This window comes from Scatophagus argus, chromosome 10 (assembly GCF_020382885.2).
Source record: "Scatophagus argus isolate fScaArg1 chromosome 10, fScaArg1.pri, whole genome shotgun sequence".
In the NCBI taxonomy this organism is placed as follows: domain Eukaryota; kingdom Metazoa; phylum Chordata; class Actinopteri; family Scatophagidae; genus Scatophagus; species Scatophagus argus.
Genome location: NC_058502.1, coordinates 21,663,271 through 21,734,370, shown reverse-complemented (window position 1 = coordinate 21,734,370; position 71,100 = coordinate 21,663,271). Strand labels below are relative to the sequence as shown.

The 71,100-nt window shown below is 41.2% G+C and overlaps 3 protein-coding genes and 1 pseudogene across 5 annotated transcripts in view; 2 read left to right on the top strand and 2 right to left on the bottom strand.

Moving 5' to 3' along the window:
* Positions 1–24,803, top strand: part of piezo1 (piezo-type mechanosensitive ion channel component 1) — an 82,731-nt gene extending 57,928 nt beyond the window's left edge. For all 3 annotated transcript variants that reach the window (XM_046401172.1, XM_046401171.1, XM_046401170.1), the window contains 28 exons: positions 1–23; positions 1,169–1,258; positions 2,513–2,595; positions 3,173–3,241; positions 3,398–3,498; positions 3,727–3,865; positions 4,215–4,289; positions 4,842–5,014; positions 5,138–5,247; positions 5,983–6,159; positions 7,035–7,293; positions 8,659–8,847; positions 9,566–9,748; positions 9,854–10,115; positions 13,008–13,155; positions 13,505–13,652; positions 14,442–14,594; positions 14,881–14,942; positions 15,087–15,245; positions 15,467–15,614; positions 16,296–16,484; positions 16,964–17,056; positions 17,741–17,913; positions 18,765–18,887; positions 18,999–19,078; positions 20,293–20,482; positions 20,638–20,779; positions 21,045–24,803. The exon at positions 1–23 is cut by the window's left edge and continues 143 nt beyond it. In XM_046401172.1, coding sequence (XP_046257128.1) covers positions 1–23; positions 1,169–1,258; positions 2,513–2,595; positions 3,173–3,241; positions 3,398–3,498; positions 3,727–3,865; positions 4,215–4,289; positions 4,842–5,014; positions 5,138–5,247; positions 5,983–6,159; positions 7,035–7,293; positions 8,659–8,847; positions 9,566–9,748; positions 9,854–10,115; positions 13,008–13,155; positions 13,505–13,652; positions 14,442–14,594; positions 14,881–14,942; positions 15,087–15,245; positions 15,467–15,614; positions 16,296–16,484; positions 16,964–17,056; positions 17,741–17,913; positions 18,765–18,887; positions 18,999–19,078; positions 20,293–20,482; positions 20,638–20,779; positions 21,045–21,173 — 3,870 coding nt within the window. In that variant the 3' untranslated portion in view covers positions 21,174–24,803. The remainder of the gene's footprint in view (positions 24–1,168; positions 1,259–2,512; positions 2,596–3,172; positions 3,242–3,397; positions 3,499–3,726; positions 3,866–4,214; positions 4,290–4,841; positions 5,015–5,137; positions 5,248–5,982; positions 6,160–7,034; positions 7,294–8,658; positions 8,848–9,565; positions 9,749–9,853; positions 10,116–13,007; positions 13,156–13,504; positions 13,653–14,441; positions 14,595–14,880; positions 14,943–15,086; positions 15,246–15,466; positions 15,615–16,295; positions 16,485–16,963; positions 17,057–17,740; positions 17,914–18,764; positions 18,888–18,998; positions 19,079–20,292; positions 20,483–20,637; positions 20,780–21,044) is intronic.
* A 3,048-nt stretch (positions 24,804–27,851) lies between these two features.
* tm9sf2 (transmembrane 9 superfamily member 2) lies at positions 27,852–39,937 on the top strand. Its single transcript, XM_046402203.1, has 17 exons — positions 27,852–28,100; positions 29,201–29,268; positions 29,683–29,776; positions 31,206–31,333; positions 31,587–31,716; positions 31,962–32,086; positions 32,390–32,501; positions 33,367–33,446; positions 34,758–34,866; positions 35,188–35,320; positions 35,642–35,761; positions 35,894–35,951; positions 36,057–36,216; positions 36,461–36,612; positions 36,957–37,068; positions 37,280–37,451; positions 37,603–39,937. The coding sequence occupies exons 1-17, from the start codon at positions 27,984–27,986 to the stop codon at positions 37,668–37,670; spliced, it is 1,938 nt and encodes a 645-aa protein (XP_046258159.1). The 5' UTR covers positions 27,852–27,983; the 3' UTR covers positions 37,671–39,937.
* A 2,748-nt stretch (positions 39,938–42,685) lies between these two features.
* LOC124065693 lies at positions 42,686–47,515 on the bottom strand (annotated as a pseudogene).
* Positions 47,516–50,189: 2,674 nt separating this feature from the next.
* pcca (propionyl-CoA carboxylase subunit alpha) lies at positions 50,190–69,259 on the bottom strand. The gene is made up of 23 exons (XM_046401318.1): positions 69,106–69,259; positions 66,878–66,955; positions 66,510–66,557; positions 66,123–66,191; positions 65,506–65,619; positions 64,940–64,993; positions 62,854–62,985; positions 62,289–62,325; positions 61,682–61,760; positions 61,209–61,311; positions 60,042–60,136; positions 59,228–59,378; positions 58,250–58,393; positions 57,836–57,910; positions 57,634–57,702; positions 57,416–57,491; positions 57,097–57,310; positions 55,922–56,024; positions 54,347–54,445; positions 54,114–54,167; positions 51,729–51,869; positions 51,141–51,218; positions 50,190–50,918 (listed from the first exon to the last, which is right to left on the bottom strand). Exons 1-23 carry the CDS (start codon positions 69,157–69,159, stop codon positions 50,850–50,852), a joined length of 2,136 nt encoding a protein of 711 aa, XP_046257274.1. The 5' UTR covers positions 69,160–69,259; the 3' UTR covers positions 50,190–50,849.
* Between the last annotated feature and the right edge of the window lie 1,841 nt (positions 69,260–71,100).

Sequence of the window (71,100 nt, the reverse complement as noted above, 5' to 3'; positions counted from 1 at the left end):
GCTTCTGCCAAGCAGGCCTCGAGGTGAGACACATCGCACAGATCGCTGACTCAATGAAGAAGCTAATGCAGTGAGGCAAATACTTGGAGGTCATCAGATTATTAAAGGACTAAAATCTCAATTACAATACACCATGCATTTGATGAGCAGCCCATGCAGTCACTCTTCATGTCAACACCACATAAAGCAGATGAATATTTTGTTTGTTTGTTTTTTGTAGTGACAGCAGAGGACAGCTGCCTAAACAGGCAGATATGAATGATGCAGTTTTACAGATTTGGACGATTACAATTAAATATGAATAATCCATTACAAGAAATTAAGTGGAGCTCAGCTGTGTCTTTATGAATGTGTTCATAAAATATTATGAGTATGTTATAGCATAGTATGAAAGCCCCCCATAAGTGACCATAGAAGTGATCTTCATAAGAAGCATTACCAAAACATTCTTACAACAAAAAGTAAATAAAAAGTTCATTTAGTTTGCTTAGAAATTCCCAAACCCGCCCCACAGAGGATTGTGTGCATATCAAGGTTCACCCTGCATTTTGCTTTCATGAGATAATGGGATAAATTAACCCGATAACACAAATACTCAAGTTTGTTCTCTCAAGATGATGAAATAATTAACTTGTGATCTTAAAAATGATTTTAATTACGGCCGCTCCTACCTTCCGCAGAAACGGATTTCTCTACAAAGGGATCTTCTTTAACTTTGAATAATGATGCATATTCACCCTTTTTAAAAACATTTAAACATACCTAAACCAGCACTGTTAAAGCCAGTTCTTTCGAACAATAAAAATTATTTCAATGGAAAATAAAACATCAAATCTGCCTTCATTCAATGTTGTAAGACAAAACATTAAAGTCAGACTTTTTTATTACAATGGTATAGTCACTGCCTGTCAGTTTATAATGCTCTTTCTCACCAGTGAGCACATTTGGTTATCAGCGCTTTTCACATTAGGTACACAAAAGAAACCTGAACATTCCGAATGCTCATTCTTAACATCTTCAACAGGTATCAGCCCTGAGATACACATCCCAAATGTAGAGACTGCTATAATTACCGAGACACACTTTCTCTGTTAATTAATTAGAATGGATAATGACTCTGTTGTTACGTGCTGATGGCAGTTAAATGACAGCTGTTTGCTCTCTTCAGGGGGTTTGAGCTCTTCAGAGCCAGCATTGTGAAGAACATTAAGTTCCACCAACAAGCTGAGAAGAAATCTCTGTCCCAGCTCAAGAGATCGTAAGTGTTTACAGTACAGTAAGTAGAGTCGATGAAGCGTCCTCCTTTCAGTTTTTTTTCAGAACAACAAAGAATGGAAAGATAGAATTCTTTAAAACAGAGTGTTGAACTCTGAGCTGCCTTCCACACTGGCTGACAGCCAGTGAAAGCTCATGGTCCCCAGAGGACGAATCCTACTGACTTTGGTGTGATCCCCTAATCCCCTTCAGTATGTTAGCATTATCATTGTGAGCATGTTAGCATTCTGACGTTGGTGTTTAGCTCAAAACATGACGTCCTCCATGTGCAGCCTCACAATTTGAAAAGCTGCTCTATTATGCTACATGGCCCAAGGCGTATGGGCACCTTAACTTCTACACTTGTGTGAAAGTTAAAGATATGATTCTGATACTATGGGTATTACACTGGACAAAAATCAATCAAAAATCAATCAATCAGCTGATACCCCCCACTTGACTTGAGTTTTACTTTACTTTACTTTATTGTCATTGTCAAAAAACAATGAGATAATATACAAGCATCATCCAACTTGACTCGACCTGACTAAACATCTTGCTTTTCTCTTTAGTGGGAAAGGGTACAATTGGCATTCATTTCAGCAACAAATGACTCTTCAGTAGTAATGGGTATTTATCGAATAAAGATTCTCCAGCTCTGATCAGCTGTGATGTAAAATATGACAACCAGGTGAAATGCTGATTTTCAGGACTCTGTGCAGAGCAGTCAAGTTCTTCCACACCAAACTGGGAAAAGCGTTTCTTACTGGCACTTTACAGAGGGACAAACAGGAAAGCATGAAACCCAAACTGTTGAAAACTCCTCTTTAAAAAAAAAAAATCATTGTATCCTGGAAGATGTGCACTCACTGGAAGGGGCCTGAAGCAGGAAAAACAGACCCAGACCAAAAGTGAAGGATGTCCACATATTTTCGGCCATATAATGTGTAGGCCAAAGTGTCTTGTCACAGTGCATGTTGTCTCTGTTCTTGCCAAACCTGTCGAAATTTAAATCCATTATCATTCTGACTCTATGTGTACTTCTCTTGTAACGTCAAAGGCATTCAAATGATCAGTTTCCTTTTTAAATAATGAACAAGAGCACACATTACACAAGAGCTTGTGTAATTAACAAATTACACAAGATCCAACAGGTGCATGTAAAATACACAGTTACGTTAGCCTACAGCAATTGTTATGAACTGCTTCCAAAAGAGAATAAAAGTTCTTCCTTTCTTTTCCTGCCCTCTTCTCTCAGGATGCAGAGAATTCGCTCCAAGCAGCAGAAGTACAGAGAAGGACACAAAACAAGTGGAGACTCCAACATCAGTCAGACTGTTGGTAGGACTCACTGGTTTACCGTTTGACTGGAAAATATTCTAGCAAGCTGGTAGGAAACTAGATTATACACGTGTCACATCTGTGTTGGTGAAACAGATGTCAGCTTATTTTTGGGTGCAGATACAACACTCCTGAAGGTAATCAGTGTCATTTTTGAAAGACTAAAACCGAACAGTGAGGTGCATCTTCCGTCAGCGAGTCAGGACTCAGGTCGCCTACATACGTCGACAGCACTGTCACCTCACTGCAAGAAGGTTCCAGGTTCGAAGCGGTCTGGGCCCTTCTGTGCGGAGTGTTGGCCCTGTGATTGACTGGCGACCAGTCCAGGGTGAACCCCGCTTCGTGTCTGTAGTCAGCTGGGATCAGCACCCCCGTCACCCTGATGGATAAGCAGTATAGAAAGTAGATGGCTGGATGGATAGACAGACAGCCTTTGGGTTAATCACCTGACCTTCCTCAGTGCCATCCTCAGTTACAATGAGGCACCACATTTTTTCATTCAGATTATAAAAACCATGTGTGTGTTTGTCCTGTGTAGCACTTCCTCCAATCTAAACCTTCCATTGTGTCCTCACAGAGACCCCTGCAGATAAGAAGAAGTCCAGGAAGAAAAAGTGGCACCAGCCATGGCTGGACCATGCAACAGGTACGACAAACACTCTTGTTATCTTGGATTATCACATGCACAAACAACTGATTGTGAAAATTATGCTGTGAGAGTGAAGTAGTCCTTCTGTTATAACTTTAAATAATATCCATACAGTGGGGTAAAGGAGATTATAATGTGTGTTTGCTCTCACAGTGCTGCACTCAGGAGAGTACTACCTGTTTGAATCAGACAGCGAAGATGAAGAGGAGCTACAGTCTGAAGAACAGAAACCTCAGAAACAGACTGCCTGTCAGGTCAGACGCACAGCTCATTCACAAAATATGCTAAAATTGAAACCCCAGTCAGCGATGACAAGTATCACGATGGCAGTAATCAGCTACTTTGGTTAACTCAGACTTCCTGTTTCAAGCTCTGTGCTCATTCCCATAAAAAGGGGCGTTTGGTGCATCCCTTGACTCTAATACACAGCTTCATTCAGTGATATCTACAGCTAAGTTGTTGATTTTTGTTTTTAATTTCAGTTGGCTTACCGAGCATGGGTGACCAGTGTGAAAACAGCTCTGAGAGAACGTCAGAGACGCCAGAGACAGTTGAGGAGGACTGAGAGAAAAGAGGGCGAAGGAAGAGTGGATTCACAAAAGCAGCCTTTCACCGACATAGGTTAAATATTCTCATGTCCTTTTTTACAATCAGGGATTCCAGGGCAGGTGCCAAGATCCTTCCTTCAGTCTTTCATCTGAAAATTACTAAGTGGCCTAATTAAAGTTTACATTTTACAGTTGTGAGGCTGTGAGCAGTAAAATATTTAGGAAGGAAGAGGAGTGCCCCCCATTCTCTCACAGGCTGCATTTGTAATCAATTGAAAACTTATTTTGTAGTTGAATCTATAAAATAACAGTTTACCAAAAAATGATAATTCAGCCATTATCTACTCAGCCCCTGGCAGTGGAAAGTCTGTACCTAGACCTACTAAATGAAGTATCTACACTGTTTGTGTGTGTGTGTATAGGTTCTGGGGACAATGATGTGTTCGAGGACCTTGCTGTTCAGGAGGAGACGGAGGAGCCAGAGGAGCACGAGTCTGGTAGGTTCACATTGAACCTGTAGTGACTACAGTGTGTAGTGAATGAATGGTTTCCTCTTGAGAGTAGCTAACAAACGCCCTCAGTGGGGCACTTAACAAGCCTAAACAGCTAGCTGAGGCTCATTTAATGATGTATCATAAAGTCAGTACAATAAGTCTGAGATATGGATGAATGTCAAGAAACAACATTGTTGCCTCTTACTCTTTTGATATGCTGTCTCCTATATTTTTGAAGCAACCTGGACATTCTGAAGCAGACTGAGTTGGGTTGGGATAGCAATTTTTATCAGATAGTACACAGATATGAGTACACACAGCAGCCCTATTCCACTGCTGTCATTATAAAACATAGTTTAAGACAGACCTGGTGGAAATGTGATCATTTTGGCTGCAAACTTTTCCTTGTAATTATCATACATACATTTAAAAATAGCCCCACACGTCACCGTATCCGCAGTCTTTCCAAAGGAAATGAAAAAATATACCAAGATACAGATTCTCAGAACCCTTACTGCGTCCTTCCCTGTATCACCTGTTGCTCTCTCGTCTCAGGTCATGGTGAGATGGTTCAGAGGATCTTGGACATCTTGCGCTTTTTATGGGCAATAGTTCTGGCCATGGTGGATGGACTGACTGAGTGGCTCAACCTGCTGACCAAGCAGTATAGAGATACGTCTACTGTTCTGTGCAATGAGCGTTACTTCATCGTACACAAGATACAGCAAGTAAGCAGAGCACTAATGTTCTAGTGAAGAATAAACTCATCTTTGGAATTTCACACACAAAGACACACACACACACACACACACACACACACAAACTGATGTGTATTTCCCTCTGATTGGCAGCGCACCACAACAGCAGACTCCACAGACGACCAGTTGTCTCAGGGCAGTGAGAGTCCCACATTGGAGACCTGTTTGGATGAGACTGATGTGGAAAACTTAACCAGATACAGGTTAGTGTGGACAAAACGTTTGTCGCTTTTGTCTTCTATTTACCAACTGCATCCTAGAACACATTATACTGTTAGTGCAGCGCCACGACCTGGTATGAGGGCACATGTTTTTATACATCTTTCTAAGTAATGTAATGACAGTTTTCAGGACGTTCTCATGCTGGATGTGTTCATTGCCATGAAATTTACTGTACATACTCACAAAGAGCAAATCCTCTCTGTTTTTCAAGCCCTATTACATTTTGCTCTACACTAACCTCATAACACTACTCATAAGAATAGTTAACATTGTGTTTATTTTGCCCATATGTTTAAGAGTGGCAGCTTAATGGAGCTTTAGATTTAATGTTTTGCTCTGAATAAAACATTCATGTACAATAATCCACTTTTCATCTTCAGTTTCACAGTTTTAACGTAATTTTTAGGTAGCTACTTTACTGCCAAAACTTTGCTCTGTAATGGATCAACCTCCCAGTGTGTTTAAACTGACTCATACTGCCACCTGGTGGACATTTGTGAGAGAATCCTCAGCACAATCATGAGGAAAGATTGAGCCAAAAATTATATGTACGTGTGAAACATGCTGTATTGTAAACACAATCAATCAGTTTGTTAATTATGTTTTCATATTTGCATACCAAAACACGTTTTGTTAGACTGTTAGTGCTTTGCCAAGAAATTAGCTCCATGTCTTTGTATTTTAATGTGCGTGTGTGTGTTTGATCACTGTCTCAGCTGCCTGGAGGCGAATAGTGGAGGTGTGACAGGAGAATCTACCCCGAGGCCATGGCGCAACAGCTCTGCCAACCTCTTGTGTCCAGAACCCCAAACCAGCAGCATGGAGCTGCTATCAGTCCCATCCAAACCACAACACAGACACTCCAGAACAGCCAGCGAGCTACTGGGAGACAGGTGAGGGAAGAGGGCCGACAGTGATCCGCAATGACTGTGGTCACATACGCACCACCACACCCACTAACACAAACAGTACACATATTCACATATAACTCTGGGCAGTCCAACAGACTGGGCGTGTGTTATCAGGATGAAACCTACTGGGACAAGGTCTTGTGAGAATCACAAGACTAACAGCCAATGACATTTACAACTCTGGGCTATGAGCTAATTTTCTACTACGCTCACAGTCTTTCACCAGTTCATATAATTATTGTATGTTCACGTTGTTACGTATTTGGAAATTCTGCATCGATATGATTGATTTATTTTTAAAATATTGCTCATTTAATGTATTTTAAAATTATAATTATGTTTTTAATTATGTTTTTTGGATGTGCTTGAAGAGTACTAGACTGTACTATTTTACTCAAGTAAAATACTTATGTAGAAATGTTATTAGATAAAAGTAAAAAGTAAGTCAGTTAAAATATATTCTGAGTGAACATTACTGGTGATATATGATACCACTGCTAAATTAAACAACAGTCACTGAACATTTAGTTTGGACATAACTGGCCATAAATTCCATGTGTAGGCACATTTTACAGCCTGCATATGCAAGTCATTATCATTTAGAAATATACAACAGCTTTCCTCTGTATAGCCTCACTAGAATTACTCAGAATTTAGACAAACCTCAGATAACTGGTAAAAAGAAATAATCGCCCCATGAGGATCCAATCTTTGCATTCACCTGCACCTTTTTGTCCCTTAATATGAGAGTGGGTTTGATTGCTTGCTGGGTGGAGCATTAAATTGCTAAATGATTAAAGGGTGGAAGTGTTTCTTTACAATGCAATAATAATTGACTTTCCCATCTCCCTCTGCAGGCAGTTCTTCATTGAGGAGCTGGAACAGAGCAGAGAGTTCTATAATGAGCAGAACCGTCTGCTGAAGCTGCTGTTTGCCATGTACAACCTGCTGGCAGCAAACTCAGAGCTAGTCTGTTATTTCATCATAGTGCTGAACAACGTGGTCAGTGCCTCGGTGATTTCACTGGTCCTGCCCATACTGGTGTTCCTGTGGGCCATGCTGTCTGTTCCAAGGCCGACCAAGAGGTTTTGGATGACTGCTATAGTTTACACAGAGGTATGAATACCAAGACACACAGACACACTGCTTACTTCTTTGTCCTGAAGCATCACAGGCAGGTTAATATTGTTTATATTATTTCACTGCATGAGGGAAGAACTCTAAAGTATCAGTGACCCTGAGGTGCAAAACAGAACAACATGTGTTGGTCTCTGCGATGGTATCATTTTGGGATTCATCAAAGCCAGATGTTTCCTACACAATGGGCCTTTAAAGGTGTGTCAACTGATATTCTTCATATTAACAATCATTCATATGACAAACTCACAGAGGATCACAGCCAACTCTGCAGCTCTGCTGACGTTTGTTCTCTTTCTCAAAAACCTTTTGTTTTTGGCAGTGTCTTTTCAGAAAATCTCTGATAAACTTACTATACACTCCTCAGCACCAGACAACATACAGCACAGTGAACATAGTGCAGCCCTAGTGAAACCAGTGTTCAAAGGAGAGTGAATACTGGCCTTTTCATTTATAGGTGCATACAAACATCAATCCAAATTAATGTACTCATCAAATGTTGTTTTTTGACAGTGGCCTAACATATGATCTAATGCAGATTTTAAAATGATTTTCGAGTGAAGATGTGCCTGAACTTTGACAAGCAGTAGTCAAATGATGTAGTCAAGTAATGTACTAAAATACAGTTTGACAGATTTGTTCTTTCCTTGACTCTTCTCATTCTATGCTACTTCATAATTTAAGTAGCATTTGGAATTCAGGAATATTTCTGACAGAGTATGTTTGGTTCTTCCAGCACCCAAGAGATGAATCTGCTTTAACAATCTACGTAGATTTCTTTGTGATAATGGCAATGAAATAATTACAATAACAGATTATACTCTAAATGATGCTTTATAACTGCACTTATAAACAGACAGAATGCTTTCTGATGCACTATATCAACTGTGCAATTATAGATGAGAATTTGAATGAGTTTAAGTATCTTATGGATGGCTTGACTAGTTATAAACTAGAGGTTGACTGACAGAGCTTATGATGCATTATGACTACTAATACTCACTTATACACACCTCAACAGTCAGCTGTATTAAGGACTATACTGTGAGTCCTTACTAATCTTTACTATAATACTATAAATCTCTTTATTTTTACATTCAAAGAACCTCTTCTAATTGTTCGCTTATCATATAGTATATGAGATGTCACTTACAGTAGATAGATGTGGAGATCTTCCATCACTATAATCTAATCGCTGAATTACAGTAATGAGTCCAAGAGAACTGCGAGACACCACAAGCTTTCTGATGTATGTTCCTAACCGGTCAGATGGTGGGAGCACGTGTGATATTGCCTTTTCTCATCTGACTGCTGGTACTGCTCTTCTGCTCTGCTTATTTCCAGGTGATGGTGGTGGTGAAATACCTTTTCCAGTTTGGATTCTTTCCCTGGAACAGTGTTTATGAGATGACTCTCAATGAAGATAAGCCTTTTTTCCCTCCTCGCATCCTGGGCCTGGAGAAGACAGACAACTACATCAGATATGATCTTCTTCAGCTGCTGGTTCTGTTCTTCCACAGATCCCTGCTCATGGTCAGTGAATGATTACAGGGATGGTTAATGTTGTGGTACAGGTTGAAAGAACTGGCTACCTTCCACTTTTCAAAATATAACCTGGCAAATTATAGACAGACATAGTGCTGAAGTGTCCTCATGCTTACTCTGTTTCCCATTTTAATATGCCCTTTGCTAAGTCCCACTTGTCAAGCTTTGATTTCCAGTATGGTGTATATATTGATAATAGTAGCAGATATATCCATGATCTATCAGGTTGGTCAAGGTTCATATCTGGCTGACTTTTTTGTTTTTCACAAATGTCTTAAAATTGAAAGTCTGCAGAAACATCTCTAGTATGCATTTGGAGAGTTCTGCCTAATCTGTTAAACTTTAACCAGCGCAAAAGAGCCAGCGACACACATCTAGCAGGTACATTTAGCGTTAAGGTTTTAATGCAGGACTTTCTTTTGAGTGTTTTCACAGAGTGGATCTGAAAACTTCTTCCAGCACTGCTGTCCAATAAAAAATTGAAAAACTAAAATTTTGCTTTTTGCCATCAGCAGCAGGCCACTACATACTTTACCTTTGCTCAAGACCTTTAATGTCCTGTAAACCCCAAATTCAAGAAAGAGCAGGACAGAGCAGCTACCCTAAACTCTCCCCACACTTTAGCCAGCAGAACGTCAGCCTCTCATTTATGTATTTTTGTGTGTTGACGTGTGTCGGTGTGTTATATGTTTGTCTGTGGGAACAGCGTTATGGCCTGTGGGACCACGAGGGCCCCCTAGAGGAGCAGAGTCCTTCACCAGAACATTGTAAGGATGAGGGAAAAACTAGAGAAGGAGATGAAGATGGTGGGAGAAAGGAGGGAGGAGGACAAAAGGAGGAAGAGGAGGAGGAAAAACTGAAAATTACTGACCTGGACAAAACTGAAAAGGTTCGTGCAAAGACTTGATGATAGTTGCTACTGAATACTGCCCTATCAATAACCAATAACCACTTTTAAAGAATGTGATCAAGACTCCATTTTTTGTCACTGTAGGATAATGTGGACTATGTTGAACCAAGAACCAGCTCTGATGCCGCTACCCCACAGCCTTCTGTAGCTGAACCAGCAGCCGCTGGGTCAGAAGATGGACAGGAAACTCCGCTGAGGCTGAAGGACATGTTGAGCCCCCCTAGTAGCCAGAGGGAAGATAAGATTGAGGGTGACAATGAGCAGGTGACAGAGGAGGTCCCAAAGAAAAGTAGCAGTATCCGCTTCCGCAAGAAACCTAAACAACCCAAACAACAGCGCAGCAAAGGTTCGTAGCTTTAGAAGCGTACTGCGCAAGCTTCTTCACTTATTCAACATATCTGCAGTGCTAAGGATCTGTGCTCCTTTCAGTCTTCCTGCCTGGCAAAAAGGGATCAAGGAACTTTATTGTCATACCAGCTCACATTTACATGTTTATGGTACGAAACTCAGGTCCCGGGAGCAATAAACAGAATATAAAAATCAGAAAAATATAAGACATATAATAAAAGACACTGTTGAGGGTGTTGTTTCCTCAGTGAGGGAAACACTGAGATTCCCCCTCAGTATATGTTTAGTCGATCTCAGGCTGCTAGATTAAAACCATTTTGCTTACATATCACCTCTAATAGAACAAGTTTTTTGCTTTAACATATCATTATGAAGTAAATGTTGATTGCACAGTGTAATGGCTATAGAATAATGACACCATCTGTTGTTAGATTAATTCAGTGTGATTTTGTCTGCCACTGGGCAGGAAATCTCCCGGGAAAATGAAGGCTGGCTGGTGATCCACTTTGAACATTTTAAGCAGTTTCTTAAAACATGTGATGGATTTTAACTGTTTTGAATGATTTCTGGGTTTGACTCAGTCCTCTTGTATGTACAGTGGTATGAAAAAGTTTGGGCACCCCTGATCATTTTCAGGATTTTCCTTTATAAATCATTGGTTGTTCGGATCAGCAATTTCAGTTAAATATATCATATAGCAGACAAACACAGTGATATTTCAGAAGTGAAATGAAGTTTATAGGATTAACAGAAAGTGTGCAATAATTACTTAAACAACATTAGGCAGGTGCATAAATTTGGGCACCACAACAGAAAAATGACATCAATATTTCGTAGATCCTCCTTTTGCAGAAATAACAGCCTCTAAACGCTTCCTATAGCTTCCAATGAGGGTCTGGAGTCTGGTTGAAGGTATTTTTGACCATTCTTCTTTACAAAAAATCTCCAGTTCAGTCAGGTTTGATGGTTTCCGAGCATGGACAGCCCGCTTTAAATCACACCACAGATTTTCAATAATGTTCAGGTCTGGGGACTGAGATGGCCATTCCAGAACGTTGTAGTTGTTCCTCTGCATGAATGCCTTTGTAGAGTTTGAGCAGTGTTTGGGGTCGTTGTCTTGTTGAAGTATCCAGCCCCGGCGCAACTTCAACTTTGTCACTGATTCTTGAACATTGTTGGCAAGAATCTGCTGATACTGACTGGAATCCATGCGACCTTCAACTTTTACAAGATTGCCAGTACCTGCACTGGCCACACAGCCCCACAGCATGATGGAACCACCACCAAATTTTACTGTGGGTAGCAAGTGTTTGTCTTGGAATGCTGTGTTCTTCTTCCGCCATGCATACCGCCCCTTGTTATGTCCAAATAACTCAATTTCACATTCATCAGTCCACAGCACCTTATTCCAAAAGGAAGCTGGCTTGTCCAAATGTGCTTTAGCATACCTCAAGCGACTCTGTTTGTGGCATGTGCGTAGAAAAGGCTTCCGCCGCATTACTCTCCCATACAGCATCTCCTTGTGCAAAGTGCGCTGAATAGTTGAACGATGCACAGTGACACCATCTGCAGCAAGATCATGTTGTAGGTCTTTGGAGCTGGTCTGTGGGTTGAGTTTGACCGTTCTCGCCATTCCTCGCCTCTGCTTATCAGAGATTTTTCTTGGCCTGCCACTCCGGGCCTTAACTAGGACTGTGCCTGTGGTCTTCCATTTCCTCACTATGTTCCTCACAGTGGAAACTGACAGCTTAAATCTCTGAGCCAGCTTTTTGTATCCTTCCCCTAAACCATGATGTTGGACAATCTTTGTTTTCAGGTCATTTGAGAGTTGTTTTGAGGCTCCCATGTTGCCACTCCTCAGAGAAGATGCAAAAGGGAGAACAACTTGCTACTGGCCACCTGAAATACCCTTTCTCATGATCGGATTCACCTGTGTATGTAGGTCAAGGGTCAATGAGCTTACCAAACAAACTTTGTGTTCCAATAATTAGTGCTAAAGGTACTCAAATCAATAAAACAACAAGGGTGCCCAAATTTATGCACCTGCCTAATGTTGTTTAAGTAATTGTTGCACACTTTCTGTTAATCCTATAAACTTCATTTCACTTCTGAAATATCACTGTGTTTGTCTGCTATATGATATATTAAACTGAAATTGCTGATCCGAACAACCAATGATTTATAAAGGAAAATCCTGAAAATGATCAGGGGTGCCCAAACTTTTTCATACCACTGTATGATCTTTTATTCTTTGCAGACCATGAATTTGTTAACTTTGTTATATATATATATACTGTATATTATCTTTGACTTGACCCGCACACCAAACCATTTCAGCTGGCACTTCTCAAACAAAGTGCTTGTTGGATTGTCTAACAGCATCTTTAACAGCGTCATTCTTTCCATCGTTAAAGCTGAGGGTTGGGGAGGAGGGCTGTGTCTGGCAATTTTTGAAAGCTATAGTTAAGTGTTTTTGAAATTTCCAACTTAACAAGCTGGTGAAGAATGTCTGAGCGTTAGTTTTAAAACTCTTCCCTCTTCCTCACATGGTTTCATTTCAGTAAATGTTCTCTAATGGCCAGTACTTTTACTTTAATACTTCAGCTACATTATACTAATACTTACATACTTTTAATGGAGTAATTTTACATCACTCTAAGTACTTCTGCTTAAATAAACTATCTGAGTATCTCTTCCACCACTGCTGTTCAGACTGGGTATCTCAACAGTTTGTAGAAGGACTAAATGAGTGGGAATGAGGCAGTCTGAGTGGGAGTCAGGTTTTCTGTCTTAAGATTCTGTTTCTGGTTCTGTGCTATTTAGCCCACGTGACATGTGTTTCAGGAAAGAATTTAAACTATTTTTACTTTTTATTTTTCTGTGGTTGCAGTAGTGTCTGCTCAAGGGGAGCCCACAGCTGAAACCGCAGATTCCTGTAAAGAACCAGTGAAGAAGAAGCAGAAAGGCCGGAGGACAGAAGCAGCTAGTCAAAGATTGCTAGCTGTAGGACGCAAGATAAAACACGTCTGCGTCTCTGGGTGAGTGGGGTATAGAAGCTATGATGTGTCCATATGCACAGGTCACAGTCATCATAATGTTTGACATGTTCAATTCAGTTTAGTTCAACTGGCTTTAACAACATCATGATTTGAATCAAACATGGTGCCAAAACTAAAAATAGCAAATAAATAATCAGATTCATTGGAAGAAATTTAACAATGCTTTTTGTTAATGACTAGATAATCAATTACTTGTTCAAAAAATAGTTTTTAGATCAATTCAAAAAATGTTTGTTTCAATCCTATGAGGAATTAAAAACGGTGTGTTGTATTACATTTTCCACGTACACGCAGTGTTTAATGTCTACTGTTTTGTTTTCCTCTGCAGGGTTCAGAGTGTTTACAAGCCGACTAAGGGCTTCTTCGCTGGTATTCTCCATGCTGAGTACCGGGCTGCCACTGATGTCTATGCGCTCATGTTCCTGACCGATGTCATTGACTTCATTATCATCGTTTTTGGCTTTTGGGCTTTTGGGGTGAGAGATGGATAGAAACATGGATGGTTGGATGGAAGTTGTCATTTTTAATTATTTACCAGTTATCGGCAATGTACAGGTATGAAAGCAGAAACTACAATGAAAAAAAATGAAATCTTTAGATTAAAATACAAATGAAATTGAAATGTATTTAAACAGAACTGATGTCATCTCCTCCATGGTTTTCAAAAGAGTAAGCTGCTATGATACATTATGACTACCTATACACACACAAATCAACTGAAATAAAGACTAATTATATGCTATAATAGTCCATACACAAGTTATCATTGTATGTGCGAGGTTAAGTGCATATTGATGCATCTGTACCAATGCAGGCTTCATCTTCACATTTCATTGTTGGTGGACAGTAAAGTGTAATACATTCTCATGTGTTTAAAAGAATCTATGCTGCCTGATAAGTGATTATTATTTATTACTGTTGAGGTGCATATAGGTGAGTATAGGTAGTCATAATGTATTATAAGCAGTCAACCTTTAGTTCATAACTATTCAAGAGCATCCATAAGACCCTTGAACTGATGCTTCATTATAAGTCAATTGTGTAATGTTTTATGACTGGTGATATAGTACATCAGAAAGCATTATGTCTGTTAATGAATGTAATCACAAAGCATTATGAATGTATTATAACACAATATAAATATGCCCATAAGGGACTATAGATGTGTCTTCAAAGTAAGTGTTAACAACATTTAATGTTTTAAACATAACATTTAAATCAGTTAATAGAGACAGTCTCTCATGATGTGCTTTTCTCTTCTTCAGAAACACAGTGCAGCCGCTGATATAGCCTCAACCCTGTCAGAGGACCAGGTTCCTGAGGCCTTCCTGGTGATGCTGCTCATCCAGTTCAGCACCATGATCATTGACAGAGCCTTGTACCTACGCAAGGCCGTCTTGGGAAAACTCATCTTCCAGGTTCAGTTTCCCAGTTTTAGATTCAGTGCATTTTCATACCTATGTATCAGCATTCTGAACAACATTTACTTCATGGAAAGTTTTACCAGTAGCATGTTAGTGGAAAGAGTAGAGATGACAAACTAATGTTACAGGTGACTTGGAAAGGCCCATAATGACTCGCAGTATTTCTTAGAATGGCATGTTTAGATTTCCATTGTCCTGCATTTTTAGAACTTTTTAGACAAGCTTTCTACTTTTACAGCATTTCATCTTTTTTCACCCTTCTTATACTCTTTCCCTACAGGTGACCCTTGTGTTTGGAATCCACCTGTGGATGTTCTTCATCCTGCCTGCTGTCACCGAAAGGTTAAGTCAGCTAAATCACATATTTAATGTATTTTAGTATTTTTGGTGATTTATTACATGACCAGTGAACTAAATCAAAGAGAATGACTTGTGATTTAGTAAAATGTACCTTTAATCTTCCTTGTCTCACTTTTCTCTGTTTAGGATGTTCAATCAGAACTTTGTGGCCCAGCTCTGGTACTTTGTCAAGTGCATTTACTTTGGCCTGTCAGCCTATCAAATCCGCTGCGGATATCCCACTCGTATCCTTGGCAACTTCCTGACAAAGAAATACAACCACCTCAACCTGTTTCTCTTCCAAGGGTAAGGACACCATGCAAGTCTAAAGACCATATGTGCTGATATATATGTTTACAAAGATATATGCATGTCCACAGATGTGTGTACATTTGTGTGTATTTCAGACCTATGAGTTTATGATTTAATGCTAAAAATTAATAGCGAAGTAAAGAAAATTCCAGCATTTCTGAAAACATGATGGGGATGCTGAGCATATGTGTGTGTGTGTGTGTGTGTGTGTGTAGGTTTCGCCTGGTGCCATTTCTGGTGGAGCTACGAGCAGTGATGGACTGGGTTTGGACTGACACCACTCTGTCTCTATCAAATTGGATGTGTGTAGAGGACATTTATGCCAACATCTTCATCATTAAATGCAGCCGTGAGACAGAGAAGGTAAGAAAGTATTCTGATGTGACAGCAGAACAGGTGGCTTCTTCTGGGATAAATGTACTGGGGAAAACACAACTCAACACGACACTTTTTATGAAAACCACATGTATAGTGTTATATGGGCATTCATAATGCTTTACGACTACATTCATAAATACACATAAATACAACACTCATAAAACATGACCCATAATGAGTCATATGTTCAAGTGTCTTGTGGATGCTCTTGACTAGTTATAAACTAGAGATCGACTGATGAGGTTTATAATACGTTATGACCACTTATACTCACCTGTACATTCCTCTACAATCAACTGTGGTAAGGACTCGTATAACACCATTATAATCCATACGTTATTATAATAATTATGGCTTAAATTTCCTTTGGGGTCAATAAAGTATTTATTCATCCATCTAATCACTTACGAGGCAACATAGATTCTTTTAAATGCAAGAGAAAGTATTACTCTTTACTGACCACCAACACTGAAACGTTATGATGAAGCCCAAATTATTAGCATCAGTACGCACTTCACTTTACTTAACACATAAAATGATAACTTCTGATACTGCATGGGCAATGACAGCATGCTATGCTGTTCTTACTACAGTTTATTGTTGAGGTGTTATAATATATATATATATATATATATATATATGCGTGTGTGTGTGTTTTTCCCTCAGAAATACCCACAGCCTAAAGGGCAAAAGAAGAAGAAGATAGTGAAATATGGCATGGGAGGACTCATCATCTTCTTCTTGATTTGCATCATCTGGTTTCCCCTTCTCTTCATTTCACTGGTGAGATCAGTGGTGGGTGTGGTCAACCACCCCATCGATGTCACAGTGACCGTCAAGTTGGGAGGATACGAGGTAATTAACATCTAATAAAGCAGTCTGCTCTGCTGTCTCTTAAAATAGCAGAAGTACACCTTATAAAAGTTAGGACTCTTGTAAAGGGGCATCTGTGGCAGAGTAAATTTATAATTTCACTTGGTCTGGTTGAGCATCACAGCGATCTCAAGTGAAATCACCTACACTAAGAGATGTCATGTAATACATTTGCATGGTTATGTAGTCAGGCCTGTCCCAGCGTTGGACTGGTGACTCCAGGAAATCAGTGTTACAAACTAGGAATGTAGGAGTTTGAAAGACTTGGACATTTCAGGTTGTATTGCATATTCCGCTCTGTGGTAGGTTTTGAAGTTTTACGCGTTCTAATCATTTTTGCCAGGGAGGTAACTGTAATCGATCTCCGCAGTGTTTATACAGCACAAGTGATGTAGAACACAAATGACAGATTATGACACATATATAATTCATCAGTGTATTTTTTTCATGCGTATGTGTAGCCCCTGTTCACCATGAGTGTGCAGCAGCAGTACATCCGACCCTTCGTGGAGACTGAATATGGCGAACTGACCGAAAAGTTTGGAGACAACGCGGTGCGTACTGATTTCAGTTTGGTTTCTGTGTCTGTCTGTACGTACTGCTAGTTTGTGTCTCTCCTGCGATCTGAGCACGTTTCAAAGTGGTATAGCAAGGAAAAGAGTCTCACTTTTTTCCCTCTGGAGTACCACAGGGATCAGTGCTTTGTCCCCTACATACTTCTGCCACTGCTATACTAATGGTAACCATCATGACCTTTAAATCCATTCTTTCAGTTTAATAAAATTATCCTTTTGAAGTGAATTAAAGATGTCCTTGCTGATGCTCCTCAACAAAACAGAGACTTCTTTAAATGTATTTGTAACTTCTTTGTCAGTGTAACCTGATCCTCAGAAATATTGTTTTAAATCACATTAATAAATAATTGACTCTAAATTAGCTGTTTTAGCATGTTCAGCTCTCACACATGCTCAGCTGGGACATCACTGAATACTCAGGCTCTAAGGGAAAAGTTAGGAGGACAGTTTCTCCTGGAACTTTGGTCTGATGTAATTGTGTATTGTAATAATGATGTAATGATCTATTTTGCTAACGCTACTGTATTCTAAATCTGCAGTATACTTGAAATACTTTGTGTAAATATAGAGATTTTACAGAATTTTCTCTGTGTGTCCTACTTGTGTTGCTTCCTCTCTCTATGCTTATTTTTCATGCAGAGTTTTGTGTGTATATCCATCTAGGTAGCCATGCAGTTCATCACTCTCTACAGTTATGAGGACATCGTGACAGCCATGATCGAAGGTAGTTCAGGATCGGTGTGGAGGATCAGCCCCCCCAGCAGACAGGAAGTCATTAAAGAACTACTGGGAAGTCCTGCTGACCTAACATTGCGCCTGGCCTGGAATTTCCAGAGGTAAAACATGCGCTCTCCTCATTACAAAATAGCATTATATTGTCATGCATAATTATCAACAAACCAATCTGGGTAATTGTCAACCAACACTAGCATAATAAAGCTGACAGCTGGCTGTGGCAAATGACATTGACTCAAATGATGCTGTACAGCATTTGTTCCCAAACAACAGCAGCCACTCAGGACTTTTGATGTTTGATGCATGAAAGAGAATGCAACCCAGAAGGATGGCTATGCGACAGAGCAGTCTTTGTCTTATTTGGCATTTACACCCAGGAAGTGAAAGCCAATTCAAACAGATATGGTGTTGGATGGGAACAGTGTGGGATGTTACGAACTGATTTATATCCATTTCCCAATATCTGTTAAGCTGTAAGCCTTCTTGGTTTCACTGTACAGTCTGATTTCAGTTCTTTGGGCCTGCAGGTTTGTCTGCTGCTGTTAATCTGGTGATTTTCATATGAAGCTAATTTCTTCTATACTAATATGTTTGAAAATGAAATAAAATGTGGGTCGTATAAATGCTGCCTAGTTTTTTAATGTAGGCCACTGTAAGAAAAGAAAGAAAAAAGGCTTTTTGACACATTAATCTTTAATACCAGCCTTAAAATAAGTAATATGCTCATGTAAATTACTATACATACACTGAGTAAAACTGAAAGGTTAAGTATCATTTGCGATAATACAAGACTCATTATATGGATAGCTGTTGAATCTGATAGCCTTTACTCTAAAATATTTCCCTCTCTATAACACTGTTCTTCTGCTATATCATGGAAATGGCTTAGTTAATGCTGTATCTTTGATTGTGTCTGTCTCTCTCTCTCTCTGAATGTTTCTGTCTCTGACAGGGACCTAGGTAAAGGAGGGACAGTGGAACACACCTTTGACAAACACTCTATAGACCTGGAACCTGGAAACCCAGTCAGAGCAGATCTGGCCTCATTACTGGTTGGCAATCGCACCGGGCCTGTGTAGGTCAACTATCTCTGGAAGGATATTTGTGTGAACTGTGAAGTGTTTGTGTCTTATTCATACATACTGCATGACTGTACCTTACAGAGGGTGTCTTGTCTCTTTCCCAGGCATGTTCCTAATATGTTCCCTCCCTACATTCGTGCCCCCAATGGAGCTGAAGCCAAACCAGTCAGCCAGCTACATAAAGGTCAGTGTTCACCAAGTTACTGTTCAAATGTATATAATATAATAAGATTTTTTCATAATATGATAAATGTTAAAAATCAATTCCAGGATCTACACTAGATAAGGAAAACCCAAATGAGTTATTGGCTGCTTGCATTACAGTCCAGTCCAGAGTAACAATTTCACAAAGATCAAGTCAGTAATAACAAACAATTCTTCCATAAGTGAACACTAAGCCACTAGGTACAGTTAAAATGCCAACTGAAAGAAACTGAGTTGAGTTTGTCCTCTTATTAGATGAATTTCACCAATTTGGTGAGTACTTTTTGATGAAGCATCTGTTTCAGTTTTAGATGGCAGCATAGCCTCTCATTATAGCGACATAGTCTTATGCTGGATAATAATAATAATACTAATACGGTAATAATAATAATAAGAAGAATAATTACACAATAACACTTTACAGATTTTCCATTTAGGCGAGTAATAAGATTGTTGCAATAATCCAGGCATAATAAAATAAAAACATGTAGATGCATGCATCTCATTTTAGAAATATTTTTAAATGATTAAAACATGATTGCACAAGCTTTGTGGTGTGCTGCTTAAAAATTAATTTACTGTCACACCAGACACCAAGATTCTTTGCAACACGCCCAGTGACAAGGATTTCTGTTTTATGAAAATTATTTGGCATCCAGTTTTTCTCATCAGAAAGGCAGTCGCACAGTGAACTCAGCATTACAGGGTATGTGGCTCCAACAGGCGGGTTCATCTGGTTATCATCAGCATAAAAACGAAAAGAAACACCATGAATGATGTGCTCAAGGGAAAGCATGAAAATAAAACAGGACCTAAAACTGAGCCCTGATACCCAGCATATTTATCTGAAGACAATGAAGAGACATAGTTATTCACAGAAACACAGAACCTCCTATTTGACAAGATGAGAACCAGTCTAAAGCTGTGACAGATACATGTACAGTATCCCCACACATTGCCTCAGTTGGTCTAACAGAATGCTGTGGTGAGTTGTGTCAAAAACTGCAGTAAGGTCCAGAAGTGCTAGTGCTGAGCACATGCCATCATCAAGAGGCATTAAAAAGGTCATTGGTAACCTTTAGTAGGACAGTCTCATTACTGTGATACTTCTCAAAGACTGAAACATTTGTGTGTATATTTGTTATTCACACCTCAAGGTGTCTATTTTAACACAGCTGATTGGTCGTTTTGTAGGTGATGAAGATGGTTACCTGAATATAACCCTGTCCCTGATGAGTGACAGGTCACTGAACGGCAGTGGGAACCAGGAGTGGTGGGATATTGCCATTGCGGGCTGTGTCCCCTCCTCCTGTGGGGTTCTACCCATGGTCATTTTCAATGACAAAGTCAGTCCACCAAGCTTGGGTTTCCTAGCTGGTTATGGGTAAGGAACACGCACTCACAAACAACATGTGCATGGGTCGGATATGTACGTACTTAGTATTTACAAAACCCCATAAATGTTTTAAAGGGTAATTAAAGTCAGAGAATGTCCTTGAATGCAAATATTCTTTTCTTTTTTCTTTTCTCTCCTTCCAGTATCATGGGTCTGTATGTGTCTGTGGTCTTAGTCATTGGGAAGTTTGTGAGGGGTTTCTTCAGTGAGATATCCCACTCCATCATGTTTGAGGAGTTGCCCTGTGTGGACCGCATCCTGAAGCTCTGCACAGACATCTTTCTGGTTAGTGTGCAATACGTGCATATTCACACACACACACACACACACACACACACACACACGTACTGTATGTGCATTTTGCTATAATCGTGCACAAATTTGAATAAGCAGGCCCTTAACTAAGACATATGCAAAATTTCCCTGGTCTAAACATTAGCATGCATGTATCTGTTAAATAAAACGTCAATAAACACACAGTTGTTGGAAGTGTTCTGGAAAATGTATTCTTCTTTCCTCTACCACAAACTAAAGTGCCTGTGCATTTCAGGTGCGTGAAACAGGAGAGCTGGAGCTGGAAGAGGAACTTTACTCCAAATTGATCTTCCTCTATCGCTCTCCAGAGACTATGATAAAATGGACCAGGGACATCCACAGCCGAGATCAAGACGAACACTGACCGACTCATCATGTTTAATTGTGATAGAACACAGTGATTTCTGCAAAAATTTCTGCACTGTGTCCAGGGGACAGCACATGAAAGCCTCTTGAGAGCACTCTGTAGCAGAGTACACACCAATTTAAAGCAATGGACATACATGAAAGGAAATGTACACTAATAGGCAGACTGTGTGAAACATCTCCTGTCGCTGATGCATGTTTGCAGCTGCCTGAGCACTTTCATAAAACCACCTCACACTACAGACTATCGAGAGTGGTATTGCAGTCCCACTGTGGGTGTGCTTAATGGCAGCTAAGGTCTGCCATGCAGGATTGGACAAAATGACGCTGGAAGGTAAAGTCAGTGGTCAAACTGAGCTGTGTTTGTCAGAGGTTCTAGGTCAAGCACAAAAGACACTTCATTCGCTGTGCGGCTGAAACCTCAAGCTAATTGTAGGTTGAGTCGTCTGCAGTTACTGTATCAGTATGCTGATTGATTTGAAAACATGCCATGCTGTCAATCAAACAGATTTTTTTATCATTAATGCTTGTAAAAGTAACATGTGTGCGGTAGTGATGTTTCACAAAACAGGGCCTAATCAGAAGTAGCCACATTCTGAGTTTGGACTCGTAATCAGAAGCAGCTCTTTTAGTTCTAGGCCATCACTGGTCCCAAGTTTGGGGACGACAGATAAAACTGGTGGGAGAGCTGTGGATCAGGCTTTTGGAGGACTATAAGGCTAGATTGTTGATGAGGTTCCTACTGGTTGCCTTAAGTTGACACTTTAAAGTTCAGCTTCAATTCAAAAATGTTTTTTAATACCTTAAAAGATATATATATATATATATATGCAGGAGAGCATGCACATATCTAAAATTTTGTGTAGTAGCAACTTTTAGCAACTAAAAGTGTTATGTGCTGGGCACATCAAGTTACTGGTTGCTCCTTTAATCATTTCATCATCACAACACCCTCAGACCAATGCTCGATTTGAATGTATCCTGGTAAAATGTTATATGAAGGGAAACTGGAAAGTCATATTGAACCATAAAATTTTTTTTCAGTTTAAAAGTTCAGTTGATAAGATTAGGAAGACAGTGGACTGCGGTCATTTTTGCTTAGGAAGGTTCCTAACTGAGTCAAATGATGTTTTTCATCATTTGGAAGTACGACAGCGGCAGGTATGGTAAGAGCTGGTCGATTTTTCTAAATGTTAAGGATTCCTTTTGCATTTTTATTTATTTAATTTTATTTAATCTCTTTTTTTCAAGAGACCTGAGAACAAGAAACATCTACAAGAACACAATCAGCAAACAGAAACACACAAAACATTGAGCTAATAAAAAAGACTGGTTTGAGCGTGGTTTGCAGCTCATTCCATTTAAAACATGCACAATACCTGAACCCAGTCCTGCTAATATCAGTGCATGCAGAAGGGATATCAAAGGGTAATTACTGGATGGTGTGGTGTAGTTTTAAATGAGAGAAGAGATGTGAGGTGATTCAGAAGCTTCAGCAGTAGAATTTTATAAAGCATAAGCTACACTGGATTATCCCTTACAAAAGAAAGGAGATGATGATGTCCCACAATTCCTTGTGGCCCCAGTGTAAGTGCATTCACATTCTCTCAGCAGCAAGGTTGTCTTTTCCTCAGTTCTTCTGAATTCTTCTTCACATCTTTGTTTGACCTCATGATGTTTTCCATCAAGGTCAAGGAAAAGTGTATGGGATAGAATTTTTTTGACCATTCAGTCACAGCCTTTAGAATACTGCTTCCATGTCCCTCCTCCTCACTCTGCTGTACTTCAGCTTGATTTAAGCCATATATTTAAATATTTTTAAAATCAGCTGATTCAGTATTGGCTCTGAGTACTTTCTGATCCCATAGCTCTTTCTACCTCTAGAAAACTTGCTTTTCTCCCACTTGTACTGTTACTTTTTACCTTCCTTTTTGTCTGTGTTCTTCTGTTTTTGTCTTTGTCTTGTAGCCCGTTGTGGGTACCTTTACGTGGGGTAAATGGGCTGTTTCTTTTCGGTTTTCAGCTTCTGTGTTTGCAAAGCTCCTCCTGAAGCCATGCGATGGTAATATTGAGCTTGACTAAGTGAGAGCATTGCCTGGGGAGGGGTGACATACTAGCCTGTGCATGAGCAGTGACTAACACTGTGTTAAATACTCCTCCTCCTACTTCTCCTGGCTCTGATTGGTTGCTTTCATTTGGGCACAGCAGATTTTTGCATATTCCATTTTGGAGCAGAAGCCAGAGGAACTTGATTTTTCCACAAGATTATCTGTATCATGTGCTGCTGTACAGATATACTGACAGTTTCAGCAAAATGACAAAAGGTTAGTTTTATAAATGTTACCTACTCGTCTTGGTATCAAAAGTGCATAATCTTTATAAGAAACTGAAACAGTCCTCTAGAACCAAAAATTTGGTCCCAGACCCATCAACAGATATTGCTGATGAACTGACTGATGGACTGGACTCACTCTTGACTGATTTTGCTGAGGCTTTCCCATGAGCCCGTTCTCAGCCTTCCAATTGAATTTTTGTATTCTTTCCTGTTAAGGCCTGTTTTTCCCTCTTCATAGGGACTACATGACATGAAGAAAATTTCCAATGTTCAACTAACTTATTCGATATTGTGATATAACAAATGTTTGTACTTTGTGTATCTGGTTTGATGTGCTGCATATGGAGAACAGCAATGCCTGCTAGGTATGTGAGATCATTCACAAAAACTGGCTTATGGTTTGAACAGATGAAAGCCGACTTACAGATGAAAGATGACTTAGTATCTCAAAAATAATGATCTGTAAATAAAATAATCAATTATTTTTATTTTGAGAGACTTATTTTGATAAAGTTTCTCATTATAATGACTTACAGGATTTTCTTTCATCACAATGGCAGAAATGGGCTGCTATTGGAATGATTGTGCTACACTACAGTGATGCTGTTGGTGACATAGTATGTGACTGAAATGGCAGTGACAGCAGCAGCATGGCTACTGTATAATACAGATACAAACAAACTGATACTTTCCAATCTGATGTAGCCCAGGAACAGTTCACCTTTTCATACCATCAGTCAGAGATTTATTGTGTTGCTTGGTTTGTCTTGGTGGTGGTTTGTGTAGTTCCAAATAAGTTTTGAATTATGAACCCTTAAGGCACATTATCAAATGACTTAGAAATCAAAGTCTTTATCATTTACCTGTCAAAATTTTACATGGCTCAATTTCCTAAATACATTTCTATTCAACTAAATGACACCTAGACAGTCAATCAATAGGTGCCCATGGCTTGTTCTTGTCCTGGGGCACCCTAGAGGGTTAATCCAGCCATGCTCTAAGCAGCATGCACAGCTTTTTCTTTACTACCCATAACACCAGCACAGTTGATCTCACACTACCAAATCACAACCTTGTACTTGTTTTCAGGGGAAAAGCACATGCCCAGCAAAACTATTTTTAAGCTTACATAGAAAGACAAATATATTTGAATTTCTGTTTCCTGGTACTTCCTTCTTCATATTTGCTGCTGGACTCTCATAGTAATCTTCATACTTTAAAATAAATCTTGATTCTGGAACAAATAATTACCTTGTTACGATGGAAAATATAATGTAATAAACATGGACTAAAGACCAAACCTCTAATGTGGGCAATGTGGAATATGTATGTAATATTTTCTTTGCAGGCTTGTATGTAGTGTTGTGAGGATATACCCCTGTCACTGCAGAGATGTTACTTTTGTTTATGCTTTTCAGGTGAAGAGTACAGCAAGACAGTTAATATTAGAAGCTATTGGTTTATCAAATATGTTGTTTTACCTCAAAACACTATATGTCCCTCCAAATAGTCACTATTTATATTGATTTGTCAGATTCCCTACATGTCTTGCACCCTGAACACAGCAGTATAACAAACCATTGGAGCTTCTCAATAGCTGCCATGTGAATATGGTCTATTCATAAATGTATTATGGGCCAGTCCTAGCTCAGCAGAGACTGAGCTGCTGGACATGGGTTCAGCAGTAAGCACACTCCAGCCCTCCATCTCTCACCTAAGGCAACACCAGAAGAGAAGAGAAGAGCCCAACCCCTCTTAAGGAGACTGCTTCCAGTGCCCAAGCTGTGTGTAGAGGTGAGCCTGACTATATCTAGCCAGTATCTCTCAACCTCTCGTAGAAGCTCAGGCTCCTCCCTCACCAATGAGGTGACATTCCATGTCCCAACAGCTAGCTTCACCAATCGGGGATGGAACTGCCAAGGTCCCTGCCTTCGTCTGCTGCTCGATCCATACTGCACCAGACCTCTTTGACTCCTCCTGTGGGCCCACTGGATGACAGATCCATGTCCCTGCATCAAGGCCCGGCCACCGGGAACTTGCCAAAGGACCAGGCCTGGCTCCAGGGCCGGGTGGGGCACACTTGTCTTTGGTTTGCCTTTCTTAGAGGTCTGTGTGAGCCGCACTTTGTCTCACCCTTCCCCCAAGAACAATTTGTCTTGGGAAACTCTACCAGAGGCAAACAGCCCCTGACAACATAGCTCCTGGGATCATTAGGGCACTCAAACCCCTCCGCCACAATAAGGTTCATGGAGGGGATGGTAGGACAGATTCAAAACAATTTATGTTTCATCTTTTGTTTTAAAAAGGAAATTCAGGAACAGATATAGCAAAAGATCTCTGAGCAGCAAAAAAAAAAATCTCATAAATGGACATGCAAAAGAGGGTTTATTAGGAACACCTGTACACCTATTTATCCATGCAATTATCTAATCAGCCAATCAGGCGCTTATTGCTTAAGTGCAGTCAAGGTAGATGGACAGTTTCCCAGATGTCTACTTTTTAATGTACGGATGTTGACCGTATTTTCTGGACTATAGAACGCACCTGAGTATAATATATATATAATTATTCTATTCTCTTGTATTTTTGCACAGTTGTTAAAAGGAGTGTTGTTTTTTTCATTTCACTGTGGATGCACATCCACATGTGACAAATAAAGAATTCTGAATTCTGAATTCTGAAGCCGAACCCACCAAATTAAAAAAAATATATATATATTTGTACATATATAGGCCGCACTTGACTATAAGCCGCAGGTGTCCACATTGTAACATGACATACGTTTTCAAGTCCGGGCCATCTGCTTTTATTACCTCTGAAAGCTTTTGTCATCTTTTTGCATTGCGTCAGTTCTTCACGCTGCCGTCTCCAACGTCTCACCATTGATTCATTTACGCCAAGCTTACGTGCAGCAACTCTATTTCCTTCTTGGACAGCCAATTCGATTGCTTTTAACTTAAAAGCTGCATCATATGCATTTTTTCGAGTGTTTTCCATGATGACGGTATGTGCATGACGCAAATTCAGAAAATGCATTTGGTCTTAAAAATTACTTTCTGGGATTATACTATGGGACTAGAACAGTAACTTTAGTCTTTGGCATTGAAAATAACATTTGGCATTGAAAATGAAACCTTTAGTTAAAAAGGAGAAACTGTCATTTAAACATTTGAAATGGAAAGTTGCATTGGCGCTGAACAGTCAGTGACAGTATCAAACACTGAAAAAGACAAATATGAAGAAAAATTCACAATGCTAGCATTGAAAATCACATCAAAATAGAAAAATAATTAACGAAAAATGATCTTTAATGTCTGTAATTTTTCTTGGAACTTTTTCAATGTCAGTACTTTGATTTAGCAAATACAATTTGCCAGTACATGTGAGATGCTATGCTTCTTTCTTTATGAAGCTCAATCTGCCAGGTCCTCAGGATGACAATCAATCATTTCCCTGCACTCTTGGAGCATATAATAACAGAAACAGCTCATTATTTAGATTCAAATATTTTAATTTCTGGAAGTCTTTTGGCCACTTATACTCACATTATTTAGCCACACCATCTGCAGTATTATCTTCTCAAAATGAATTAATACTTATACATAAATTTTATGCCAGTGGTTTTTAATGTTGCGGCTGATCAGAGTACACTACCTTTTGTCCCTTTATATGTTGTGCCGAACTGACCTCTCATCAGGCCCAAGGACCCAGTTCCAATTCTATATTTATACTGTGTATTTGCACCTCATGTCAAGACAAATTCCTTGTATGCGTATACATACGTGGCAATAAAACTAATTCTGATTCTGGGCCAGCAAGCTAATACTCTGGGCATTTGGAGTTCATTGTTGATGACTGTATGAATGTGTTCTTGGGAGATACACAGCTCTGTGGAAAAGTACCTTTGTGTTATCCATTGATCTGTCAAGGTGGTCAATGGTCTCCTGTGTGGTGAGAGACCAGCCTCCCAGTACAGGGGTCATCTTTCAGGCTCTCTCTGCCACGTTTTAATTTAGTAACCCAGATCTTCACCATGCTGCATAAAGGGGCATCTGCCCCTGGTATTGCCACCATGTCCTTGTGGGCCTCCTTGGGTGATAAGCCACTGAGACCAAGGTAGCAGATGAGAGCACAAAGGCTGATGGTACCCATTTTCTCATTTTTAAACTGCCTGAATTAGAAATACCACTAAAGTTGTTAATTTAATACTTTCTGCATAACCACCACGCATTTATTTGTTTATTTAATTTTTTTGGGGGGGTGGTATTCCCTATGATATTACCTCGCCACGGACTATAGGCACGATCCCACAATGGTCCGCTTCACGAGGCAGGACTTCCGGCATATGACGTGTCTGCCTGCTGCAGAACCGGATGCACGTAGCTGTCCAGTGTGGATGTCAGATGCGGTGTAAACTGCGAAGAGGATCGAGGTTACTGTTTAAATCTTCAGAAAAGACTGGTCCTCGTGAAGATGTTACTGTGGCTGCTTGGACCTGCGCTGCTGGCTCGAGCGGCCGCCTTTTACCTCCCGGGTCTGGCACCCGTCAGCTTCTGTGAGCCTGGAAAAGACCAAGTTCCAGACTGCAAGGTAAACATAATAAGACACAGCTGTATAGCTCCCAGATGTTGTAACAAAATAACTGAACAACTACTGTAGAGTACACTCAGTAAAGAAACAGACGAGATGTGTTGAAATGCTGTAGCTAGGTGCTCATCTACATTCTTCAGAAACAGCTTTAATGTGAGTCAGCTAACGTTAGCCAAAACAAACAAGCAGCAAAGCTAACAGATATGCTAGTTACATAGCAAGCTAGCTGCAGTGTTTCAAAGTAACTTCGTTAGCCTGGATATTAGACTAACAACAGCTGTTATCTGACTGTAAGTGACTCCTGATTAGATTACCACAGAACCGAACTACGTGAAGCTGTACGAGACATCTCCTTCTCTAATGTCGCCATTTATTTCTTTTAAGTTGTCCTGAATGTTAACTCATTTACACTGCAATATATTGTATTGTACATTTTTGGGAGTTAAAATATATCACTTACACATATATAGATATATATTATTGTGTTATGTCACATGCTCTAAAATTGAATTGTTTACTTTTTGCAGTCTGTTACAGACTGGGACAGACACAATAAGACATTTTCAGTCTGACTAGAAAGCACACATTCAGGAGACTTGTTAGACAGAGCTTCACTAGTAAACTAAAAGTACAGCATAAACAAATATATATGCTTTATACTTTGCTGAAGCATAAAAATGCTGCTCAGCCACAGAATGTAATGCATCTGTTAAGTCTGCACATGAATAACGCACTGCACAGTTAGCGCACAGCTATAGTAATGAAAATACACATCTTTACCTTTATTTTGTTCAAGAGTTATAGATGTTTGTTTTCAGTAGCTCAGTGACTTGTGCTAGAAAAGCATTTGTTTTTTTTCCACTATTTATATATTTTATTAAGAGAATAATATTGAAAAATTGCACAAAGAACTAATACACTTCCTTAGTTATCCAGCGTATCCACAACATTGTTTTTGGAAAAGATACACCTCTGTTGAGTTTTCCAAAAAGAATACCAGCCAGTCAGGAATCAGTATTTCACCACATGACAATGAGAGGCTGATTGGAGTGTTCCTGCTATCATCCTAATATGTGTTTGTTTGCTTTGTTTTCTTCAAGTCGACCATTGAGCTGTTTGTGAACAGGCTGGATTCAGTGGAGTCTGTTCTGCCTTATGAGTACACTGTGTAAGTAGCACTGTACCAGTTTGGATTTTTTTTATTGTTGTGCAGTATAATATTCAAGACTTGGTGTTTTTAAACCTAATGTTGAATTCTAGATAAATATTTAACAATTTTATTAGTGGTGTGCTGTTACGCAGCATTCCTTCCTGATTAGAGTGATGTCTAACAATTAAAATTCTGTACGTCTGTGGAAAATTTTCAATTGAAAGACATAAAATAGTTCTCAAAATTCAGTTTACCCCTCCACATTTAAATCAGATGTAATAAGTTATGCTAAAAAAGAATCCTAAGAACCACAATTTTCCGTTTTCAGGGCTCACTTACCAAGTTACTGAATACAGTATGTAATGGAGAATATATATGTTGTATAGTGTAATGTATTCTGCCCTTTTGAAGAGTCACCTCTTTTTTGTGCAGGTTTGACTTCTGCTCGGAGAACACAAAGAACCGTCCATCAGAGAATCTGGGCCAGGTTCTTTTTGGGGAGAGGATTGAACCCTCACCATACAAGGTAATGCACATCTACAGCAGCAGGCACAAATCTACACACACACACAATGACTTTCCAGTGGCTGTGTTTATATAGATACAGAGACTAGCTGTTAGCAGATGCAATCCCGTATTTAGGCCAGAAATTCACCAAAGGAAAATACAGAGTATCTACACACTGTATTTTAGCTCTGTAACTGACCAAGAAAAGTTTCAATGCTCCAAGGTCATCATCAGCACAAGAAAGAGTAGAACATACTTTGGTAAATGTCAAATTAATTGCATTCTTTGCCATCACATACATGCTTCTAACTCTTACTTCACTCTCATATAACCATTAACATACGTTACATATTTTACATTTAAAATCAATCTATTCACCTGCATATCAGTTTTACATACTATGCATATATGTGACACCATTACTTTTGCCGACACTTCCTTCCTTAAGCAGGAAGTGAATTGGATGAGTACAGCTAACAGCATTCAACATTAAAACAGCATCAGTGGAATCTGTGAGAATAGAAGTCAGGAGGTGGACAAGAAGCAACACAAAAGGAACATAGCAGAAGATGTATGTCAAAATAAAAAATAAAAAATTTACATTTTTGTTTAAAATAAAGCAAACTTAGGACTCAGTTGACTCAGCATTAAACCATCTGCACATTTTCTTATTCTTAGAAAATTCTCAAATATGAAAGTGGAAAGCACCACTGGGTTTAGCAGATTCACTGGTAATTGGCTCAGTGTCACTGCGGTGTAACACTAGGACATTTTGTCCTAACATAAGAGTAAACCTTATGGATGCTCCAAAATAAAAGAAGTGAAGCAGAATTATCTCTGTGATTTCATGGCAAAATGGATTTTTGTTTTTCTTCCTTAAATGTGTAAATCTGTGCCTGATCGTGGTACTGGAGGAAAATCGTTACAAACATTAACCAATTACAACAAATAAATAATATATAACAATTAAACTTACTTTTGTTTGTGTATGTAAGTATGTTAAAGGTGACCTCCCCCCACTTCTATGTGAGGTTTGGTTTCAAGATTACTGTCAACCTGATCCTGACAAAAAACACAGAGTCCAGTTCCAAAGCCGTTTTAAGCTTTCTCCACATTACAGTCGTGATTGTTCTTGTGTAAGCTGGTTAGAGGCTGTAAGTTTTGTGAGATTGGTCATTTGACAGTCATTCCAAATGCTGCAGCTGCCCCTCTTTGGGTTTTCTTAACATAAATAATAGAATGGCAGGTAAACACATAATCCCGTGGCTGAGATTATTATATGGCAGCTAAATGTGTAATAGATTGTGTTTGGACACTGACTAATCTGAGTTGGTATTTTTTTGTACAATTTGCACAGTGAAGAACGATGCATTGTTCATTGTTTTGTTAGCAAAAACCCAGTTGTCACAGTGCCAAAGCACATACTGACTGTGTGTCCTCTGTGTCAGTTTGAGTTTAAGAAACCTGTGGTGTGTCAGAAAGTGTGCACCAAAACCTATGACACCAACAACCCATCAGACAAAGCCAAACTGGACTTCCTCAAGAAAGGCATGTTGCTCAACTACCAGCACCACTGGTATGTATGATTCACTGATATACACTTACTATAAAGTGAAGCTAAATGCAACCACGAGTACACAGGCTTGCATGTACACCAAAAACACATCGACTGTGTACACACCAGAACACCAACAGGGATCTATAAATCATAAATCTCTGTAACCAAACCGGAATTGTTAGATCCGTACATCATTGTGTTGTTATTTTGAATTTGATTTTGAAGTATTTTAGTGACTATCACAGGTTTTGTTTTTGTTTTGTGTGTGTAGGATTGTGGATAACATGCCGGTCACCTGGTGCTATGATGTTGAAGAAGGACAGAAGTTCTGTAATCCTGGATTCCCTATTGGCTGTTACGTCACTGAAGCAGGCCGACCCAAAGACGCCTGCGTGGTCAATGTGAGTAACCACGGCTATTGGGCTATTAATCCGTGACATTCAATGTCCTGGTGGAATGCGTCTGGTGGCATTAAGTGTCTGTAGGTCAGGTTTGTGGGAAAAATGGGGTCTGCCATAGTGCCTTTCTTAGTGCTGAATCCCCAAAGTTAGAATGGTTCGTATCAGACACATAGCTGTAAAACTGTAAAAACACATTATTACCCTGTCTTCGTTTTGAACCTCTGTGTCTTGGTTTTGTTTTCCAGGCTAATTTCAATGAAAAGGATGCATTTTACATCTTTAACCACGTGGACATCACCATCCATTACCATGTTGTCGAGCACGAACAGCTTGGAGCACGACTGGTTGCTGCCAAGATTGAACCTAAAAGGTGATGAATGACAGTTTGGAGTGATAGGGAGCTATCTAGTCAGAATGTGGATGCCTTTTTTTTAGCTTAGTATTTTGTTGTGTGGGGCGTTTTTACGTTTGGGGCCAACTGTAGAACTTTTTTGTGTATGCTAAAAGAGTTTTCGTACTGTGGCCTCCATTCCCCTGAACAGCAGAATAGTCTGATAGTAATTAGTGTTCTCATTAGGTTATGTCTTTATCATGATCAGATATCAATAGGCACATAAGATATTGGTGGACTCTAATCTGAAATCCTTGTCCAACTCTCTCTTTCTCTGTCCAGCTATGAAAACCCTAATGATGACAGCCCTGACTGTTCTGGTGGGCCAAAGTTCCTGAAAAACAAGCAGACAGGAGTGTTCAAGATCCCATACACCTATTCCGTTAGCTTCGTGGTTAGTACAAAAATATCATGTGTGTGTGTGTCTAGTCCTGCCCGTGTTTCTCGAGCCTCTAAACTAGGAACTGAAGATAGATTTGTGCTGGTTTTTCTGGTTATGCCTTGGAGATCCACCCCCTCTAAAGTGCACCACCCAATTGTTATCTGTTGTAGTCCCATCCTCTGCTTTGCCTCAGCTTTGTTCTCATACCTCATTCAATACAAGGCAATCTCATGGTATTGTTCAGAAAACTGTGGAGTGGAGTTAGAGGTGGACTCTCCCTGACTTGTGAATCCTTTGGAGAGTTTTTCTCTGAGGAAACTTATTGATGTTCGAAATATGGATACAGGAGCTCAAATGTACATTCAGGAGCAGATGGTTTCTTGGATACGTAATGGTTTGGAACGGAGACAATTAGGACAGGATTTGTAGGAAGGGACCATTTTTAGAACATTATTACAGTTTTTTTGCTTTTTTTTACAGAGTTTTTGCTGACCTTGGATTTCTGTCTGTGCTGGCAGGGCACCTTTGATTTAAAAACAGCAGCAGGAACGTTAAGTCTGCATTGTCACTGCTCTGTTATGAAAACTGTTCTTAGCAGATCATATGATGCAGACTTGAAGGTTTTAGGGTGCCCTGATTATAGTTTAAACAGATGGTTTTATCTAAGGTACATGCAGTATATGAAATACTTCTGTAGCAATTATCCAGACCTAACCAGCAAATGACACCAATTAAACATATTCATTCATTAAGAACAAGGAATTTAGCTGTATGTATGTGTGTGTGTGTGTGTGTGTGTGTGTGTGTGTGTGTGTGTGTGTGTGTGTGTGTGTGTGTGTGTGTGTGTGTGTGTGTGTGTGGGTGGGTGGGTTTGTAGGAAGACAAGAATATTCGCTGGGCATCTAGATGGGACTACATCCTGGAATCAATGCCTCACACCAACATCCAGTGGTTCAGGTAAGACTCAGACACACACCAAGATGTGATTTGTTTAATTTATGGATTTAAAAAGCTGTTTGCAAGAAGAACCAGTTGTGGTTTTGAAGGCCGAGCTCATGTTCATGAATGCTCTGCCAGTGAACGGAAGTTGCTGGTGGTAATCAAATTCCAGGTCAAGCACTGAGAGCATGCAGGACAGATTTGTAACTGCTGAGCCAAGACCCAGGATTTAAGTAAGCAATTAGGGCCTTCTTTTGTAGACGTTCTAAGCTTCATGCTGTCAGCTGAGCGCTTTGTATACCTTGTACAGACACATGGCAGAGCAAGCTCCGTTGGATTTTAAACAACAATCATGTTTGAAGGAGGGATGTCAGTGGTTAATCATTTTGACTTGCAACTTGTCATGTTCATAGGTTAATTTGTATACATCCACATTCTGCATCTTCGCTAGCAAGCGATCTAAGGTGAAAAATTAAGCGCACCAAGCAAAGTTTGGTGTGGAAATTCCTCCAGAATGGCAGTAAAGTTACATGTAAATTGTGTGGTGCTGCTCTTCACTTCAGTTGTAGTGCTAGCACTGTGCTGCACCACATTGAGAACAATCACCAAGCTTTCATGTCAGGATGCAAAGAGCACATCACTGCCAGCCGGTTGAGGAAGGGTGATGTGCAGCGGTCCATGGAAATATGCTGCCAAACAGCATGGTAGAGGGCGCTCAAGCCTTAGTATGTTATTCCACTGAGAACTAATGTGACTAAACGGATTGAGAAACACTTTGTGGGAAAGAAGGACGAGCTAAACATCAAGCTAGCCGGGGCAGGCAAGCTAGCTCTGCTCACGAAAGCTTCTTCATCACTGACTGCACTGACTGGTCCAGTCCAGTCCATCTTGTTGAACACTGGACTATAAGGACGGCAGCTGTTGTATTTCATTTTGCATTTAAAAAAAAAAACAGTTAATGAGTGTGAAAAGCAAAATTAACCAAAACTGACATCCCTGTATGGAGTGACTGTTTCTGTCCAGTACTGACCAAGACAGCTTCATGTGACAGATGCACCGTTCCAAATGTATTTCCTATATCAGGGTCAGTCTTTTCAGTGACTGCAGACTTACAGCATGTGTCTTTTAAACATCAGTCATCATCATTTAGTGTGATCGCTTAAGTGGTTTTAGCTGCTGCAATCCGTATTAAAATTACTGATACAGCATCAATGTTTAATATCTGCACTATTTATGGACCCATACAAAAATAATCCCTCTCATCATTTATGCATTAGCGTTAACTAATTCAGTTTTTCTTTCGTTTTGTTTTTTTTTTTCCGTCTTCAGTATAATGAACTCACTGGTGATCGTGTTGTTCCTGTCTGGAATGGTAGCCATGATCATGCTGCGGACTCTGCACAAAGACATTGCCAGATACAATCAGATGGACTCTGTGGTGAGTGCCTGAGCACACCCTATGAAAGTAGTTTTTTAACTTCATACTCACAGGAATGATAAAATAACTTTAGCTACATTTACCACCACAAGAAATCTAATCATACAAGTCAGTATTGCACTGTTGTAACCTGTAACATCTGTGCGTCATTTCACACCACTGGCGCAATTTGTAACAAATAACTTAGTAGCTTAGCTGGGGTATTGAAAATAGCTCCTCCCACTTTGTCCCTGGCTAAAGACAAAGGCGGTGGTCCTTCTGGTCGACATTGGGGCTCAGCCTGTGTTGCTGTCATATGTGCTCATCCATTTTGCTCTCCAGGAAGATGCCCAGGAGGAGTTTGGGTGGAAGTTGGTCCATGGAGATGTTTTTCGACCTCCCAGGAAAGGAATGCTGCTGTCTGTTTTCCTTGGCTCTGGGACCCAGATCTTCATTATGACCTTTGTCACCCTTTGTATGTCTTTTCATTACTCTTAAGTAGAGTTAAAAAAAAAAAAAACAGTCATGGATGCTAAACTGGTTTTACCTTAATATCGCACACTGAGGGGACAGAAGGTGTGCGTCATTTCTCACCATTGGTGCAATTTGAAACAGGTCATTTTTTGTTATAGAGAAAAAGAACATTGTGTGGATAAAAACTGAGCCAGGGGTGTCCAGAATAGCCCCATTTTTCTTTAAACTCTTAAATATCAATCTTGGTATTAGCATTAAAAATAAAAGTGCTGTTAGTGGGACCCTGTGTGTAACATGTACTAATCTCCCCTCCCCTGTCCAGTCTTTGCCTGTCTTGGGTTCCTCTCTCCAGCAAACCGTGGGGCTCTGATGACATGTGCTGTTGTTCTCTGGGTTCTTCTGGGAACACCGGCGGGATATGTGGCTGCTCGCCTCTACAAATGTAAGGTGTCCTCATGCAAATGGAACGTAAATGAAAGCAAATTTAATGAGACGATTTATTAAAAAAAACAAAACAAACAAACAAAAAAAAACAACAACACCCTGTTCTTCTTTGTGTTTGGCTAATTGTTAGCTTTTGGAGGAGAGAAGTGGAAGACCAACGTTCTGCTGACGGCCTTCCTTTGTCCGGGGTAAGACCGTCTCTGCTGGCTCAAACGTTCACCGCATGATAAAGACACAACCACTTGTTTCCTTCCGTCCCTCCTTCACGTAACGTCCTCTCCGTCCCTACTCAGGGTGGTGTTCGCAGATTTCTTTGTGATGAACTTGATCCTGTGGGGTGAAGGGTCGTCAGCAGCCATGCCGTTTGGGACCCTGGTAGCCATATTAGCGCTTTGGTTCTGCATCTCAGTGCCGCTCACATTCATAGGAGCATACTTTGGCTTCAAGAAGGCAGTAAGTGAATAGAAATTCAAATTGCATGCATATGGAAATCTAATAAATTCTGTAATTGTTGGCATACATTTCATGACATTGGTGGTTTGCAGAAAAATACTATTTAAGTGTAGGAAGAGTTCAACGCTGTCTGTGTTAGTGATCTTGATATTTAAACTAATGTAAGTAAACCAACAGAATCTCTCTCCACATTAAAAATCTCTCTCTCCCCTCTCTCCCTCTCTGTTGTGACTGGTTGTTTAAGGGTATTGAACACCCGGTGCGGACCAATCAGATTCCTCGTCAAATCCCAGAGCAGTCATTCTACACAAAGCCGTTCCCTGGCATCATCATGGGAGGAATTCTGCCTTTCGGATGTATATTCATTCAGCTCTTCTTCATATTAAACTCCATCTGGTGAGAATGAAGACAAAAAGATTTGGCTGTCATTTTTTTCGCAGAAAGTCATTCATATTGTGAGCTCAGTTTTTGCTTCTAGAATTAAGCAGGTCCACCCCTGAGGCGGTAATTCTAGTTTGTAAAGTTCTTAAAAATACATAATGAAATGACCATCCATGGTCTTTAGATTACAGATGGACATCCTACATTCTTGTTTAGAACGTGTTTTCATTTTCATTTATTTTACCTAAACTGAGCGAATGATTATGATTACTATTATTATCAATAATAATAATAATAACAATAAGAATAATAATAATGATAATGCAAGGAATCTAGACATGCCTCTTGCCGTCCTCCAGGTCCCATCAGATGTACTACATGTTTGGCTTCCTGTTCCTCGTCTTCATTATCCTGGTCATCACCTGCTCTGAGGCCACCATCCTGCTCTGTTACTTCCACTTATGTGCTGAGGTGAACAGCATGATCAGTTTATCTGCGGTTACTGTTTGATTTTATTCAGTTTGACTGACATGACGTCCAAAGACTCATATTATAGTCTAAACCTTAGAGTTTGTGTATACGTCGTATTGGATGATGGACAAACTGAAGGATGTCTTGCTGTGTTTGATTGAGAGTTTGTCGCCTCAGCAGCACTGAGCAGCTGTGCTCCTCCTCTTCACAGGACTACCATTGGCAGTGGCGTTCCTTCCTGACCAGTGGCTTCACTGCTGTCTATTTCCTGGTCTATGCCATTCATTACTTCTTCTCTAAGCTGCAAATCACTGGACTGGCCAGCACCATCCTGTACTTTGGATACACCATGATCATGGCTCTCATCTTTTTCTTATTCACTGGTAGGTAAATAAAAAAGAATGAAAGGTTGAAGTGTTTATCCATTCATTCATGACAAACTGACAAACATGACACACACACACACACACACACACCATTTAATAAAATGTTTTGCTGTTGCTAACATTAAAGGTGTGTATTCTCTGTCCTCAGGTACAATTGGCTTCTTTGCCTGTTTCTGGTTTGTTACCAAGATCTACAGTGTGGTCAAAGTGGACTGAAGGATCCCAACACACAACAGACTCTGTGTGGCTGGAGTAGTTGGAGGTTGCTTTGTCCCATCAGTCTCTGGAACATTCAGCACTATCAAACTGAACTGAACATTATAATCTGAACCTTCACCCCCTCAGAGACGTCTCTCCGCCTCCAAAAAGTTTTTTTTTTTGTTTCCGTGCCTGTTTGTGTGTGACCATGTGTACACCGAGTTGTAATTTCATCCTTACAGCATCTATCTGAATTGAAGTGAATTCCAACTGTACGAGCCTCTTCCTGCTATCTGACTCACAGAACGTTGGCTCGTACTGCGCCGCCTTTGCACAGTGCAGTGACCCACAGCTGGAACTGAAGAGTCAGCTGTCACGTCATGCGTTTTAGGCTTCATCCGTGCACTCTGTGTTTGCAGAAGTATCTGAAAAATGTGAAAGAAAGCTGTGAGGGTGTGCTTCTTAACAGCTCCTACTACTAGTTTCCCTGATCAGTTGTGAACATTAGTTGTGTCAAAATGGGTCAATACAGTGTCCAATTTCCTCATATTTTTTTGGAGCACTTTTCTTTTATTCATGGTGCGGGGGGGATGGGCCAGGACTGATACATTTCTGCTGAGTTTGGGAAAGGTGCAGGTTCAGCCACTAGCTTTCAGTTCTGTGAAAGAGACAAATACTGCAAAGGCTGCATTTGACAGCTTCATCATTGCAGGCCAACAGAAGTATTGTATTGTGATCCAACAGAAAGCTGAAGTCCAGTCCTACTATAGAGCCAGCTTCTGATCCTCTGTGGAGCCGCTTGGTGACTGTCCTGTTTCCCAATATCTACTTGTGTTGTTGTTCCAGAAAAGAAGCAAAGTGTCCCATTTGCTCCCCAAAGAGGTCTTTCTCAGCCACGTCTTTTGTCTGCAGCCAGTGGGCATTGCACTTCATGTGTGATTTGTCCACTTGTCGTGGGTTTCGGCTCAGGCCCAAGCTTGAGACTTGTTTAGTTGAGATGTTACCAGCAGGAAGTAGGTAGATACCCATCAAGCCTGCATTATGGGGAGAAAAACATCAATATCATGACAGCTTAACTTTTTGTAAAAAATGAAACATATTGCTGCAAACATACAGTTTGGAACATGTGCTTGGTCAGATGTGGGACAAGACTTGTAATTTCTCCTTCTCTCAGTGACCTCCTGCAGATAACGAGAAAATTTCAGCGTTGATTGAACGTGTTCTCTAAACAAACGTCTAGAACCTGGCAGCCTTCCTTCACTATTGCTTACATGCATTTCTCTACACTGAGCTCACTTTACACAGTTCTCTTAATTGATCTATACTTTTGTGAACATAACAATTAATACAACTGTTTCCACAAACTCACTGTCACTCAGTGCAGTGATGTAAAAGTACTAGCAATGTAGTATTACAATATGTAGGCTATCATCGTTGTCTTTGAAGCAGCTTTTATTTTGTTGCATAAACCGCAATGAAATTACAGCAAACGGAATATCACCTGTTTACTGCATGCATTGTCCTGCCTGTACATACACGTGTATAACAGCCACATACTATTTAGATACACAGTACAACGGTGCGAGTGAATCCTTCTGTATTTGGCCAAGTACTCACTGAGATCACAGCTTGTGTCATTCATCCAGGAATGAAATGCATTCTTATTTTTATGACACACAGATTTGGTGGTGGTTGAGTTGAAGTGAAACAACAATTTGTGAAATGTAAAAGATGTAATTGAATGCATCGGTAACCAAATTGTGAGCCCGTGGTTCAAGACAGACTCACCAGCTGGTCAGTTCATCGTCCCTCACAGCCTTGCGGTACACACTACATTATTGATTCTGCACCTAATCAGGGGAGAAGACATTTCTTCTTCTTTGAAAGTGAAAGTCCTTCTTGTGAGAGCTGAGTCTCACGAGACAAACTCCCATCCTTAGAGACAACACAGGTCCTGCAGCCAGATGACTGATGGGTTTCTTATTTTCACTTCACAACAGTTGGTTTGTCTTTGCTCTCCACTGGTTTTGTCATGCGAGTCAGTGAAGCAGGCCATGTTTCAGAGGCTTCAGCTTGACCCTTTCAGCTTTTGAAACATTTATTGTAAAGGACTTTTTGATGTAAAAAAATGTGGAGCAGGAAACAAACGAGAAAGATGGGAATAAATGAACCTGTTCATTACCATGGAAACATTCTAATAATATTCATTTGTTTTAAACTGGTTTGTCAGGGTTTTGATGTTATTAATTAGGTTGGTCTGATGATTAAATTTTTTTTCTCTCTCATTTGAGTTCTTCAGTCGTTCCTCTCTGCTCTTTTCCCTGCAGTCCTTACTGTCTTGGTCCTTTTGGTAGGCCATGCTGTTCACCAGTATATGGTTAAGGGTCTGCACAAGAAAGGTGTTACTGAGGAGAACTTTACTATCGTGAAGTTTGGACGCATCGCCAACAGCAGCGAGTCCGACTACAGGCAGGAGGTGGAACGCCTGGAGGGTTGGTGCAGAGAGAACAACCTCTGCATCAACATGGAAAAAACCAAGGAGATGATCGTGGATTCAGAATGGGAAGACATCTCCCCCTTCCTCCCCTGTACATCGGAGGGACAGTGGTGCAAGTGGTCTCCAGCTTCAGGTACCTGGGCGTCCACATAACGGACGACCTCACCTGGAGCAACAACACTTCCTACCTCATCAGGAAGGCACACCAGCGCCTCTACTTCCTCAGGAGGCTGAGGCGTGCCGGACTGGGGAGCTCAGTCCTGATATCTTTTTACAGATGTGTGGTGGAGAGCGTCCTGTGCTCCTGCATCACTGTGTGGCACGGCAGCTGCTCTGCAGCAGAGAAGAAGGCTCTGCAGAGGGTGGTGAAAGCTGCACAGAAGACTGTGGGCCGCAGCCTATCCACAACCACGGACATTTACACCTCCAGGTGCAGGGAAAGGGCCCCCTGCATCATGAAGGACCCCACCCACCCCTCACACAAACTGTTTGCCCCTCTCCCCTCAGGCAGGAGGCTGCGAAGCATTAAGGAAGGACCACCAGACTGAGGAACAGCTTCCTCCCAGAAGCTGTGAGACTGTTGAACTCTGGAGGACCTCTGTAGCCCCTGCTGCTGCTAACACCCCCAATAAAGCTCCTTGAATCCTTGAATCCTTGAATGGGGTAGGGAAAGTTGAGCGACTGAGCCTACCTCCCACCTTGAGTACCCCCTCTGCGTCCAGGAAAACATCTGGTTCTACAGTTTATTACAAATGACAAACATTAAATGCATCACTGAGCTTGGGAATGACTGTATCAAGCAAAAGCCTTCCATGCACTGGAAGTAGATATTCACTTAGCTAAAAATATACTGGGTTATCATTTTCAAGATAATTTTGAACCTCTCTGCCGAGGTCCGAGCCCTCTGTTCCCGTATTACCAACCATTCCTGAGTGCACCGATGCCGTCGCCTTCCTCCTGCTGAGTGATGATGAGGAGAACCAAGGAGGAAAGTCTGGTAGGAGAGGCAGACTTTACAAGGCCAAAAACGTCAGCTAACGTTATTATTTCAGTATGACTTCAAACACAACAGAACTATCCAGACTGAAACTGATTTTAGGCAAAAATATCAACAATTTTGAAAATTAAAATGATGGCTTTACTTGCCTATCAAATGTGTAACGTCTGTCTCAGAATTTCAGGATTTGACAGAGATGGAAGAAGTACTCAGATCCTATACTTAAGTAAAAGCAGTGACACCACAATACAGAGTCTCTGTTACAAGTAAAAGTCATGCATTTAAATTTTGTAAAGTGGTCATTATTCAGAATAGCAGAATATTATAATATTATCCTGTTGGAATATAAATACTGATGCATTATTGTGTTCACCATTTTAATACTGAAGCTGGCACAGCTACTTTTTATAGTTTATCTGGGTAGGTTGTGAACTTCTTTTGTCTTAACCTGTAATATTAGGCTACGTTATAATTAATTGATTATATTTTGTATTCTTAAATCAAATCCACAAATTATCTTCTAACCTAAGTTGTACCTGAATGTAGCAGAGTAAAAAGTAGAATATTTGGAAGCGTGGAAGTATAAAATAGCAGAACAGGGAAAAAGTCTTCTCCGGGTACTCAGGCTTCCTCCCACAATCCCAAAAACATGCACATTAGGTTAACTGAGTGACGACCGGTCCAGGACCTGAACCTTTTCTTGTGTCAATCCAGCCGACAGAGTGCAGACGTCATCAGTCACCCCCTCGGTGTGTATGACTCCTCCACGGCTCTGTGGCTGCAGGGGAAGGGACAGCAGAATCAGGACGTCCAGGCGGGGCAGAGGGCTGCGCTTTTGGCCGGGAGGACTCAAGAGTTTAACAGGCGGATCAGAGAGCAGCCAGCAGACACGCAGCTATGGAGAAAATTCATAACATACCAAGTAAGAAGACTCTACTGTTCTTCCTACAGACTGCTTCACTTTCTTTACCGTCGGCTTTGATCTGACATAATGTGCTGGACGCTATGTTTGTGTTTTGTCTATGCACCTGTGCATTGTAATAAGGATATTAAAGGATAGATTGTCATCATGGACAAATCCCAGGTAAAGAGCTAACCAACAACGTGATATCTGTCTGCATTTGAACTTGCTTGGCAGTACAACCAAAATAAGCTGTTCCCTGTGAGTTCTTCATGTTGGACATGTCTTACACTGCCATTTAAATGTTAACAGATGCATTAAACCAGCTACAAAATGTCTTCATGTTGTGCATGTTGTAACGATGCATCAGGAACATTTTGAGTTTCAATCTCAACCACTTAGAGTTAGCGACAGAAAAATATATTTTTGGACTGGGATTCGGTCTCAACATGAGCTCCCTTGTAGGCAGACCAGGCTGAACAGATTTACACAAGTGAGCAGCTTTAATCACGCCAATGCATGAGAATGTGTATGTGTAGAAGCATCATCGTCATCGTCATCGTCATCACCATCTAATATTACGTTCACCTCAGTCACTTATATAAGTAGAGAGAAATAGTAAAAACCCACACAGCTTGGGAACAAGTCATAAAGTCTTTAATCAAATCAAATCTGACACTACTAGTGTTCAGTGCATTCTAAAGGTTTTTCTTTTTGTCTGACAAATGACTTCAATCTGCTAAAGAACGACCCTCTGAACCCAGAGGAAACGGGACAGGTCAAAAACATTCATGTCCTGAAAGTGAACAAAGAAGAGGAGCACAACGAGAACAGTGCCAACACAGAACAGGAAACGTTTGAAAACCACGGCTGGACAAGAATTCCGTATTATCATTTGATAACTTGGTTATCAAGGGCTCATAGCAAGAGGGTTCCAGGTTCGAATCCCGGTCTGGACCCTTCTATGTGGAGTTTGCATGTTCTCCCTGTGCCTGCGTGGGTTTTCTCCGGGTTCTCCGGCTTCCTCCCACAATACCAAAAACATGCACATTAGGTTAATTGGCTACTCTAAATTGCCCCTAGGTGTGAGTGTGAGAGTGTGTGGTTGTTTGTCTTTGTGTGTTGGCCCTGCGATTGACTGGCGACCAGTCCAGGGTGAACCCCGCCTCTCGCCCGTAGTCAGCTGGGATAGGCTCCAGCTCCCCCTGACGGATAAGCGGTATAGAAAATGGATGGATGGATGGATGGATTTGATAACTTTCAGTGGAATCACAACAACAATTTTTCCATACAAATGATTGATTTTCAGCCAAATATCAATAACAGGACTACGAGTTGCCCGGTGCTTACTGTTGCATAGTAAAAATAACAACAAACAGCAAAAAAATAGGTCACAGCAGGTGTCGAGGCCATGTCCTCTTCGTCCTCCTCCTCAAACTCGCCCTCTTCCTCGGCCGTGGCGTCCTGGTACTGCTGGTACTCGGACACCAGGTCGTTCATGTTGCTCTCAGCCTCTGTGAACTCCATCTCATCCATGCCCTCGCCCGTGTACCTGAAACACATCATTATTTCATTGCATGCGTTTTGACAAACAAGCCAAACTCTCGTGGCTAAACGTTTGGGGTTGTGCCAGTCCAGCAGAAATACGTGGACTTCACACCGCCGTCCCGACAGCACTCTTCTTTTACTCACCAGTGGAGGAAGGCCTTGCGGCGGAACATGGCGGTGAACTGCTCAGAGATGCGCCTGAACAGCTCTTGAATGGCTGTGCTGTTGCCAATGAAGGTGGAAGCCATCTTGAGGCCGCGGGGAGGGATGTCACAGACGACTGTCTTCACGTTGTTGGGGATCCACTCCACAAAGTAGCTGCTGTTTTTGTTCTGCACGTTCAGCATCTGCTCATCCACCTCCTTCATGGACATGCGGCCTCTGAAGATGGCGGCGGCTGTAAGGTAACAGCCTTGGGTCGCAAGCTGCCATCATGTTCTTGGCGTCGAACATCTGCTGGGTGAGTTCAGGAACCGTCAACGCCCTAAAAAAAAGACAGACACTTGAGTCAGGATTTATTTCAAACGCGTCAAAATAAAACTTGACGACTGACAGTTTAAACAAATCAGGCTCCCAACTGTCCACCTGTACTGCTGGCTGCCGCGGCTGGTCAGGGGGGCAAACCCTGGAATGAAGAAGTGCAGCCTGGGAAAGGGCACCATGTTAACAGCCAGTTTCCTCAAATCAGCATTGAGCTGGCCAGGGAACCGCAGGCAGGTAGTCACCCCGCTCATGGTGGCTGAGACCAGGTGGTTGAGGTCACCATAGGTGGGCGTGGTGAGCTTCAGTGTGCGAAAGCAGATGTCATACAGGGCCTCGTTATCAATGCAGAAGGTCTCATCTGTATTCTCCACCAGCTGGTGGACGGAGAGGGTAGCATTGTATGGCTCCACCACTGTGTCCGACACCTGGAGCGGGAGAGCGGAGGGAAAGCGCAGACGACGGGAGGAACAGAAAACAGCAATGAAGCCCAGAGAACCAAGTGTAGGGACAAATATTTAACAATAAAATATTCTTGTGTATTAAGCGAACCTTGGGTGAAGGCACCACGCTGAACGTGTTCTTGATGCGGTCTGGGTACTCCTCTCGGATTTTGCCGATGAGCAGCGTGCCCATGCCAGAGCCGGTGCCTCCTCCCAGGGAGTGCGTGAGCTGGAAGCCCTGGAGGCAGTCGCAGCTCTCTGCCTCTTTTCTCACCACATCCAGGACTGAGTCCACCAGCAGTGGACTCAGTAGTGGCCTTTAGCCCAGTCGTTACCTGCTCCGCTCCGGCCTGTGTAACGTGCAAATGCAGAAATTAAAACCACCTGAATCCGTATCTACTTGACATGACTTCATCATACATGCAAAGTAAAAGAAAGGTTCCTTGCAGAGAGCAGTGAAAGCACTGAAAGAGACTGGCTCCAATACTACCACCAGTACCTCGCTTTTTGGATATTCACCTTTAAAATAAGACTGACTCTAGATGCTTACTCACAGCAATGCAATTTCATCAACCCAATTTAAAACACACATCTTATGATCGCATTTAAAATTCGCACCAAAGACAAAGCTGTTCGGACGAAACACTTGTCCAATGGGACCAGATTCAAGGATTCAAGGATTCAAGGAGCTTTATTGTCATTTCACACACGTAAAACATGAGTGGAACAAAATTAGTTTCCCCGGTCCCAGTATAAGCCCAGTTTCCTAACAAAATAAATATAAACATAAACAATGCTATATAATATAAAAACAGTGGAATATAAGTGAAAACAGTAGATGATATAAACACCAGTGTAAACAGTATAAACAGTAGTGCAAATGGCTGACAGGGTAGTGCAAAATGACCGTAGTGCAATGAACATGAGTAGTTTGAGTTCTGTGCAAATGCTGCATTGTGCAAAATGTTCCATGGGTGGTTGTTTGTGTGTTTGTTGGTGTGTGAGGTGTGAGTTTGGCAGCAGGGGCTACAGAGGACCTCCAGAGTTCAACAGTCTCACAGCTTCTGGGAGGAAGCTGTTCCTCAGTCTGGTGGTCCTGCTCTTGATGCTCCGCAGCCTCCTGCCTGAGGGGAGAGGGGCAAACAGTTTGTGTGAGGGGTGGGTGGGGTCCTTCATGATGCAGGAGGCCCTTTTCCTGCACCTGGAGGTGTAAATGTCTGTGATGGTGGATAGGCTGTGTCCCACAGTCTTCTGTGCAGCTTTCACCACCCTCTGCAGAGCCTTCTTCTCTGCTGCAGAGCAGCTGCCGTGCCACACAGTGATGCAGGAACACAGGACGTTCTCCACCACACATCTGTAAAAGGTTGTGAGGACCGAACTCCCCAGTCCGGCACGCCTCAGCCTCCTGAGGAAGTAGAGGCGCTGGTGTGCCTTCCTGATGAGGCAGGAAGTGTTGTTGCTCCAGGTGAGGTCGTCCGTTATGTGGACGCCCAGGTACCTGAAGCTGGAGACCACTTCCACCGCTGTCCCTCCGATGTACAGGGGAGGAAGGGGGAGATGTCTGCCCCTTCTGAAGTCCACGATCATCTCCTTGGTCTTTTTCACGTTGATGCAGAGGTTGTTCTCTCTGCACCAACCCTCCAGGCGTTCCACCTCCTGCCTGTAGTTGGCCTCGTCGCTGTTGGCGATGCGTCCAACCACAGCTGTATCATCCGCAAACTTCACGATGAGGCAGCTCGGATGTTGCGCTGAGCAGTCGTGTGTTAGCAGGGTGCACAGGAGGGGGCTCAGCACACAGCCCAAACAGATCTAACAGAGTCCATTGTGCCTGGCTCCAAGTCCACCAGCACTGCACGAGGGACATACTTCCTGCCTGGAAATGAAAACACAGTTGCTTAAACAATTACTCAAACAATAACCTGCTCATCTTTCTCCTTTTTCTTATACATACGACATACTTTTGAATTGCTGAGTGAACAAAGCAAAACAAATCATTGCCATTTTGGCCATTGTTTGTTATAAGCAGCAGTGACTACTTCTTTTTGGGGTTATATCTATATGGGGTCCCATACAAAGCTCCATACAAAAGTGATGAATTTGATCTTTGGTCACAAACGACCACTGTAAACTCTAATGCCTCGTATAGCTCTCCTGTTACATATCATTTAATGACAATGTCTTATTTCTTCTTACTTATTTCAATTACAAAAACAAAGTTAGTCGCTTATATGGGTTATACAATATTACCGTAAGTTAAACTAACTGGATATTTGTTTGGGACATTTCCGTTAGCCGGAGGTTTGTTGTGTCATGGAAACAGGGAAACAGGGAGACGGTAGCTAGGAAGGGTAGGAAGGGATAAGGGCCCCCTGCTGGATAGCTAGGGTACTAACAAGTTTTCCGACTGGTGTTGAATTACTTTGGCTCCATTACAAATTAGTTAGATAACCTAACTGTGTAGCTCGGAATCTTTAGCAAAGTGATATTAAGGCTAACCCGCTGCCTCGTTGTAATAGACGTTGATTCGTTCCAGCTGCAGGTCACTGTCTCCGTGATACGACCCGGTGGGGTCGATGCCATGTTCGTCACTTATCACCTCCCAGAACTACAATGAGAGAAAAACAGAAACATTGTGCGTTAAATTAGATGACTAACTAGCGTGATTCACCCCGGCGACTCAAACCAGTCTGCCGTACGACCGAGGCAGCTATCATTAGCCTCGTTGCTACTTAAGCTAATTTATCTCCCGCCCGTCTTTTCAGTGAGCTGAGACCTCACTTTCAAACAAAAAATATTCTCACCTTAGCACCAATTTGGTTTCCACACTGGCCTGCCTGCATGTATACGATTTCCCTCATTATGGTCGAAATTCAAAACTTCTTAACAACGACGGACAAATTTAGAAGCGCTCAGACCGCCAACGGACGAACCACTCTGAGAGGGTGAGAGCAATGCCAAGCTCCCGAGGGCCGACGAACACAGTTTGACCTATTAAATGTCACTCGAAGCACAGCACACACCTTATTGGTCGAGAGGATGTGGTTTTCAGTTTTGATTGGTCAGACTGTACGGATTCCCGTAATATGTAATGGCAATGATCTTGACGGCTGGTGAAGTTCGCAGTTTATTTTCTTCCTTTAACATAGTCCACATTGAATAAACACAAAAACTACGACCACAGTAAGAGCTTGTGCCTCATTACGGCTCCATTAAACTCGTCAAAGCTGTTAAACATTACGCGTTCGCAACTCCACTGTCTGTTGAGAACTGTACCCTCACTGACAATGCCATAGTCGGGAAATGTGAACAGACTATCGTTCACTTTTATCAAAATAAAAGCTAATATAAAAACACATATTTCAGAAATATTAATCAGGTAATAATAAACCTTTCATTGGGTTATTTACACTCCCGCCGAATTATAGAGTTTTACAGCAGGGAAGCCTTAAACACATAATTTCCACATGGAAAAATAACCCTTCAAACATTGACGCTATACCACACAGGAAACTGTATCACACTTCATAACTACATTGTGCTTAATCTGCTTCTAGCAACAAAACTCATTTCTGAACTGGACGCTCCACAAAGGAAAGTTTGCTGCTGCGCTCTCCTTTATTATTCACTTCTCTTTCTCCGAGCGGGATTTTGGCTCGTCTCACGAGTCCATCTTAGCCTTTGATGATTTCCGAGACTCTCCCGAGTCTCCACTTGCTCCTGGCTAAAGTGTCCTCGGCGAGGACCAAATTTTGATTTCAGAGGTGGGGAGGGGGACGCAAGTATTTTGAATAAAACTCTACTCAATTAAACAAATACACTTTGCAAGATTATTGAGAAATGATGAGGAGGATCTTGAAGTGGATATGCTGCTTTATTGGAGCCAGTGAAGGTGTTGCAGGATGGTGTAACGCATTTCTTTGAGTAACTTCCACTTTGACTTCTAAAGAAGTCTCTTATGTCCACTGTTTTTCAGACATCCTTGCTGCGCCTAATTACCAAACACACACGCACACACATGGACACCGATTCAAACGTTAATGTAAATGAAACCTCTGATATCACAACCCTTCTGGCTGACGTGACTCAGGCCAGGCAGAACAGAAACAGATTAACACGGACTCCTGAGCGCAGACTAGCAGACGGTGTGCAAGCAACAAGGTGGAGTGACAGCAGGGACGGCCAATCACACAAGACACGGCAGAGCCAATCGAGGAGCTTGTGGGCGGTCTAAACTAAGGGAAACAGGCTTCAGCTTGAGCGGCCGTTTTCCGCTTGGTCCTAGTGCTTGACGGCTCTCTGTTTACTATAGAATAGCGTAACATTGTTTTTGGACGGTAAAAAGTGCAGGGGGTTTTGAGGTACATGTTTTTGGTATTTGTGGTGCTTCCTATGGATCGTGCTGAACATCCTTTGATAGGCCTATTTCAAACACGGCCGGAAGATAAGTACCAAAGATTTGTAATTATTGGGCAAATTGTTAATGAGTTATGGACTGAAAAGTAATCACCTCCACAACATGTTCTCAGAATTCACCTTTGTCTGGTGCATCTGTTTTCTTTACAGCTGTGACTCCGGAATCACACGTTGTGTACATCCTGTTGTAGGATTTATTTTAGAATTTGTTTCTAGTTTGCAGATGTTTCTTATTTAGCAAAAATGAAGCGACAATATAATATAAATATAAAAATGCTGCTCGGATACAAACCACAATCTGAGAGCTGTTTTTCAAATCTGGTCTCTGGTCTGTTAGTGTGCACAGCCCCTTTATCCCGTGTGAGGCCTCACTGTGAAAAGATCTATCAGTGTGTGTCTGTGTTCCAGGACTGTCACCTTTCATTTGAAATTCAAACCTTCCTTATGTTTGTTGTGTTCAATCAAGTTTGCCTCGTGATCCTGCAGAGGGCGTTCTTAAACTTCACTGCTTTACCACACATGTCCTATTGTAATATTATCTAATGCAAATGTCTACTTTAAGAGAAGACTTTGAAAGAGCTTATCCACAGGCTTGTTTCAAACAGCTGAGTCCAAATGTTGATCCTGCTTTTGATGTAACCGGTAAAATGACGAGGTGGGGCGCTGAGCACAAATGTGAGAAGAAGCACTGAAGAGAAGTGTTTCGATGATTACTGTACGACAACACACATATTATTTACAGTCTGATCTTGTTGAAACTGGATCATATTTTATAGAGAAAATATTTTCTGGTCTTTCCTCTCGTGTCCTCTTGGACACGTTCAGCGTGTTGCCTTCACCCAAGGCTCCCAACTCTTGGTGATTTCTGAAGTTTACAGGTTCAAGGAGGGTGACCAGTCATAAGGGCCTGTGCCCTTTTAGAGCAGAGTAACCAGCGAGGGCCGCTCATGGTGGCTGCTTTGTTTGTTTCATTTCCCACCCACAGATGAGAGAGGACCCCACAACTTCCTAATACAGACAAACATAATGATTAGGTGACTAACTTTGGATTCATTTCTGTAAGGTGGGTACTAACCATGTCAGGAAAAGCCCACACGGCATAACCTAACAACCAGATGTCCAAGTCCCATCAGTCCACCGCCTGAACGAGAATTCACATCAGCATCATTTACTCTTTACAAGTCAGCATATGGCATCTCTTTTCTTATTTTAACTTTAGTTTGTGTAACCAGACAGCAGTTCAGTCAGTAACAGTATGTAGAAAAGAATGAGCACTTTATTGGTTGTGTATAGAGGTGTCAGACATTTTTCCTGCCCATCTTGAGTGTTATTCAAGCATCAGATGAGGTTTTGTGACATCTGCCTCTGAGATTTCTTCCTCCACTCCAGTACAACAGAGGTAAAGGGACTTTTCTTTGTAGTGCTCAAATCACAGAAAAGTCAAACTGGAAAAACAACAGTAAATTATAAACTAAAGTCCATATCCTTCCATTGTACTGAAGTGGTAACAGATCTTTCCTATGTAGATATCTCAAAACTATCTGCAGGGGCAGACAGCACAGGGGCAAAATGAAGACTGTTTTTTTTTGTGGGTGAACAAATCAGGTCTAGAAAACACACAAAACAGAAACAGTATGAAAAGAGATTTTGCTCAAGACAATTGAATCCAACCAAACAACACGAAGGAGGCTGACATGTGGAGAAGACACTAACACAGCTGATACAACTCAGCTCTGAGTGACCACGAGGGAAACTAAACTCTGATGGAGGCCACTGTGGAGACACACCACTGGAAAGATAAATGGAGCATCTGGTATTGTCCAGTCTGTTTGCCAGTGTGGGTCTTCCTCTGTGGACGCAGAGAGGAGTAAGGCTCATCCCGGTGCTGATGTCCCACATCGAAGGTGAAAGGTGTGTCTTATTCCAGCTCTACCAGCAGGTCTCCCTCTCCTACAGTCTCCCCTGGCTTACAGTGGACATTCTTAACCTGCAGGGCACGAGAGGACAGGACAGTTCCAATGAAGGCCACAACCTGAAAGAATTCCAGTATGTGTCTAATCTCCATGATACATTATTAATTTGCTCCCAATAACTGCGCCAGACAATATTCTGCTGAAAGGGGGCTGCTGCATTCAACTCTATGAACTAAACAGTATTAGTTAGTGACGACAGTAACAGCAGCTCCACTGTCAGCATTTTATATCGTTACCTTTGCTTGTTTGGAAGCAGTCAAACTGTTCTGCATCTTCATGGCTTCAATCACGCAGATCTCTTGACCCTCTGCAACCTACACACACACACACACACACACACAAGCAGAGTGGGTAAGAACATGCTCTTAAAGACATATTAAGAGTATGATCAAGAGATAACTTTCTGTGATTTGGCTCTATGTAAATAAATTGAATTGAAATGAAGTCAACGACGCAATTATGAGCTCATCTCAAAAAAGTAAAAAAACTGTAAAAGTTTGAATTCAGATGTTGTATGGCTGTACTTTACTGTTTATTACAGAAAACAGATGTAAGAATATTTACTTTCTTGACATTCTGTGAGTTTGCTATGTTTACTCATCGGACCAAACACTAAGAAAGCTTGTGAAACTTGTTGGCCATACACATGCAGAAACAACACCACTAACAGACCATTGCCTCTAGTGGTACAGAGTGGTATTGCAAGAAAGAAACATAACATATGATGTGTTAGAACTGATTACCCTCCTCCCCACACATCACAGGCAGTGAAGTAATGATTGCCCTCACTTTGCAGGAAACATCTACATATTGGGTTGTGTTACCGTATCTCCAGGCTTGACTGACACAGCCACCACTGTGCCCGGCATTGGTGAACGTAAGATGCTGCTAGTGTCTTCTGCAACTTTCTCTGGCATGAAGGCGTTCAGCTCTGCAGCCAACTTGGACAGAATGCGAACCTCAAACTACATAAAAATGCACAGTATGAGAAACACAGAGGGGAGACGTCTTGTACATTCATTCCATATGCAATATTCAGTACACATGGAATTACATTTAATCTGCGGTACAGTTTACACTGTAAGTACAAATGTAATTAAAGAAAGATGGAAAACAAGTAGTATGTAAGATTTAGCGACTTATAGTGGCGAGGTTGCAGACCTTAACCAACTTAACACCCTGCATCTCAAGATCTCCTACAGTGGCAGCTAAAAACATGAAAGAACCTCTCAAGAGTCAGTGTTCATTCTGTCCCTTCAAGGCTACTGTAGACATGTCGTGGTGCAACATGGTGGACTCTGTGGAGGAGGACCTGCTCCCTCTGTAGATAAAAAAGGCTCATTCTAAAACAAAAATGATTCTTAGTTTCAGGTGATTATAAACCAATGAAAACCTACACCATATAAGTATTGAGGCAGGCCTCTTTAATATTGAATTCAGGATTGGGGGAACTTGACTGGCCCACACAGAGCCCTGACCTCAACCCCATCCAACACCTTTGGGATGAACTTGGATTGCTAGTCAGTCAGTCAGTCAAATGCTCTACTGCATGAATGGGAAAAGAAATTCCCACACAAACGAAAGCCTTCACAGAAGAGTGGAAGCTGTCATAGCTGCAAAGCTGTTCATGTATTTAGAATGCAGTGTCATTAATGTCCCTGTTTGGTGTAGTGGTCAGGTTTCCAAATACTTATGTCTATATGGTGTATGGCTGACCCCTTATCTTACACACTGGACCTGTTGAGTACAGTGCAATAAATAAAAAGATCCATCACACATGGAAAATTGTGTCTTGTTTTGTTTAAAAAAGAAAAGGTTCTAATTTGTAAAATACATGAAAATGCTACTGCATAAGGAAAAATAAAATAAGTCTTTTGTCTCTCAAGGGGGTTCTGCTGATAAACGTCCCTGAGTGGAGTGGAGCGTGTTGCTTAGTGCACTGAAGTGACTGAAGACTACAAAATGATGATATTGAGAGGTGAATTTATCAGGCCTCTGTAGACCACTCCTCTTGGCCGCATAAGGCGAGACAGGCAATACGAATAGGGTGACCAGGTGTCCTGCTTTATGCAGGAACAACAGTATTTTTATCCCTTTGTCCCACATCCTACAAATTGAGAAAATGTCCCACATTCTAATTGGCTCTAAAGTCAAACCACTGCAGGATAAGAGTTTTTCAAAATGTGGCTTTTAGCTTATGGTATGTCAAGAAAGCAGGGAAGGGGGTCTTCACTGAGAAGTGTTTAATGTCAAACTGCTCGCACGTGTGTCAAGCACAGGTTAACCTGTCAGTGTCTTTACTGCCTGCACTACAACCGAGGCGACAACTGTGAGTCAGCACAAAGTCACAAGCCACGCAGTCACGGTATGCAGATTTAGGTGGAATATCTATTTATTTTATTTCAAATTTTAACTAAACAGAGAAACCCTTGAGATGCAGCATCTCGTTTTGAAAGAAACGAAAAATAAGTGATAATGGATGGATGCATTATTGAATGTTAAAGCATCCATTGATCTTTACTGCACAAAAGCATTGTGCTAGCGAATCACACACGTTATATCAAAATTATATCATCGATAGTGTGTCCCACATTGTTCAACATACATACTCTGTCCCACATTTGGTTTTGCTGGGATCTGGTTACCCTAAATACCACATTTAACTCTTGGAGGATTTTTACATGTTAATTTTGCTTCATTTGTTTTGCTTTAATTGTCTAGCGATTTACAAAATGCTGCAAGCAAGAATTCTTTTGTCTTTTTATTAGATTTTTTTGTGCATGTCTCATTTTAAACATAACACATATTGTTTGGCTCTATGTGCCTATCTGAAAGCGATATATCCCACAGCTTGTTGGTCGATGTCTGATATTTACTGTAAATGAAACATCGAGCAGTTCTGATTTCAAACTATTTCTAAGTACTATTTCAAAGTCATCTTACAAATCAGTATAAAAAATCACATATTTATATAATTACCAAATGACTCATTTAAAGAACAACCTTATCTTAGAAGCAGTCATGATAGTGTAAGATTCTCTTCTTCGCCATAGAACCATGTTGGACTGACCTACTTGGATACTACTGGCTGAGGTAAAATGTTTCCCCCTCTGTGGGAGCTTACACAGCACTCTGCACTATAGCCTAGATAGCATGAGGCCTGGAGACAGCAGCCTGTGTGTGTGTGTGTGCGTGACATACAACCTTACCGAAGTGCCCAGGTACTGCAGGACAATCTTTCCTGAAGCATCTCTGGAAAGACACTAAGAAATAACATAATGATATGAGATGATACACAAAATATCACCCGCACAGCACCTGAACTCTACCTAACTGACCTGTTCTTTTAATATACTGATTTTTTTTATTTAGCTCTTGCTGAGCGCTGAGTGACCGAAACAATTTTTAAGGATTGAACAATTTGAAACTGTGTGTGTGTTACCTGTAACGTCCTGTTTGTGCCGTTAATGGCGAGTGGCAGCAGTGGGGAGGCCAAATTCCACTGTGCACTGACTTCCACCTTTCCTCCATCCACCTCCACCTACAGAGACAAAACACAGATCATTCTGTCCCTTATCAAGAGGCAGTGACATCCTGTTGCACAGGGACTATAGTTACATCACTTCCTGCTGACTGAGCTCTGTTTTTCCTTCTGGAATCTGAGATTGGCTTTTGACACAGATGATAACATAATAATGTTTTAATCACTTGTCTACATATAGCAATTTGGACGCACTTTATTTTTCCGTGGTTTTTCTTCATTTTCTACACTGTAGATTAATGCTGAAGACACCAACACTATGAAATAACACCTGGAATTGTGCAGTGAAGTCTAAATAAAAGTATGTTTTACATTTTAGATTCTTCAAACTCTTCTTTGCACACTACTGGTATTATCTAACCAGCTTTACTCGGGCAGTTTTCAACATGGGTGCCTCATCAATACCTAACGTGGGAAGAGACAACTTTTTTATTTGCTTTATCTTGTTACATTTTAAATATCCATATCACAGTGTAATGGCCATAGGAAAATGACACCACCTGGGTTCATATTGGTTCCCCATAAGGCTCATTCTCACTATGTTATTCTCTCTGCCACAGGGCAGGATTTTTCCCGAAAAATGAACAAAGCACGTCTGCCACTGCCAAACCAAAACAGGAAGAAGATTTGTTTTCACCTGTGGCTGTCCCCAGGTATCAGTGGATCAACTGAAGGATCTGTGAAAACCCTCTGCCACAAAAGAAAACCCCACTGACAAAAGAACGTACGAGTATTCACTTTATGGAGAGAACTCTGGTGCTGTGCTGAAGTCTGTCACCCCAGCAATATGCATTTCTTTTTGTCGCTGGGACTTGAAAGAGCTTGAGAACATTATTTGTGTTGTACTTGTATACAGTAAATAACCCTATTCTGAACAACACAGGTGATTCATATTATGGAAGAAAAGAAGCAACAGGCCGTCAATAGTTGGGTGGTCTTGTCTTACAGTAATCCCAGGTTTGCACTTAGTGGGGGCCATCGTTTGTTTTTCCAACAGGACAATGACCCCGAACACACCCTCAGGCTATGTGAGGGCTATCTGACCAAGAAAGAGAACAATGGAGGGCTGCATCAGGTGACCTGGCCTCAACAATCACCCGACCTAAACTCAGCTCAGATGGTGTGGATGAGCTGACCCGCAGTGCGGACAAAACAGCCAACAAAAGACAGTTAAATAAGCATTGGTCAAGAGAATATCAAGAATGTGCGAAGCGGTATGCTCTCAATTTTTAGTTACTACACAATTCCATGCGTGTCTGTCCATGGTTTTGGTGTCTAAAATATGAATCTAGAACACAGAAAATAAAAAATGAAGACAAAGCATTGAATGAGAATGTGCGTCCAAGCTTTTGACAGCATTATATGATGAGCATCATCTCTTTCCAATAGAGCAGGACCTTATGCTTCAGGACACCAACACCAATACAGGGAAAGTGAGATATTTATTTTGCTTATGGATGCACACTGAATACTCACAGCATAAACATTTCCTGATTTGGTAACCTTCATAGAATGCCATCCCTCCCCCAGCTGCGCACACAGCTCCCAGTGGCTACACTCCACAGGGGTGGAGGACACCCTGCAACACACACACACACACACAGATCATTTTAGAGTATTAACTTCTTATTGTGGATTGACATCCAGTTAAATAACATACTTAAAAAAAAAAAAAGAGTATGGTTCCCAGAAGACAAACAGAGAGATCTTCAAAAACAATGGGTGTCACGTCAATGTCATGTCAACTTCAGGAGTGGGATTCTCCTCATCCCAACTATGATGGTAACACTTTCCATGAGGACCACATCTATTATTTGTGCATTATGGGGGCAGATGCATAATGCATGATAACTACTTACAACTACAATCACTAACTAACTAATTATAACTACACTCATAAACGCACATAATGTTTTCTGACACTCTATGTGAACTGTCACGAAACATCACAGGTGACTTATCATGAGTTATAAGTAGAGATTTACTGATTTTCCTCTCCGATTCTGATTTCTGAATTTTTTGTAAACGTGAACTGCCAGTTCTGATTTTATTTCTAAGAACTAAAAGTGACAGCATATACAAACAAAAAAGAGAAAGAGGTATAAATAACAATTAACTGAAATTGAGCTGTACACCCAACCTTATCCAACACATTTTACTTTACCAAACAAAAGCAGATGCACCAGATTTATATAACAAAACAAAAGTCAGTTACTCATATTCTTTGACACTATGCTTATAAGTCCACCAGGGCTGAGGTCCCAGGCCAGTCGATTGGTGCGATTGACTAGTGATAAACTAGAGATTGACTGATGGTGCTTATAATACCTTACGGCTGACTATACTGACCGGTATACACATTTGAGTAGATTTAAGTACATTTTGATGCTAATGCTTTTTTTTAAGTCAAAACTTAAATGCATGACTTTGACTTGTAACTTGTATTTCTACAAAATGTTATTGCTACTTTTACCTATTACAAGATCTGAGTACCTCTTCCAACTCTGATCAATGATTTTTGTTACTTCAGTTTCCACCATGTTGACAACCTTAAAATGTCTTCCCTGTCTGTGCTAAAACTCTATGTATGCGCTGCAGGGGTTATTTGACAGTAGGGATGACAACATCATCAAGCTTTTGGGTATCCTCACCTCAGGTTGCCAAGGACATTCTGTGAACGGAGCTGAGCAGTGATGTAGAGCGCTGCTGCCGAGGCCAACAGCTCCCTGCGTTTGTCCACATCCAGCTGGTGGCCTTTGAAGCCATCAGGGTAAACCTCTGGCAGGAAGTTGGTGCTGATGTCTCCGGAAATAAAGCGAGGGTGGGTGATGATTTCCCGTAGGAGGGGAATGTTGTGGGTCACACCTGGGGAAAAGAAGGTTCATTAACAAAAGGGAAAAAGCTACTGCCTAAAGTGACGAGATGTGTGTGTCGGAGCGGGCCTTTCGATGTGAAAATCTGTCGGTGTACCTCTGATAACGTAGTTATCCAGAGCGTCCTCCATCCTGGCAAGGGCTTCAGCGCGTGTAGCTCCATAGGTTACCAACTACAAATAGAAAATAAAGCAAACTATCCCAGAAGCACAAACCCTTATTGTCTGGTGGCATTCTGCAACCAACGTTCCTGTTGTGACCATCTGGTCCTAAAAATAAGGACCACATTAATTCTACATGTAATATATCACTGACCTTAGAGATCATGGGGTCATAGTAGATGCTGATGTCACTTCCCTCCTGGATGCCGCTGTCTACACGGACCTGACAGAACAAGGAGCGGACAAGAAAATGTTCACAGTGGCAGAGAAAATGCCACTATAATATCTGAGTGAGTCTGCACACACACACACACACACACACACACACACACACACACACACACACAAACACTTACATTGCTGACATTGAGTGGCTCTTGATATTGAGACAACCGTCCAATGGATGGAAGACCAAAAGACTTGTATGGATCCTGAAGAAAGAAAAAAAAAAACAGAAACAGATTTCATAACAGCAGCAGATTTCACATCAACAAAGTTTAATTGTTTATAACTAAAATACCTATCTCACCGAAGAAAACAAACATTTTTACATTTTATAGACTAAAGACTATCGTGAAAATAACTGACAGATTGATCGATAATTAATCGAAATAATCGTTAGTGACAGCCTTGGTTCAGTTGGTTGCAATCTGCAACATCAACGCTCACCGGACCTTCGAAGCACTGTTACGTGATCGCAAAACTGTTTTCATATTACCAAACAGCACAAAGATTTTTGTTGCACACATATACCCCCCACACGCACAAACCTCAGCATAGACGCGACTCTCAATGGCCCAGCCATTTATTGGGATATCCTCTTGTTTGTGCTGCAGTTGGTAACCTTTGGCAACCCTGATCATCTGCTCCACCAGGTCCAGGCCAGTAATACATTCAGTAATAGGATGCTCCACCTGGAGTCAGAGGTTAGACAAGATACAGGTTTCTGCTAGCAAACCGGTAGAGTACTTGAGTGTAAAACTCCAGGAACTCTTACTAACTATTTCTAGGTATTTCACATGCATCTTAGGGACTTCATTAGCAGGTGTGTGTGTTTGAAAACTCTGGAAGGAGCTTGCAACAAGACCTTGAGGGACACAGTTGGTGCCAACTATGTATGACTGTATGACTCCAGCTGGGAACTTTATGGTGTGTTCCATTTGAATTGATTTGGAGTTTCTAATCATAAATTCCAACTGGAACAACCCCAAAAGCCAGATTTTCTACTCGGTAGGTCCTGCACATCAAATATAGAAAGCTGAAGAATATACTGTGCATCAGCACTTTTGTCTCATTTGCATCTCATTAAGTCAGCTGAACACCTAATGCTGTCTAACCTTTATCTGTGGACATGTTGCTATGGAGTTTGTATGCACAATGTTCTGTTCTAAACTGGTATTGCTAGCAATGGCTAGCCTGTCTAAACCGGTCCATCTTGGTTTTCTGACTTGGGTCATAACCAGCTCTGACGTCCGAGTTATACGGAACATAGCATTGGCTGTTTGTCATTCCCTATCTAGCCCTCCTCTCATTTCCTGTCATATCTCAATCTCTATGATGAAAAGGCACACAATGCCCAAAAAAAGTCTCTCTGTATGAGAACCAATAGAGAGAGTCCAATATGAATTAAATGTGTTTCAGAATCAGGCAGCAAATATATCACAGCTGCAGTTTCCTTGACACACACTAAATAGGGTCTCTTTTTTCAGAGCTGTGTCCCTCCCACACACACACAGCCCTCCATTGACCTGTAGTCGTGTGTTCATCTCCAGGAAGTAGAAGCTCTTCTTAGAATCCACCAGAAACTCCACCGTGCCAGCAGAGGAGTACTGCACGGCCTTGGCCAGCTGCACTGCCTGCTCACCCATTGCCCGTCGTGTCTCTGGATCAAGGAAAGTACTGGAAAAGAAACAACACTGGACAGTCAAGCTCACCTCAATGGTAACAATGGGGAGTGTAACAAACAAGCTCAGCCTGAAATTTAACAAGTCAACTTTTTCCAGATATAAACCTTCACAAACAGAATTCAGAAGCGCCTGTCTCTTTAGTGCTACCGTATTTTCCAGACTATAAGCCGCTACCTTTTTTCCCACGCCTTCAACTCTGCGGCCTAAACAACGATGTGGCTAATCTATAGATTTATACGGGCTAACGGCCCGGTGATGCGAAGAGGAAGCCGCAGCTTTTAGTTTTCTGACCAAAATGACACAAACATTCATACAGCCAAACTTTTCACCTCAGACAGAGAGCTTTAAACTGACTGTCCAATTATCATTAAAGAAAATATAATACAATAAGCAAGCACCGCGCATCATTGCACTGTTTCTGAATCACATTACATCCACTCAAGGATGGCAACACTACAACACATTAGTTGACTGTGATGTTGGTTATGTTGTTCAACTCAAAGAAATCACAACATATCACATTAAATGTGCTGGTGACAGTGTTTGATTGGCAGTGCTCTCTAAATTTAGCCTAAATTATAATTACCTGTTGCTGAAGTCTTTATTACAAAAGTTAAGCCTTGTGAAAAGTACATAATCAGAGTTTGTCACTAACCTAGGTGCCTCTTCCACAACCTTCTGGTTCCTCCTCTGGATGGAGCACTCCCTCTCATTCAGCCACAGAGCATTGCCATGTTTATCAGCCAGCACCTACAAGAAGCAGACTGCATTCACTATTTGTCTGTGGTAAATGAGAGGCAACAGCAATTTATTTTGTGATTTCCATTTTGTCACAATAACTGCTTTTTGAAACAGCTGATGTTCACAATGAATCAGTACTGATATGAAGTGTACAAATTAAACAAATATTCAAGCACTTCACAAAAGAACCAGTTTTCAAAGGAAATGCTCTCCTTAATGAAGCTTGTGTGTGTGTGTGGGGGGGGAAATCACAGTGGCTACAATCTTCAGACCCTTAATTCATCTATTTTCTCCCACCTCCACACAGGATCTTTGGAGCCCTTCTCCCCCTTAGTTACTTTGGGCAGCCAGCTCGAAGAAAAGTGCTGGTTGTTCAGATATTTTCCATCTGAGAATCAGGAATTCTACTGTGCTCTTGAGAGGCTTTTAATGCAGCCTCGTCTAGAATTGCGCCTCAACAAAATTCTGTCTTTGAGCTCCACAGCCAGCCACCTTTCACCTCATGCCTTGGTTTCTGAACTGATATGCACTGTGACACCTTGTATAGACAGCTGTGGGCCTTTCCAAATCACGTCCGATCAATTTCATTTACCACAGGTGGACCCCAATCAAGCACAGAAACATGTCAAGGATGATGTCAAGAGAAGCCAAATCAGCCAAATTTCACATGTCATAACAAAAGGTTTGAATACTTATGTAAATCTGACATTGTTTTTATAAATGTGCAAATATTTCTAAAACCCTGTAATTCAAAGAGATTGAATCGAACACAACTGGACTTGGTTGTATGTGTTTGAAGATGCTTCCTGTCAGTCCTGTTCGTCAGTTCATGCTCATCAAGACTAGACTAGGCTAGTCAATCTCTTTGAGATGGCTATGACCTGGATAACTGAGAATATCTACAGTCACTAAAACCCTGTTCTTACTTTGTCATTATGGGGTACTGAAGGTAGACTGAGGAGGCAAAAATAAATATAAACATTTTCTGGATAATGCTGTGGAGAGGGAGATCTTCTCCTGGTCTGAGTGCCTATTATCAATATTAAATGACATGTGACCTCTGCGTGCATGTGCGTTATACCTGTATCTCTATGTGTCTGGGGTTGTCTATGTACTTTTCAATGAGCAGCCTGTCGTCTCCAAAGCTGGACGCTGCCTCCTGGGACGAGAACCGGAAACCTTCCCTGAAACAGTAGACACGCACTCAAAGTTTCAGCAGTTACAAAGAAACAGGATTTCTAATAGTAACAAAGACAAACCCCTGAAGTCATGGAAGTTGGAGTAGACCATGAAGCACCAATTCAGGCAGCAAAAGGCAATGATTTACTAGATTAAATACTAAACGCAGATGTACACTGAGGAGAGTAAACTGAGCCTGTCAGATTAGCTGCACTGGTATCATCTGAAACATTTAAAAAAACAACCTGCAGGAGCTGTGACTGTATTTGCTAGTAGCAATTGCGCTGCTATTTGCAACAGAAAGCGGTGTGGTTTAAGTCACTTAAGTAGTAGGCTGCGAACATTGAGGATGTGACAGGAAGAGGAATACAATACCTTGTCTCCTCATCATTCCAAGCAATCCTCATCCCTTTCCCTCCTCCTCCTGCAGATGCTTTGATCATCACTGGGTAGCCTAGCAAGATCACAAAGACAAGGCAACACCACAACTGTAAACCTCAAACTTTGCTTTTTTTTAATGTTGCAAAGAAACAAAAACAGCAGTTACAGAAATCAATGAAGCCCCAAACTGCCTTCCAATGCCCCTTCCAAGTGCATGGAAACGGTTGAGTGATAATATATAGAATAAAGAGATAACGAGTACGTGAGAGTAAATACGTAATAAATCTTCATAATAATGTAACTGCACTACCTGATCTGCCAATGTCAAATTGATGCTGTTATGTGTCACACAGAAATGACGTTGCCATACCCACCGCTGACTAGTGCACATCACTTCTGCGATCCTATTCACAGTGCAAATGCAAACAGAAAAAGACCCTTGAAAGTTTTTTAGTTCTCGGTGAGATCTCCAGTGGGCGGTTCCACTCAGAGCGTCCCCAGAACTGATTAGTCTGGCAGTAGGAGAACAGCGGCGTTCGGATCTGTAACGCGCACTGAGAAATGCTCCACATTTGGAGTGTGTGGAGAAATGATGACTCACCAATTTCTTGTGCAATCTTCACAGCTTCCTCAGCAGTCTGACACAGAGAAGGTTTGTGATTACTGATCATGAACAAAAACAGTACTGATAACTGTCTCTTCCATGCTTTGAAGTGCCTGTCACCACACTATCCCTTAGGCTTATCCAGAGGGTTTCAAGCATAAAGCAGTTATACGTCTGGATTGAAATGTCATTCTTGGGTGTTGGTAATATGAACCAATTGCTTCCCATTACAAAAAAAAAAAAAAAAAGTTTAACAAGGCTTAATGTGTGCTGCTCCATATCAGAGGTGGGAAAGTTAACCAGACATGTACAGGGTTTGACAAATCAATCAGTTAGTCTTCATCTTCTTCTTGTAACATTGAAACGTACTGTTTAAAAACACCTCTGGGAAAGTTTAACAGGAATGATGTCATTCTTGCACTGCGTGGCCAGTGGGGGGCACCAACCACACCTGCTGTTCCCAACAGCTAGAGATATTGCCTGTTATAGCATCTATAAGCAAAAACACTGAACAAAACAAAGGGTTGAATAGGGAACTGTGGCTTTGTATGTGTGCACGTACCTTGACAACTCCATCAAATCCTGGGATAGTGTTGACCTTAGCGGCCTTAGCGATCAGTTTGCTCTCAATTTTATCCCCCATTGCCTGGATAGCATGGGTGTCTGGGCCAATGAATGACACGCCCTCTGCTGCCTAGAAACAATACGACCAAGACATTTACCATATCAGACTTGCAGTAATACCACAGAGAGAACAGACAGCTCTAGTGTCACCTCACTGCCAGGTGAGCTTCACGAGCCTCACAACACACAATGTGTGTGTATTTACTATTTCTATAGAGCACTTTCTTAAAAAGATAAGATATGAAATTGAGGTTTACGGATGTTACGACAATTTCATTTCTGCCTGTAGTGAGTTAAGCAAAGGAAAACACAACAAATCCGGAAGATAGCATGCCCCAAAACGTTTTAATCTCTACAGAGAGGAGGCAACACACAGAACCACACGGCAGCAAGCAGTTCAGAGCTGTGCCCCAATGGTTGAAGACTTCATCTCATTTTATACTTTCTGATGTGTCTTCTGGTTCTTTGTTTGGAGCTTCAAAGACATTCCTTCACAGGTTGAAGGAAAAACAGACAGGATACAATAACTGTTAGTACCCCAATTCAGGTTTATCTCTTGTGAGATGAAGATCTCTTCCTGCCCTCTGCTTTACCCAGGATGTTATTTATAACGGGACTATAACAATCAGTTCACCAGGTCATTACTTGGTCACTATAACACTACCCAACTAAAGCTACAGATTAACTACATTAAGTATGAAGTAAAAGTAAACATTATGTCATTGTTACTACAAAGCATACAAAATTTCCATCACACGGACTATGTTTTAAGAACTACAAGCGTAAATGGCGGTAAAGTTGTATTTTAAGTTCAAATAGTTTAACATTTTAGTACATAGGCTTATTTGCTTTCTTGAGATGAAAAGACCTTGACACCTTATATCAGGAAGTACATATTAACCATAACTAGCTGCTTATACGCATGCAGATTGGTATTATACTGGCTCTTTATTAGTCATTATAAAGTCCTTACTAATGCCCTTTTCTGTCACTACAAAGCCACTGACAAAGTTTTTTTCCTAAATTACCTCAGAAGTACTGCTCCAAATAAAGTCTTTTTGAATAATTCACTTGAAGTTTGAGACTCTGTTGTTAACTCAACTCAAACTACTCTAGAATAGGAAACATACCCTGAGCTAGATATTCTTTTTGCACTGCTGGCTCATCAAGCCTATGCCGAGCAAAGAATATTAAGATCATAATACATGCACAACAACTTCCTTACTTAGGACCAATAATTAGGAATTTGATCAATTAGGAGTCTATTGAGGGAAACCGCATACTATATACTATATAATGACTAATAAAGTCCTATTAGTACACATACTGATAAAGAACTAGTTAATGGTTAAAATGTGTCCCCTAATCTAAAGTCTTAGAAAGATCGATATCACCCTGTCTGTCTGCTCAGCTATTCTTTTAAACGAGGATCCATCACCTTTTATTTTAGCATTTGGCAGTTGAGAGTTGAGACTGTGTTGTCACAGATACTGATCCCACCATCAACAGTAACGTTTCACATTCAGCCACGCTTCTATCTTTGTCAGAATGCACAGATGCTAATGAAACACCCACTATTACCCACAGTTAGCATGACCGCTTCAGTCAGCACGCTTCAGGTGCATTCACACCGTACCTGTTATCACTCAGAAAGCTGCTGCTTACATAGTAGACGACCTTGGCTGTGTTTCACACCAGAATGAGTTAGCTACGTCACAGCTGTATAATCTCTCTCTGTTTAGTCTCCACAGCAACTCCAAAGCCCAGGTCCAAGAAGAATGCAAAATTCTAAACACACTGGACAGCTCTTAAATATTTCAATATCTTCATTCTTTCATGAAACATTTTGACTTCTCATCAAGAAAAATTACTTATGTTAATGTGACGGACCTGAATCACAAATAGGTGACAAAACATCTGTTCACACCTTAGCAATTATTAATCATTAACTAATTTTGAAATTATGACAATAATGTGTGGGTTGAGAGAAAATATGCATCGACATGATTCTGCGTGTTACTCACCAGTCGCTTCGCAAACTCTTTATTTTCACTGAGAAACCCGTAACCAGGATGAACCTGTACAGAGGAAAAAACAAGCCTACATGTATAGAACTGCAACAGTCCACCTGTGATGCAGAATTACCTTTCCCATATTATGCAAAGACAGTATTGACTTGAGTTTGGAAATGATTCTTAACTGACGGTAACATTTTTTAAACAACCGAACCGATTTGTTTATCAATCAATCAAAGACCAGGTTTGTTGCATGTGACTCCTCATATGTGGCGGAAGTGGTCTAGCATAATGGCAAAACGTCTTCTGGACTCAGAGGGACAAAGATAATCAATTCAGCCTACATAACCACGGATGTATTCCATACATTCAATGTAGAGAAATATCTGACAGTAACAACATCTAACAAGATTGGTGACAGCTGCTCACAAGTGTAAATGAACTGTGCAATAAGTGAGCCTGTAACTCGACATGTAGCCACCGTGCTGCCTTGATAAGCATGTGTATCAAGTGCACAGAATGCCATGCATGTTGCGTACCAGTCACATAAGGTAGGTTATCAAAGAAGTACATACAGCTTGTGCTCCAGTGGCTCTGATGGCATCCATGATGGCGTCCATGTTCAGGTAGCTCTTGCTAGTGGGGGCAGGGCCAACACATACTGCTTCGTCAGCCATCTTGACGTGAACCTGGATACACACATACACAGGTAGAGTAGGTTAAATGTCAAAGAAGACCATCCATGCAAATGTAAATTGGAGCCCATTCTCATTCCTAGCATGTCAAACACTGCCTTTGCATTTCATCCAGACACAGAAGGCACGCACTTGGCTTTAATGTACCACGCGGCTTTCACCCAGGAGACTGGAGTTTGCAACCCATGTGAAACCAAACACATCACCAATCTTTTCCTAAACCTAACCAATTAGTTTTAGTGCCTAAACTTGTCCAAAGTGACATTTTTACATGAAGCACACATTAGCGTTTTTAAGGGCTCTTCATTCAGCTGTGAGTGTGACTACAGAGTACACTACGTGATGAAGCGGGAGTAACTAATTGTCAGTACACAAACATGAAGGCTAAAAGTCCCTGAATGTCACTGGTACTTTTCCTGGGGAAAGAAAAAGATGAGATGATGACAGGAATTTCCTGGGAAAAACAAGAATCTGGATGAGCACAGAGAGAAACTTACAGCACTGGAGTCTACATCACTGTGAACAGCTACAGACTTGATCCCCATTTTCCGACAAGTCTTGATCACCTGATGGAAAAACACAACATTAACACTGATGCTTCATGCTACAGACAAGGTCAAATACAACAGAGTAAATTTACTGTTAGGTTCTGGTTCCTCTGCATCACATCGGAAATGTACTACAAACAAAACTGGGGGAAAAAAGTATCCATTTGTGGTCCAGATGATAACTTGCAGAAGTTTTAAAAAAATCTCCCCAAAAGTTCTAAGCATTTCTTTACAAGCTCCTCCATCTGAGGAGGTGTGAGGTCAAACTTCAGTGTGCATGTGTATGGTCGTCTGGATTTAATTTACAGTACATATCTGTGTGCCAACCAAACTTACTCTGCAAGCAATCTCTCCTCTGTTGGCAATGAGGATCTTATCAAAGGTCTGTGGAAGGAAAGAGCAGACGGACTTCATCTGTTTATCATTGACACAACAAGGACTTGTTTTTACTTCATGTATTTGTCAGTGAGAAAACTAGCAACACAAAGCCTTAACCTCTAACTCCTGAACAACTAAATAAGGAATTAGTTTCACGTTTCAGAAGTCACATAAATCTAAATAAATAAACAGAAATCTCATCTTGCCTCACAGTTATTAAAATGCAGACATTTTCTTCAGTGTCGCCACCTGACTGCTGAATACATCCACTGGTAATGCAATGGTTAGAGTCAAACAGGAAGACGGAGAAGACAGCTGTGCATTACCTTCTCATTGGGATTGTAGGTGGTGGAATACTGAACACTGCTGTGCACTGTACAGCATCTGGTTTGAAATGCACCATACTGCAAAACACATACAGATACACTATATCAGGCTATCATTTTATTCATTATTATACACAGTAAGTGGTATGTCTAAGAGATAGATAGATACTTTATTGATCCCAAGGGAAATTCAAGAGTGTTGTATGTTTTATTCGTGCTACAAAAACAGGCCCCTTTTTGACATATACTCAATTAAAAACAGTTCAATATATTTAATGTCTGACCTTTGAATTCTTCGACTGAGGTGAAACATTGTTAAAATGATTTTTTAATTCCATTTATTTTATTTAATGTGTGGTCAATCACCTCTTGCAGCTTCCTGTTTGGTTTTCTCTCTCTGCATGCATGTTCGAGGGTTTCCGTCACACTGGGTGATGTTACATATTTGATAGAAGTGGATGTTTGACATTCCAGGACTCAACAAATAGGATTGCCCACTTGCCCGGGGCAAGAAATGTAGCAACTCTCTTACCCAATTGGGCAAGCGGCAAAAATTGATGATGAAAGTACCCGAGAAGCGATCCATCTTACTTTTTTCTCATCTCTGTTACAAGTTACGAATGTGCATTACCAATCGGGCACCAGTGAGAAAGCAGCAGAGAATGTTATTTAGACCAGTAGGAGATGGTGTATGCACGGTGGTGCAGTGGTTAGCAAGAGGGTTCCAGGTTCGAATCCCGGTCTGGGCCCTTCTATGTGGAGTTTGCATGTTCTCCCTGTGCCTGCTTGAGTTTTCTCCGGGTACTCTGGCTTCCTCCCACAATCCCAAAAACATGCACATTAGGTTAATTGGCTACTCTAAATTGCCCCTAGGTGTGAGTGTGAGAGTGTGTGGTTGTCTGTCTTTGTGTGTTGGCCCTGCGATTGACTGGCGACCAGTCCAGGGTGAACCCCGCCTCTCGCCCGTAGTCAGCTGGGATAGGCTCCAGCTCCCCCGCGACCCTGACGGATAAGCGGTATAGAAAATGGATGGATGGAGATGGCATATTGCCTCCAACGTTGTCCTGTGGCCACTTGCAGTATTGCAGAAAAAATGCAGATATTATATTGTTTTAAACAATATATTATATTGTTAATAGTTCGATACCTTTGACACACAGAATCACTAACATCTTGTTTGGTGAAGTGGGAATCCTCGTAAAACTACTTCACCCACTTGTCTGATTCTGTCAGCCTAACTTCTTTCTGTTTTACCAGTTTTGACAATTGAATTGAAATTACTGTTTGTAATGACCCTTTAGGCCGATAAAATTCTCAGAAAAATATTTTTATAAAGCAAACATCCACATTACTCGTGACAACAACCATTATATGTGCAAATGTTTCACCTGAAATAATCTAAATAAGCTTTTAAACGAAATGGTTTTGATCTCTTTCTTGTTCCTCTGTGATCCATTTATTTTAATCAACTCAATTTCTGATTCCGATTTTAATTCCTACAAGAGTAGAAAATGCGAGGAAAAACTACCACCGTATCTTTTCATTGCGCCCCCTAGTGTCTTGATGCAGTTAAGCCTGAAACATCTTACAGGATCCGGTCAAAAAAGCTCTGCATAAGCACCACTGACAACACAAGCAAAAAGCAGTGACATTCGTTTAAACATTATTCATGTCCATTGCAAGTTGGCACACAGAGCTCTTAAGTTCACAGTGTTTCTCAGAAGAAAAATGTACATGCTGGTCCAGAGTCAACTAAAGACGGAGTCAGTAGTCTGAGGAAAAGGATTTTCATGATGTTATGAATAAAATTGAATGCTTACTTTTAACATTATGTATTGACCTTTTGGTCGTTAAAATAAATATGTCAAACATACGAACATATGCACTCATATATATGCACCCATCTGGAGCACAGTCACAGAGACAATGTCAGGTTATTTACACTTACTATTCACACTCAGTTATTTACTTGTTGTTGTTTGCAACAGCCGGATTCTTTTTCACTATTCTGACACTGACTGGTAACTATCTCTTCCGAGTGTGTAACACTATACGTGTGTATTATCTTTATGCCTACTCCGCAGAGAACGGTCAGGACTGTCCTACTTGTCATTAGCAAGTCATGGCCAACGTTAACAGCTGTCATATCATTCTCGCCCCGTCAGTAACCACTTGTCACTTTGTTCGGCCAGTGTATGTTCCGCAGAGTCACTCTGCAGACAGCTCACCTTTGCAGTGAACAGCAGCCTGTTCAGTGATGGAGAAAGTCTGTGCGCCGCCATGTTGCCAAACTGTGACCGTCAAACACACACGCGACGTGATGACGTTATGACTTTAGAGAAGCCGGAGTGGTGGAGAGAGAGGCGTCAACTCCAGTCACCTTTTTCCCCCCGTAAACTTTATTTAAAAGCGTCATGTAGCACTTGATAAAATATTTTTGAAGCTTTTGAAATGCTGTCTTACAAAGTGTTTGGAAGAAGACGTGCCATTCAAAGTGTCTCCTTGTCTTGGTGGTAGGCTATAGACCTGGTGCATTTTCTAAAGTTGGTAGCTAAATGTTTCTTGTAAGCAATGAGCTCTGGAATGCTGCTTTGTATAATAACTTGCGCTTTAGGGGCAGAAGTCATGTTTCATGAAAAAAGTGATTGTAACTGTGAAGAATTTTCTTTTTCAAATCTGCCTCATAACAACACACATGCCCAGTTTTACACTGCAGTTTCTTGTTGCTGTGTTTGTTCCTTTTGTCCATACTGACCTTGAAATGATCTCTTTGCAATGCAGTTCCAATGTAAGAGAAAAATCACAGTCTTTTGCACACAGTCCCTGTGAAAAAATACATTCAACGTTTCAGCACAAATCAAGTTTGTATTTTCCAAACTTCCAAACAATTCTCTCCTTTTGTTTCCCTACACAGGATGCAAGTAGAGAATTTTTTTTACTTATAAGTGTACAGCTTTGGAAAATGCCTTATATGAGTTCCAGTTAAACTTTCTACGGAGAATTTTTCTTCTCCATCTCTTGGAGTGACATTTTGTGTCATGTCATTTCCCTTTTCACACTCAGTCTCTCTTTAAGTTTCAGGCTTTCTTCTTACACCTTCTGTATAAATCCTGTTACTGCTCCTCGCTGTCCCACACCTGTCCACCAGGTGTATTCAGAGTTTCCTTTGTTTCAGTCACCTGACCCTGCCCCTCCCTGGACACTATCTGTTGTTCCCTCATCCATCCCGTTTCCAGTTGATACCGATAACCAATGGCCAATACTAATAAGGTAATCAATATCCATCCATCCATTTTCTATACCGCTTATCCGTCAGGGTCGCGGGGGAGCTGGAGCCTATCCCAGCTGACTACGGGCGAGAGGCGGGGTTCACCCTGGACTGGTCGCCAGTCAATCGCAGGGCCAACACACAAAGACAAACAACCACACACCCTCACAGTCACACCTAAGAGTAGCCAATTAACCTAATGTGCATGTTTTTGATATTGTGGGAGGAAGCCGGAGAACCCGGAGAAAACCCACACAGGCACAGGGAGAACATGCAAACTCCACATAGAAGGGCCCAGACCGGGATTCGAACCTGGAACCTTTTGCTATGAGGCGACAGTGCTAACCACTGCACCACCGTGCCGCCCTAGGTAACCAATATCTCAAGGAAATTCAGTCGAATGCAACTGGATTTAGTTATTTGTCTTTGAAGACGTTTCACCTCTCATCCAAGAGGCTTCATCAGTCTTCATAGTCCCAGCCTAGTCAATTGAATTTCCTTGAGATAACCATGACCTGGATGAATGAGAATATTCACAGGCTTAAGGTAACCAATAATTTGACGTTTTTGTATTATAAACATATTAATTCAGAACCTGCAGTTTGTGTGCACCTGAGGAAAGGGCTATGCTGTGACGACCAGAGATGGATGATTTAATATTCCATACCTATAATAAGCTTTGTTGTGTTAAAACTCACAGATTCATAGACTTTTCCCTTCTGAACATCCTTCATAAAGTGCAGTCATACTGTCTAACTCTCAAACTGTAAATAACATTCACACCTAACATGCAGTTAGTGTGGGGACCTTCCTGTACACCTGTCCATTGTTCCCTCGTTCATCCACTGGGTAAATATCATTAGAGTAGCTAAGCATGGGGCTGACAGGCAGCATTTTGGTGACAGCTGGGAGGAAGAAGCTTTGTCTGAGCTTGCTGGAGATTCAGAGATTGCAA

What these genes read in the sequence shown, in the direction of transcription:
- tm9sf2 (XM_046402203.1), top strand. Translation starts at nt 27,984, where the DNA reads ATGTTACTGTGGCTGCTTGGACCTGCGCTGCTGGCTCGAGCGGCCGCC. An exon ending in CCTATTCCGTTAGCTTCGTG is followed by an intron (nt 32,502 to 33,366) that starts GTTAGTACAAAA and finishes GTGGGTTTGTAG; the next exon opens with GAAGACAAGAATATTCGCTG. An exon ending in ACTTCCACTTATGTGCTGAG is followed by an intron (nt 37,069 to 37,279) that starts GTGAACAGCATG and finishes TCCTCTTCACAG; the next exon opens with GACTACCATTGGCAGTGGCG.
- pcca (XM_046401318.1), bottom strand. Translation starts at nt 69,159, where the DNA reads ATGGCGGCGCACAGACTTTCTCCATCACTGAACAGGCTGCTGTTCACT. An exon ending in CCAGACACATAGAGATACAG is followed by an intron (nt 60,137 to 61,208) that starts GTATAACGCACA and finishes TGCTTCTTGTAG; the next exon opens with GTGCTGGCTGATAAACATGG. An exon ending in AGAGTCGCGTCTATGCTGAG is followed by an intron (nt 57,911 to 58,249) that starts GTTTGTGCGTGT and finishes TTCTTTCTTCAG; the next exon opens with GATCCATACAAGTCTTTTGG.